At 34.2% G+C, this 68,559-nt stretch overlaps 9 protein-coding genes across 23 annotated transcripts; 5 read left to right on the top strand and 4 right to left on the bottom strand.

The window, feature by feature from the left end:
• Window positions 1-10,004: 10,004 nt before the first annotated feature.
• LOC111284829 (uncharacterized) lies at window positions 10,005-20,075 on the bottom strand. Of its 6 annotated transcripts, none has more exons than XM_022873824.2 (22): window positions 19,780-20,075; window positions 19,587-19,630; window positions 19,431-19,494; window positions 19,167-19,281; window positions 19,007-19,074; window positions 18,799-18,896; window positions 18,354-18,525; window positions 17,785-18,013; window positions 17,490-17,616; window positions 17,224-17,330; window positions 17,008-17,100; window positions 16,438-16,566; window positions 16,195-16,328; window positions 15,403-15,492; window positions 15,103-15,176; window positions 14,162-14,345; window positions 13,978-14,049; window positions 13,130-13,169; window positions 11,921-12,195; window positions 11,081-11,258; window positions 10,789-11,000; window positions 10,005-10,434 (listed from the first exon to the last, which is right to left on the bottom strand). In XM_022873824.2, exons 1-22 carry the CDS (start codon window positions 19,831-19,833, stop codon window positions 10,138-10,140), a joined length of 2,856 nt encoding a protein of 951 aa, XP_022729559.2. In that variant the 5' UTR covers window positions 19,834-20,075; the 3' UTR covers window positions 10,005-10,137. The 6 variants fall into 6 exon arrangements, with proteins under 6 accessions (XP_022729559.2, XP_089618022.1, XP_089618023.1 ...); XM_089761896.1 differs by having other exon boundaries at window positions 17,224-17,324; XM_089761897.1 differs by having other exon boundaries at window positions 18,411-18,525.
• A 2,366-nt stretch (window positions 20,076-22,441) lies between these two features.
• LOC111284560 (ubiquitin-activating enzyme E1 1-like) lies at window positions 22,442-28,118 on the top strand. 2 transcript variants are annotated; one of them, XM_022873256.2, is made up of 7 exons: window positions 22,442-22,683; window positions 22,903-23,282; window positions 23,904-24,121; window positions 24,434-25,228; window positions 25,614-26,482; window positions 26,575-27,007; window positions 27,362-28,118. In XM_022873256.2, the coding sequence occupies exons 2-7, from the start codon at window positions 22,916-22,918 to the stop codon at window positions 27,956-27,958; spliced, it is 3,279 nt and encodes a 1,092-aa protein (XP_022728991.2). In that variant the 5' UTR covers window positions 22,442-22,683; window positions 22,903-22,915; the 3' UTR covers window positions 27,959-28,118. The 2 variants fall into 2 exon arrangements, with proteins under 2 accessions (XP_022728991.2, XP_089618021.1); XM_089761895.1 differs by lacking the exon at window positions 23,904-24,121.
• Window positions 28,119-28,817: 699 nt separating this feature from the next.
• On the top strand, window positions 28,818-34,340 carry LOC111286413 (ubiquitin-activating enzyme E1 2-like). Of its 3 annotated transcripts, none has more exons than XM_089761891.1 (7): window positions 28,818-28,876; window positions 29,242-29,642; window positions 30,201-30,418; window positions 30,787-31,581; window positions 32,029-32,897; window positions 32,994-33,426; window positions 33,578-34,340. In XM_089761891.1, exons 2-7 carry the CDS (start codon window positions 29,255-29,257, stop codon window positions 34,172-34,174), a joined length of 3,300 nt encoding a protein of 1,099 aa, XP_089618017.1. In that variant the 5' UTR covers window positions 28,818-28,876; window positions 29,242-29,254; the 3' UTR covers window positions 34,175-34,340. The 3 variants fall into 3 exon arrangements, with proteins under 3 accessions (XP_089618017.1, XP_022732085.2, XP_022732086.2); XM_022876350.2 differs by having other exon boundaries at window positions 28,818-29,017; XM_022876351.2 differs by lacking the exon at window positions 28,818-28,876 and having other exon boundaries at window positions 29,042-29,642.
• Window positions 34,341-34,524: 184 nt separating this feature from the next.
• Window positions 34,525-38,670, bottom strand: LOC111286418 (LRR repeats and ubiquitin-like domain-containing protein At2g30105). 4 transcript variants are annotated; one of them, XM_022876358.2, is made up of 10 exons: window positions 38,407-38,670; window positions 38,220-38,314; window positions 37,872-38,030; window positions 37,563-37,706; window positions 37,353-37,453; window positions 35,694-35,831; window positions 35,537-35,585; window positions 35,377-35,442; window positions 34,923-35,042; window positions 34,525-34,832 (listed from the first exon to the last, which is right to left on the bottom strand). In XM_022876358.2, exons 1-10 carry the CDS (start codon window positions 38,573-38,575, stop codon window positions 34,722-34,724), a joined length of 1,152 nt encoding a protein of 383 aa, XP_022732093.1. In that variant the 5' UTR covers window positions 38,576-38,670; the 3' UTR covers window positions 34,525-34,721. The 4 variants fall into 4 exon arrangements, with proteins under 4 accessions (XP_022732093.1, XP_022732095.1, XP_022732094.1 ...); XM_022876360.2 differs by having other exon boundaries at window positions 34,923-34,988; XM_022876359.2 differs by having other exon boundaries at window positions 37,563-37,673.
• Window positions 38,671-41,004: 2,334 nt separating this feature from the next.
• On the top strand, window positions 41,005-42,508 carry LOC111286419 (Glutaredoxin family protein). The gene has a single exon (XM_022876361.2). The coding sequence runs from the start codon at window positions 41,465-41,467 to the stop codon at window positions 42,197-42,199; it is 735 nt and encodes a 244-aa protein (XP_022732096.1). The 5' UTR covers window positions 41,005-41,464; the 3' UTR covers window positions 42,200-42,508.
• Window positions 42,509-47,610: 5,102 nt separating this feature from the next.
• On the top strand, window positions 47,611-52,363 carry LOC111286416 (putative inactive receptor-like protein kinase At3g56050). Of its 2 annotated transcripts, XM_022876353.2 has the most exons (10): window positions 47,613-47,734; window positions 47,873-48,017; window positions 48,099-48,237; window positions 48,945-49,016; window positions 49,107-49,250; window positions 49,337-49,477; window positions 50,131-50,705; window positions 50,950-51,140; window positions 51,219-51,351; window positions 51,454-52,363. In XM_022876353.2, the coding sequence occupies exons 2-10, from the start codon at window positions 47,909-47,911 to the stop codon at window positions 52,050-52,052; spliced, it is 2,103 nt and encodes a 700-aa protein (XP_022732088.2). In that variant the 5' UTR covers window positions 47,613-47,734; window positions 47,873-47,908; the 3' UTR covers window positions 52,053-52,363. The 2 variants fall into 2 exon arrangements, with proteins under 2 accessions (XP_022732089.2, XP_022732088.2); XM_022876354.2 differs by having other exon boundaries at window positions 47,611-48,017.
• Window positions 52,364-52,542: 179 nt separating this feature from the next.
• On the bottom strand, window positions 52,543-57,180 carry LOC111286414 (ethylene-overproduction protein 1-like). 2 transcript variants are annotated; one of them, XM_089761892.1, is made up of 5 exons: window positions 57,002-57,180; window positions 54,903-56,541; window positions 54,265-54,556; window positions 53,879-54,188; window positions 52,543-53,342 (listed from the first exon to the last, which is right to left on the bottom strand). In XM_089761892.1, the coding sequence occupies exons 2-5, from the start codon at window positions 56,354-56,356 to the stop codon at window positions 53,107-53,109; spliced, it is 2,292 nt and encodes a 763-aa protein (XP_089618018.1). In that variant the 5' UTR covers window positions 56,357-56,541; window positions 57,002-57,180; the 3' UTR covers window positions 52,543-53,106. The 2 variants fall into 2 exon arrangements, with proteins under 2 accessions (XP_089618018.1, XP_022732087.2); XM_022876352.2 differs by having other exon boundaries at window positions 54,903-57,070.
• Window positions 57,181-60,073: 2,893 nt separating this feature from the next.
• On the bottom strand, window positions 60,074-63,000 carry LOC111286417 (pentatricopeptide repeat-containing protein At2g30100, chloroplastic-like). Of its 2 annotated transcripts, XM_022876355.2 has the most exons (3): window positions 62,820-63,000; window positions 61,687-62,638; window positions 60,074-61,124 (listed from the first exon to the last, which is right to left on the bottom strand). In XM_022876355.2, the coding sequence occupies exons 2-3, from the start codon at window positions 62,425-62,427 to the stop codon at window positions 60,351-60,353; spliced, it is 1,515 nt and encodes a 504-aa protein (XP_022732090.1). In that variant the 5' UTR covers window positions 62,428-62,638; window positions 62,820-63,000; the 3' UTR covers window positions 60,074-60,350. The 2 variants fall into 2 exon arrangements, with proteins under 2 accessions (XP_022732090.1, XP_089618019.1); XM_089761893.1 differs by having other exon boundaries at window positions 61,687-63,000.
• Window positions 63,001-65,464: 2,464 nt separating this feature from the next.
• LOC111286482 (uncharacterized) lies at window positions 65,465-67,050 on the top strand. The gene is made up of 5 exons (XM_089763323.1): window positions 65,465-65,732; window positions 65,872-65,948; window positions 66,044-66,080; window positions 66,172-66,262; window positions 66,359-67,050. Exons 1-5 carry the CDS (start codon window positions 65,501-65,503, stop codon window positions 66,942-66,944), a joined length of 1,023 nt encoding a protein of 340 aa, XP_089619449.1. The 5' UTR covers window positions 65,465-65,500; the 3' UTR covers window positions 66,945-67,050.
• Window positions 67,051-68,559: the final 1,509 nt, after the last annotated feature.

Below are 68,559 nucleotides of genomic sequence, written 5' to 3'. Positions count from 1 at the left end.
AAAAAAATTTTAAGAGAGTTATAAAATTTTATAAAATTAAAGTAAATTGAAAAGGCATTATAAATGTATATGTTTGAATAAATTAAAACAAAATAAAAAAATTAACATAAGTATGATAAGTTACATAAGTATTGATTGTTTATGTGTAAAATACTCTACAAAATTATAGAAAAATGAGAGAGTTTATGAGTAATAATTTTGATTATTGATTAATATTATTATATATTTGTAATTTTTTATAATAATATATATTTTTTTAATTGTGAATTTAAATCGATTAAGTTGAATCATATTAAATTATTATTTTTTATGTGATTAAATAATTATTTAATTATATTTTTTAATTTAAATATTTAATTAAATTAAAAAATTTTAACTTAACAACTGAAATAAAAATTATTATGAGCTTATCACTTCATCATCTATTTTTTTATAAAAAAAAATAATGATCAATAATGTATTTTTTTTTACGGATTCCAAATGTAGGGAAACTGTAAAAGTTCCATTCTCATGATAAATGCAAGTCCTAAGGTTTATTCGTAAACGCCACGACACAGCGAGGAGACGAGTGAAGACTCTGCATATTCCCATTATAACGTTTGTACGTTACGAGCAGAAATATAATAATGCAGACAAACTCTGTGCAATCTTTCATTGATGGGATTGGATGCGCATTTCTTGTTTTTCTTTTTGGATGATTTGATGCACAACTCTTTTCTTTTTTGTGTTAAAAGAAAGGTTGCATGGGTCCCATTACATTATTTTTAGTGAAATGGTAAGTTTTGTTTCCCTTCGTTATTTTTTTTTGAACGTGTAAGTTGGAAATCTAAAAGTAAGAAAATTATTAATTATAAAATTTAAAATTTATATTTATTGAATAATATTTTTTAAAAATAATAATATAAATTAATTTAATTAAATTTCAAGATCATCCTTTATCAATAATTTAAACCTTATGGCCAAAAGGAAAGAGATATTATATAGGAAAAGACTATATATCATTAGGTTTTGGTTATGTGATCCGGATAATTTTTTTTTAATAATTAAAATTTGTATTAAAATAAAAGAATTAATATTATAAATGCTTTTTTAATTATAATAAAATATTTAATATGATATTTAAAATTTTAAATCTTTAATATAATATTTAAATTATGAACATATTAATTAATATAATACTCATCATAATATAATTAGCTTAAATGATAACACATAACGAAAAAACAATATTAAAAGTATCAAATTAATAATTTAGATATCATATTAAAATTTTTAAAAATTTAAGTATCAAATTAAATAATTTATTATAATTTAAAAATTATTCATGACATTAATCTTAAATAAAAAAAAAAAAAACAGATATTAATCTACTACATGAAATTCATTTTGAGTATAGCCTATAATATTTAGCTATGATGGCTTATACCACACTGTTCATAAAAATTTATCTTAACATTACTATTATGGACATTAAAAACAACACAAAATCGAGTTCTCATAACAGCAAACAATTAATTGGAACAATCCCTCTGAAGATTTCCTTTTTGTTGAGTGCTTTCTCACTGGACATTGTAGTGAATCAAAATGTTTTCAATACCCACTTTTACAACATTTTTAATTGTTAACTCTTGGGAGAAATATGCAGATTTCATTTCTGAAAATTACTGGTGAGTTAGAATAATTTTTCGGTTTCATGGTAAAGGGAAAAAAAAATGATTCAACAGTGTGAATTAATTGGGGAGTCATAAACCAACTTAATAGAATGATCTTGACAGAACATACATAGTATGGTCAAGTCTCACAATTTTTTTATATAAATTAAATGATAGAAATCAGACGAGAATGTTTTGGTTTTAATTATGTAAAACGCGCAATTATTTAGCTGATTGTTACCGGTACAGCTGAAACGTACACGATGAATGGGAAATATCATTTTTAGTAGGTCTTTTTCGCGAGGTCCAAGTTTTTTAGCCATATTCAAATAGTAATTATTAGAAATTTCTATTTTAATTTCTATTTTGTTATTATTTATTTTGACTTAAATATCTCATGATTTTATCTTACAAAAGATATATCATAAATTTAAGTTTAAACTTTTACTTATATTTATCATAACAAATTTTAAATATTTTTCGATATGAGATAAAAATTTTTCGATATGAGATTGAAGTATCACAAAATTTTTCATTAAAATTCAATGTTCACATCAAACCCAACACAACAAATATGTAGAATCACAAAATTACACACAGAAATTTATAGAATTAGGATCATACCTAAAGTTATGATTTTAGAAATAACTTCCCATCGTGTAATACTTAATTCCGATAAGATTTTAGAAGTAGCTCTCACGGTGTAATATTTAGCTTTCGTCTAACTGGTGACCGCTCTGATACCATTTGTGAATGTCTGTACTCAACTTACGATATATTATCTACTTTGACCCGAATATTAAACGATTTTATCCAATAAAAGGCTTCTCACAAATTTATGTTTAAATTTCTACTTATATATTATAACAAATCTTTAAAATATTCTGATGTAAAATTGTGGTATCACACTTCTTTTCTTTTTTTCTTTTTTTTTTTAATGAAAGTGGGCTTCTTCAATTATACAAACATAAAACATGTATCTTCACTAAATCAAAAGTTATCTTGAATTTACACCACCTACATTACTAATCCAAATCAAACTTAAATTACATATGGAATATATGTAAAGTGTTAATCCTATGTATATACAATAAGAAACTCAACTTTTGATCTAAATAGAGATAAAGATGGGTATTATATTGTGAGAATAAAAATGTACATGATTTTAAATTTTTTATTGAGTATAAATATATATAATAGAACACGTCTCATACATTATATTTATATATGTTTAGTAAATAAACTTTTTATTAAATAATATAAAATTTTATTTTAGATTAATTAAAATTAAAATATTTATATTTAAAAATATATATTAATATATTATAAAAACAATTATATAAATGTACAAGATAAAAATAAAAAAAAGTAAAAAAAAAATTTTAGTTTGTATTTTTTAAAAATATTATCGATACAAAAATTACTCGTACTTATTAAATACCCATAAAATAGTAGCGATGATAAATTTAAAATACCAATTAAATATGAATATAGAGATAAGTATAATAAAAAAATTTAAAGATAAAAATAAAAAATGCTTTACCCATCACATGGCCTACCAATTGATATTTTAAATAAGTATGATTTCTTCTTTGAATTTGGTGATAATTAAACAATTTTCACCAAAAAAAAAATCAACAAGAAGGACATACTAATGAATAATTTAATGTCACAATTTCTAGGATTGATTAGTGGTATAAAAACATTTATTCTTTTTTAATATAAGGGATGCAAAAGCCAAAATTTTGCCAAGTGTTGGGGATTGACTACATCATTGATGGAATCTAACTCCTAGTGGGGGTGTTGAAGCATTTGGACTAATTAAGTCTCAAAGTTCTATAAAATCATTTATTCAATTTCAACAAAACTTGCACAAAGAAATTTCACCCCTCTCTCTTTCTCTTTTTATAGTGGGAGGCTTTCCATGATCTTCTTTCAAGACATAATCCAAGCTTAAATATCGTGTTTATATGCGCTTTTCTTAATTATCAATTGCTGTAAAGTTTTTTATATTTTTTAATAAATAAAAATAAAATAATCAACTTTATTAAATTTAACCACAAGTTTTTAAATAAAAATAAATAATATAAAATATAGTATATTATTTAACACATCGTAAGCTTTTTCATAAGTCGAGTCAAACGCTCACCAATAACCTTGACAGTTCCATATTTTATACTCAACAATATTATTTACAAGTTGAGTTAATTGTAAATCAATAAAACATATTATATAATTGTCGCATGTGATTAAGTAGCACTCATAATCCCGTGATGCTTTTATTTTTCCCTTTTCCAAAACATAGAGAGACAAAAGACAACATGAAAACCAAAACAAGACAAAGAAACAAGTAAAATGGTTAGGGGCCGTACCCAGTCTCGTGATACATATTTATTCATAAAATAAAAAACCCTAAAACTTAGAGTTGCTTGGCCAATAAAAAAAAGGAAAGATGTGAAGGATGATGGTTCATTACATATTCATAGGGTGAGGAAATAAGTGGGGTTTATTACTCCATTTCAGATTTGAGTTTTGACGGGTGAAAAGTATAAAGTGTTAGAAAGATGTGAAGTTCCCAATCGCACTCGTTTTTTGGGTCAAGTGATTGGTTGGTTTTCAGGTTGGTTTGGGTCCCAAATGGCAATGGAGACCAGAGTCATGAGGACGGCAGTGGGATTCTAAATGTCAGTAGAAATAAAAAAAGTTAGCAGAGAAAAGTTAATGTGGTGGGGAATAGCTACGGACAGGAATGGGGAAGGGATATGGTAACGTGTGAAAGTGATTAAAGCTCTGCTCCATTTCCTTACTCCATCGACCATGTCCATCCCCATTCTTGACTCACTACTTGCCGCACTGCTAAAGGAATACGAGGGAGGGAGGATATTTGATTTTTCCTCCTCCAATCATGCATGATTTCATCTACACTTAACAATTCGTGTATCTTTATTAGGTATCATATCATGTCTATAACGGTGAATTCAAGATTTTTTTTTAAATGTCAATTTATAATATATATAAAAAATTATCGATAAATTTATTAATTTTATTGACAAAAAAATGTATATTAACATTTTTTTAAAATTTTTTTTGCTTTCCAATTTTTAAGGTGTTTAGGTTAAATTTTTTCTTTAAATTTTGTTATTTTTCATTTTTTGAAGGTGTCTATGGACACCCTACCACAAAGGATAGATCTGATAATTTATGTTTAATACAAATTATTGAAATATGAATATGATATAAATTATAAAATATGTATGTCTAAATCTTAAATATGAATACAAAACATTTATTATAAGTATTACATACAACCTAACTAATATGTGGATAATTAATTCCTTTAAACGTGATATGAATAATATGAATATACACAATTAATATGGATATACACGGATAACATGACTAAAATAATAAATAAATATCTATTTACAAGTATAATTAACCAAATAAGACTAAGAATTAAATAATCGAGGATACTAAACACTAAACATAGCTTATTGCACATTTATATAATGTAAAATACATTACTCCAAGTTCAAGTCTCCAACCTCCATAAGTGATGTTCCACTAAAGACATTAAACAATAACTTACATAATAAGATAATAGTACTTTCAATCCATTTCATACTTTATAATATTTATTTAAAATAGCAAAATAATTCAAAAATATCCAAATCATGTGTTGTTTAAAATGATTCACAAATTTACTCCATTATATATATTTAACATAATGTCTTAAATTAACAAAATAGTAGATAATATATATTTAAAATAGTAAAATAATAATTACAATTATTTAGAGCACATTGTTTTTTTTTTAATTTCAAATTAATAATCTTTTATCTTGACTTTTGTAAATGATTTAAAATAATCTCTTATCATGATTTTATGTTATTAAAATGATTATATAGTCTCTTATCATTATATTTATTATTTAGAATAATTTATCAGTATAATCTCTTATTTATATATATTTATGTGATTTGGATTTGCTTTATTAGTGACAATAATGTTTGATGTTATTTGTTATTAATAATTAAGTATATATTTTCTTTCTCAAAATTTTTAAATAATTTTTTAATTTTATTATAAAAAGTTACTAAGCACAATATATATTTAATATGTTAAAATTTATATATATATTTAATATATAAATTACTAATATAAAAATAATAAATGTATACTTTAATGCCAACAAATCCAAAATAATGAGCTACTAAAGGATAAAGAATAAATTACTAAATAATGACCTATTGTATTAATATTATTATTTATATTGTACTTATATTATTAAAATAAAAAGTAATTTCATATTAATTATTAAATGAATATCATAATTAAATGCTTCAAAATTTTTTTATATGATTATATTGAATAGGTAATTAGATATCATGATTAAAAGATTAAAAAATAAAATAATAATTATATATTTTTATTAAATTAAATTAAATATAAAAATATATTAAACGTATACTTGTGTGATAGTTTAATTAAATGTATTTTTCATATTATGTCACGTGTTAAATATATATTCACATGATATATTTTATTTAAATGTATTTTTCATATCTTACACATGTTTGATTTGTATCAATATGTGTAAAGCACGAATAACATCATATTGAAATTAATATCGGTATAAATAAATATGAAACTATCTTTTTTAAACCCATATACAATTCTTTTTGTGTTATTTTAATATTATATTATCATATCTTATTTAAAATTAATAAGTCTAATTTCACCATCTTGTCCTCTTGTCTTCCTTATTTAAGCTGTTTTAGGTTCATAAATTGTATCTTTTAAAAATAATTATGAAATTATTGACTAATGTTATAATTACTTTAACTTCTTTTTTCCAATAAAAATGAAAAAAAAAAAAAAACTACTTAAGATGTAAGAACTTTTCTTTTAATAAAACGATCACTTTTTTTTTTTTTTTTTTGCTTATAATCTAAAAAGCAAAAAGAAAAGAAAGAGAGAGACATTTGAGCTTGACTTACTCTTTCATTTTGCATTTGAGTGCACGTCAAGGAAGTGTATGTATTGCCGACATCCATGTTGAAATCAAACAATCATGATTGTATGATTGTTTTATGAGTAAGTATCATCTTCTTCAACACAAAAAATTACATATTCAGATATAATTTGTTTTTCTTCCCACTTCATTTTAATAACAATGGATGCTGATTTCTTAGTTGTAATGCGAAATTTCAAGTTGCCTCAAGAAGTGAAAATATAAATTGGCAAATCAATTCATCCTTAGGTATTATTTAGAAATTACAATGAATGTTTAAAAAGTTGTGTTCATACCATTAATTCTAGAACAAGCATCTTAGAAGGACAAAATATGTTTAATTTCCAATTTAATTTTAAGATTCCTTAAACTTTATCACTTTATTTAAATAAGTTTTTATATTTTTATTTTATTCAAATATTTTTTTACTTGTATCCAAATACTTTTATTTCAAATAAAAATTTAATTTATATTAATGACTTATTTAGGTATAAATTTAAAATTAAAAGTTTATTTAAATACAAGTAAACTTTAAAAATTTATTTGAATTGGAAGTAAAGATTAAAAATTTATTTGAATGTAATAAAAACATAAAAATTTTTCAAAATAAAGTAGTAAAATTTATGAGCTTTTTTATTATTTTTTAAATAAAATGGAATGAGAATTTTTTTTTTATTATTGCTTTTTCTGGTTAAAATAAAAAAATAAATAAAAGAGCAGCTAATGGATATATAAATGGCTAAATCGTACAGTGTGGGCAATCTTTTATGAAAATAATTTTATAATGGAAGCAAAAAAGAAAGCGCATCCAATGCCTCCCTTCTTTCTTTTCTTTTAACGAAATTTCTCCAACGAATGGCAGACCCTAAATTCAAGACAAAGAAGAGCTGTCAACTTCGTAACCCCCACAAACAAATCCCTCCCTTTTTTATTTTTAACACTACTTAGTTTCATACTACGAACCATTGATATTCCATACATGCCCCACCACCTACTATTTTCTTTTTAATAATTCAATATTTTCTTCACCTTCTCAAGCAATCAAAGCTTAGCTAAGTTTAACACCAAAACCCAACTTAGCTGCTAATCATCTAATTAATCGTATCCTTAATACTACTCCTCTATCCTCAATACTATATATAAATACATCAACTGGTTTTTTTTTTTTATTGCTTTTTCGTTTGATTGGTTGCTGGGGGTTCTTGTCATTTATAATATTGATAATATATAATAATCGTTTGATTTATTAATAAAATATTATATTTTTAATTTTGAATAAATATTACTTAAATATATACATGTTAGTACCATTTTTTTATTTGAATTATTCTTCTTTTTTTTTATTAGGAGAAATTCCATTGTCATTTATAAATACTAATTCTTTGTTGATTGGAGCTGCTTCCAATCCCTAAAATGCAGTATCCCATGATGTTCAGAAATCGAGAAATATATTAAAAATATGGTGAGCATATCTGTTTTCATGCTAACATTATTGATTTGTTTCCCTTCAAAGCCAAATATGTGAGCTTGTTCTACCTATGCAATGAAATAGTCAAGTCAAATAGCTACTGAAAAACTAAGGTTTGTTGAGTTTTAGAAGGACAAAAGAATCCAATTGTTTTGAAACCGAAATGGATTTATTGTCAAATTTTCAAAGAATAAGAAATAGGTTTTTTTTTTTCCCTTAAAATTTCCCTTCTGCTAATAAGTTTTACAATGGAGAGTGAAATACCAAACGATAAAAAAATAAAAATAAAAATCCACTACTACTACTAGACTTGCCTGGGGCTCACAGGAAGACTGACAGGCAGTACAAAATTTAAGTAAAAAAAAAAAAAGGATTATAATGCAAGTGCCATGAGTGGTGCATGATCTTTGTTGAAAAGCATTGATGGTTGTATATTATGAGGGTATGTCCTAGACATTTGTAGATTTATGACCCCCCACCAACCTTCCATACTCTAATCAGTGTTCCCATCCTGATGTTGACCAAAAGTCAAGAAAGCTTTGTAGTAAGTCTTCGATTTTGGATGAAGCCCTCTAGGGCCAAAAAAAAATCCTACTATTTCAAATCCCATTTTTAACACTAATTAATTAATAATTATAAAATATTATCATATTCATTGAATTAAAAATTTTTTATTTCACAGACAGATTTAAATAAATATCTTTTAAAGTATAATAAATAATAAATAATAAATAATTATAAAAAATTTTACTGTTAATATAATTATTTGATACTTCAGCTTCTACTTAATTAATGAACTTATTACTTACATATATATTCTAATGATAAAAGAATAATGACATCATGGGCTTAAATCAAAATTTAATTCAATTATCATAAATGAAGCTATGGCTACTTTATTCTATTTAACCTAAACCTTTGTCAACCAAATACAAATCACTTTTTTTTTTTTTAATGAATTTGTAATGACAAGTTTTCAGCTATAATTTTCTGTAGTGATAGAGCCTAGATAGATTTCCTAAAAATCCAAACCTATGTTAATAGGATCGTATAGATATTTTCATAGTGGGAGGTAGGCTTCGGCTTTTCTTAGTTTTCCCCTTTGATTGTGCGATGGAAAAATTATATCTATTACGGCCCCACTCTTCCGTAGCCATACGTGTAAGGCCCGGTAAGTTAAAATTTGGACCGTCCTTTGATGGGCCTCCCAAGTATTAATAACCCCACTTTTTTTTTTGTTTTAAATCTAAAATTTAATTTAATATCGTATTAAAAAAATAATAAAACTTCCTTTATTCTTATCTATCGCATCTACCGTAGTTACTTTATTTACCTGTGGGAAAGGAATTACACCTCGAATCCGTGTCACCTCAGTGTGGAACGCCTCATGCCATAATCTTTAATATGGTATATAAGTTATAAATATATTGTTTAATATGATATTTATTTTTAATATATTTAATTTTAAATGATGACTGATTATAGATAAATATTTTTTAAAATATTATATTAGTTAAGAATTTATATTTCTTATATCATATTAAAATTTTTAAAGTTTAAATATTATATTAAATATTTATTTTAGATAAAAGATAATTGGTGACATTATTTTCTTTTTAAAAAAGAGAACAAGATAGATTAGACTAAAAATCAAATCTTTAAGACTTTTCGAATTCCTATTATTCCAATCCACTGCCACCATAGTGCATTTTCAAGCCGTCTGTCTCATCAATCAAATTTTGATGTTTACGCAAATCATAAATCCTTCCTAGGTTGGCAAACGTCAAATCCTGATTAAAACGTTGGACAGTCCAAGTAACTATCCTTAAACCTCTGGAGTGAACGAAGAAAAGCAACCATAAGACGGACGGAACGAAAAAACCAAAAAAGTATTTCACACCTTCGAAAGCAAAAGCATCGGTCTGCCATTTGTTCTAAAGGGTGGAATAGACCCATCAAAACAACAGACATATCACTTAAACTGTGTATCATGTAAAAAGAAATTAATCGTGTGATGTTACAGAAAGTGCTACCCGGAGATCATTTGAGGTTCCACGTATATACATCCGATATGTTTCTATTTCCGGTTGATAACCCCTGGGACTGCTGGCTGCGTAGTGACTACCACCAGCGTTTTCACGCATGGAAAAGATGATTTCCCTGAGGATCGGTTCATGGCCGTTGAGAAGATTGCCCATGCTTAAAACTTTTCTCCATGACTGATTAGCAGTGGGTGGCGTGAACATATTTGATACAACGTGTCTCTCATTAAGCCTGAGTTGCAGCTTCATGTCAAACTCCTAAACAAGAAGAATGTTTACGTAGAATGTAAGCTCAAGTCAATTGCGGGGCAGTTTCTAAGAAAGGGATGGGTAAAAGTTTTTATTAGAAAAAGTCAAATTGGAACTAAATTCAAGTTACTTCCTAATTTCAACCAATATGTGGTAGTAAATTGCAATATTGCTGAATATTTGCGACGTTTTTATTTTGATTTTAATCAGAAGCCCCAACCTAACATCAATTGGACTTTCCCAAGGAATAGCCCACTGAAAACAGTCCAACTAGAGCAGTGATTCACTAATACCCATGAACAAAACGAGGGATTAATCTGCTAGAATTCTAAAACTGAGATTCATGGCATTGAGGCTATTTACCTTCTGAACACCTACATCAGTTGAGCCCATTCCCATGGTTGGAAGGTAAAAGTTGTAGTAGTCACTGAAAATAGCTTCCGAGATGCGAGGCGCTTGTATGAATTTTCGATGAAGAGAAGCTGCAAGTGATAATAACTTCTCAACATGTTCAAAGACAATACAAAGCCGTCTGAGGTCTTCAATAGTCTCACTGTTGCCAGATGATAGATTCACTGCAACATACACGAGAACTTGAAATTTCAATGACCTCAATTTCAAGGAAGTGCAAACTCGTAAGAATGATGAAAAGTACCTTGCAAAGGCCTTAATGTAGACGCCATAGTACGGTAGAGTTGGTCCATTTTCGTGGTCATCTGCTTCAAGCTTCCGAACTTTGTTTGGTTTAGTGTGTCAGCTGATGCTCTGAAGGCAGTACAAATCATTTGCTCAAGCAGCTGATGGGGTCGCACGGTTTCCAGATAATGAAGGATCTGTAGAGTTTATGAAGCCATGAGGATCAAGCTTAATGTATCAAAGAAAAGCTATACCCAAGCTGCAAGGTTTGAGCAAAGTTTCAAGTCTGAATATTAGTTTACTATATAATCTGAAATCAAGCATTTAATCAATTGTTTCCAAGTAGTAAATCATGTCAGGTAATAACTCTATGCTATTGCCAGTTGGGTCTTTGAGATCACTGAAGAAATGCCCAAGTGAAGATGCGTTGGAACTAACTTCCTAAAAGTTTAAAATAGCTCTGCATCAGCTCCCGTGACATCATCAAAGCAGGAATTTGACAATTGTACAATACTGGGTATTTTTGCCTTGTTTAGTCTGGAGGAGAAGTCAACCTTCAGGTTTTAGCTACCAACAATTCAAATGCGTCTGTATATGGATCAGACTTAAATATTGTTGTCCAGGGTACTTCACAAGATAAGTGAACATTAAAAAAAATGTGACATTTGAGTGATAACCCTCTGCCCTTGGGAGCTCTATGTTGGCAAAAGATAGTTCAAACTCTTATAAAATCAAAGGAGATACCCTTCTCCGCAACAAGTCAAGGTAGGGGGAGGGGGAAGAAGAAATATGCAATAGTACTACAAGCAGAAATCATAATTGAAAAAAGAACGTTTGTTCTTCCCATGTCCAAGCTCACCTTCTCTCCTTCTCGGTTTGGATCCAGCAGTGGTTTCTGCTCATAAGCTGGCAAAATAGGAGCATCATTCCAAATCTTTCGCCACAAGTTCCCATGGTCAGACATTCTCTGTGAAAGTCGTCCTCGAGGAGGCCAGTCATCCTTCACATTCTCTGCAAGATTTTTGGACAGACCATTTGCTTCACTTTCATCATTCTCCCAATCTCTAGGTGAATGCCACCGGATAAAATCTTCAAAAACAGCATCAGGATTGGCAGCTTTAAAGGCTGACATATCTATTTCAAAATTTGAAGAATCATCAGTAAAGATGAGTAAACAAGAGAAAGACTAAACTAAGCACAGATTTGATACCTTAAGCATCATACTTATGAGAGAAAGCTGAAAGAAGGGCAAACAGAGAATGAAGAGACCTTTTAACATCTAATGTCGCATAAGCTTGGACATTATTGTCTCTATCCTATTTGCACTCATACACCAACAATTTTAGTTCAATTGGGAGGGCAATTTAAGAATAAACTCCCCCTTATCCATCTCCAAGGGGAGTGTCTACCTGCAACAGTGTGTGCACTCCTTTGTAGGGGCAGCTATAGTAATTCAATATCCTCTTCCCAGACAGAAAGCCGAAACATGCAGTTCCATTGATGCAGAGTGCAAAAAAGATGACATAACAGTAATGACCTTATTTACAGTTGTACTACCATGGATTTTCTTTGGATGAAGACATAATGGTACAACAGGAATTCAGCAATTGCTTGGATCATAAACTTTTATTTTTAAATACCCAAAATTAGATCAGATTCAATGAATTCCAAAACTGTTGAACTGGGACTAAAATTTTACACAGGAAAGTTATAGCAACAAACAAACCCTCCAAAGATTTCTAAATGCAGAGGGAGATAGTCTACATTAGCAGCCTCATCAGAACAACCTAAGACATAATTCCATACACTTCTGCATTCATACGTGACTACTTCTGCCAGCTATTCAACAGTTTCTTTAGTTCCATAACTATCCCCGACAAAACCAGATGTCCATGTCAAAAAGCTTTATTTGTGTTCAGTGTACCAATTCAACATCGAAGGCAGGGTTCGATATAAAATGAATTTAGTGATCTCTTGAAATTAAAGCTGCCACTGGCAATATCTAATAACTTACAGTATAACATAAAAAAATCTACACAGAAGAAGAGAATTTAAGCATCCTTATTACCTGAAGATAATGTTTCTCTCTCCAACTGTGCAGAAAAACTCTGTAATCAAAAGTAAACGACTTCCTGAGTTACTCAATAATAAAGTTGTTCAAGACAACATAAAGTACAACAAATCCAATAACCTTACATCCACATTATAAATGAAACATGGACAAGGTAAATGTATAAAGGTAAATATATTGCAAACTGTGACCAACAAAGTAAATACTATTCATAATCAGATAGCCATATAAAAACAAAGTAACAAGCAAGCATCCATTAGCCACTGTATAACGAAGGAATATGATATTGAATTGCTAGATGAAGTGTTCCAAATGAAAGCCAACTTGTAAATTTTAAATATTTAGCACAATGAAATCAACACCATTAATTCTTTGATGCCAGAGCTTAATGGTAAACTGAAGGAAGCTGCTAGTATCCATTTTGAGTCATTGATTGTTAAACAGATACACATTATTACAATGCTTAAGGCACATTGAATCTTATTTTGGCTGGAGAGAACTAATACGCTTGGGAAGAGGGTAGAGGGAACACAGGACACAAATTATCCATGCCAAAACCAATTTAGATGCCCAACCTGGTACTTTCTCAAGCAAAGTTCTCCTTTTCAGTTAATTAAAGTAGATATTTCATTGGTCATTAGACAACTAAGTCTAAATTGTTCTACCACTGACTAAGTCTTAAAATCATTAAGAGGTGTTAGAAATAGGATAGCTACCTTGACAATTCCATGTTTAAAACATGACTCCAAGGTGATAAGGTTAAGATTAATGGCTGGTTTGAAGCAACAAAAAAATGAACAAATTGACATTCATAAACAAATAATTTATAAAGACTTTAGGCTTACAAATGAATCACCAAAGGCCTCAACAGCATGGAGTCGTTCTTCATGCATGTCTTCTGTCATGAGCGGTGCATTCTATAATAATTCAAAGAAAAAGACAACTGCTATGTTAAACATACTTAGTTGGAGATTATTTAGTGAAAAGAAAATAAAAGAATGATGAATAATGCAGAGATATAAGAGAAACCTGTGTGAATGGAGCATGCAAGCTCTGACATGATTTCAGAAGCTTCATAGACCCTACAGGACCAGCTGAGCCTCTTCTGATAGAATCTGAAGGGCTTTTATCAGCAGAACACACGTCTTGAGAATTTGTACTAAACTTTGATACAACTGTTTTAGATCCATTAAAACCTTTTGGAGTCAAGGGACTGCAAAAAAACAAAAAGTTCTCATCATGTTTTTATTATAATTCTAGTCCAAAGTAAAGGATGCAGCAATCTATTGCACATGCAGTGGCAACTGCTGACATTGTTTCATGAACTGATAAATTAGTTCTCTCATCTCTATTTCATTGAAGATTTCAAGAATTATAATAACTTACTAATTACTGTGATATGAAAAAAATATTACCAAATACATCTAAATGAACCTTCCAACTCAGGCTCCATAGCTAAATTCTAGCCATGTGATGAGCCAGCTTACATAACTGACAAAGTTGAATTAAAGAGAAGCCGGCATCTCATACATCATTTAAAGCAAAATGGACCACCTAGTCCAACAAGGTGCTTCGCTGTGTCATTGACATCATACTCACTGCCCTGTCATTCTGTCCATCGCAACTAGCAGTACAACAAAGCCAACTACTTCATAATTATGTGACTTGCATTTGTAGATGACATTAGAAGCACACTTTCTTACTCCATCGTCTAAACTTTAAAGCATTTTTTTATGGCTTATAAGCTATAGGTATCTCAACCTTACTAACTCTATAGGCAGAGAATGAAGGCACTTTAATGGGTGTCATCATAAGGATAAATCAAAATGGATGGACTAGAGGCCAAATAAGGATTAATATCTCGTAAATAAGAACAAGAGAAAAAGCGGAGAATAAAAGGATTTGGCAAAGCCATTAAGGACAGAAAAGTTTTATGAAGAAACCAAAGAATGCTCACTTGCTTAGTTCACCTGTCACTTTTGCCATCAAAGCCTTGACTCTGAGCATGAAAACTAGTAGACTTCTCTCCAGCTTGAATGTCTTCCTGCATTTTCCGTCAAATGAAGACTTCAAGCCAAAGACAAGATGAAGAACTACGTCCGTAAGGGAACAAGTTGAATAGATAATGTAAGAAAGAGAGAGGGTTGAAAGCAGGAAAAGACTAAGGGCTAGGCCCCTTTTTCTTGCCTTCCACCTCGCCTTGTTCACTACCAATACAATAAGCACTAGGAGTAGTTAAGGAACAAGAGAAGACAAAAGGTAGTCATGACCTCCATATGTGAAGATGCATCATCATTACTTCCAATACAGTCTTCAAATTCTTCATATAGTTCATGCTTCTTCTCAATACATATTGCAAGCTGACCAGTAAAAGGGCAAAGTGAAATAATTCAATGGCCGTCCTATTGCTTTAAGGAAAAAGAAAAGGTGAAAATATAAAAAACAACTAATTACATAAATAAGTTAAGATGCTTCAGAAACAAATCCCTATTAGAAGAAAAAAAACTATAGGCAAAACAGGAACATACAAGTTCTTGACTGCAAGGTGCAATCAAGGTCATTTTCTATAGGTCTAAGCTTGGACTGCACTATAGCTCTGTAAATCACATTACAGTATGCTCCCATTCAATGTAACTGAAGGCTCTCAGGATTAAGAAAACCATTTTACTAAAAAGCTAGCAGATATTTTTGAGCAGCAAAGATAATTCAGAAATTTGCCAAGAGTTCACAAAATAATCGCATGACAAATAAAGCTATATTTTCTTCAGTTTCCCCTCCAACTTTAATAAATTGAATTAAGTTCACAAGATAGTGAAGTATGACAAAATTCTAAAGTCTTAAAATTAACAATATAAAAGAATGTAAGTGAAAGGAATTAAAATAGAAAGAAGACAACAATTAAAAAGCATCATCCAGCCAGAAAGAGAAGTCAATAATAAAAGCTTGACACATGTATCTCAGTTCATTTGAAAGTCCTACATTTCCACCAATATTAAGTATTAACTGACTTTACTTGATACGTATTCAAAAGCTGTCCAACACTGATCATTAGATTTTATTACCATTTGTAATTTCTGGTTGATTAAACAAGTTGCAAGGTCAATTGAACCATTGGCTGGCATTTTAGGCAATGGCTGTGACTCTTCCCAACACCAACGAATTTCTCGAACAAACTCTATCCAGAGCACAGCAATGGCTAAATACACAAGGAAAAAAGCCAACATTTAGTCAAGGAAAATGTTACAAAGTTAACTACAGATAAATTACTCTCGATACAGTTTATCATGTAAGATTTTCATACATACCACGTATGCTACAATTCCCAAACCATAATGAGCGTAAACAAAACTGCGCAAAGAGAGACTCAACAGGTGCACCTTTAATAGCTCGAGAACTCTTATGTTCGCCTTTAGCAAAATCAGGTAATTGGAGACCTTTCATAAAAAAATTAGAAAGAAACAAGAGAACTTTAAACAAGATGTTCTCCCTTGAAAAGTTATATGTCAAGACAAAAAATTAGTACTCATAGCAAGATGTAAAGTTAGATACTAAGGCCTAAAACTCAATTGAAAATCTTTTGAATAAGAAACTACTTAAGCATGTAAGCCAAGTCGACCATGTCTAATGCAGCCTTACCCACTCATCTTCACCTCTAATAGCCAAAGAGAGACCATTTTTTTTTTTGGGGCGTGGGTGGGCACAAAAGGAGCATTTGCTTATTTCTATCAAAAGATACTGAAATTAAGATGGTAACTTAAGCCAGAGCAGTAAACATCAAGACTGTAAATAAGCACATAGAAAGAGAGATATAAAGCATGCAACAGATCCTTAGAGGTATAACACATCAAAGCGCTTGGTAAAATGGAAAAAACTACCTTCATGGAAGAGATCATTAACCACACGTTCAAGGACCGTTGGTGGCGGTATAACCATAGAGGACTTTAAATTGTCTGAACCAGGGTTTTCAACTGCATGAAATAAATGCATGGATTAGAAAAAATTTTAGACAATTTAAAATAAAATTTCCAGGTAACTTCAACACAGTCTGCAGCATAATATATATGCCAAGATGCAGATAAAGCTATTGAGACCTGAAACAAAGTCCTCCATAAATTGAGCTTCAAATGGCATATCCAGTGCGTTAACCAAAAGCTGCAACTGGGAACCGAATCCAACTCTGTCTCCTTTTGAACTATCACTTCATATAAAAATTAATATAATCAGATGTATCACCTGACAAAGATATTAAGAAACTGACGAATCAAAGGGACCATAAAAACAAGAAGGTAGTCGAATTTGCAGAGGGATCAATCAATACTTCAGGAAAAAAATAGAACCCATAATACAAATTCCTTACAGATTTGGAGACAAATTTGGCACTAGAATCCACTTCTCAGCTTCATGGGGTGAGGCATTTTCCAATTCAGCCATTTCAAAGGAGCTTTCGACCACCTTTTCAGACCAAGTGGTCACTAAATCAAATCCTACATGCATCGAATCCATCAAACCGGTGTCCACCAGCAATGCATAAAGAAAAAGCAGACCTCAGAGCTTCTACCAGCTCAGAAACATTGCAAGTCATCTAGAAGGCACAATTGTCTACCTTTCTCCACTGAATAAAGAAAAATGAGTATCAAAAAACATAAGCTTACCCGTCACGGGATCTTCTGCAGAATACCACTCACTCCAAGGGCAATCATCATCCCAAAGCTTCTTATTGCGATTATCATCGCCCAGACTCACTTCAGATTCTACATTTTCAGCATCAGCTTCTTGGATATCATCGTCCCCTTCGTCATCATTGGGAAGGGTTCGATAGGTGAGTTTCATTATAAGATGTACTTTGAAAATATGCATTGAATGGTCCAATGTAGAGTAAGCCTTCAAAAATAGATAACCAATTAGTATTACTTCATAAAGATAAGAGCATAAGGTCAATGTGGATGCAAAACATTACAAATTCTGATGTAAGCACTCTTGCACAAACAAGGGGAAAGGATAATTTGAGCAGCACGATCATATCCAACACTAAACTAAATTTCAGCTGTATCAGTTAAGATAATTAACATGAAATTAAAATGCTAGTTAAGAAGATCCGATGTCATCTTACTGTCATAGTAATAATAATAGACCTATGTTAAACATAAAAAATCAAACAAACACTATAGTTTGTGAGCTTGGAACAATGTGAAGGTTTTTAATAAATAATGAGGGAACTCACAAACTTAGAAACAAACAACTCATACAATCCTTCCAGATGCATGAACTTTATGGGAACCTGGCTACCAATACGATCTGCCTCAAACCTTCTAGTAAAAACTGTTCCCATATTTTGGATTCCAATAAAAGCCTTTCTTGAAGGGTCATGGACGGGGACAAATGCTGGCCACAAACTGCAGTACCAAAATGTATATAAAAATTTCAGATCCAAAGTTATTAGTAATATTCAATGCAACAGATATACCTATGGCATATGGTACAAATATGAATAATAAATCTAACATAACGCTAACATGAAATAACTGTGTAAACCATAGTATCAAAATAATCTTTTAACAATTAATAACACCACGTGCTGGTATGTTAAAACCCAGAAGATCAAAGAGGCGTATATGCTATGCTACTTCAAACAAATTTCATGGTAGCATTTTTCAGTCAGAAACCACCTTGAACAATTTGTCAAAGCGATTGCAACAGCACTTAAAAGCTTGCTAGCCTCTGGCGCATCAAGAACAACACCGCTGGCACTTTGAGGTGAAATCACCTGCTAGGTGCAAAGGCAGCTAAAGCATCAGATAACATTATACAACAACAGTCTACTCAAGAAGACTATTGAAAACAAAGGAAGGGACAGCACGAGATGCCCGAGCATACCAAGAATTCTTTTACTCCAAAGCAAAGCTGCAAATCATGCAAAGTGCAATTCCAGTCAGCAATTTTGCCTGTACCAATCAAAACGCAAGTCAAAAAACATAAGTTCAAACCATGCTAGGTCAATGATTAACCCATAGAAGCTTTTTTTTTTTTTAAGTACCAGTATTGTTGATTTCAAAGTAGTACTCCATGGAATAGATTTTCGCAGCATTTTTCAACTCAGATTTGACCTTATATATGATCTTAGAGGAATCCAAATGAACAGCTCCCTTTTCCTACAAGATAAATTGGAGAGGAAATCTGCTTTTATTTTAATGTGATCATGATCTTCACCTGCGTTCCTTATTCATATTTCTAAAACAAAATAGCACAAAATATATACATTTTGAATAAAACAAGTTTTCTGAAATCCAAGAATGCGTACCAGCAAATTCTTTGGACCATCAGCTAACCACTGCCGACACGTAGCCTCTATTTCAGATATGAACCTAAAAATACGACAGAAAAATCAGTAATATCGAATTTATAAAGTAAAAAAAGGAAGAAGAATGGATGTGAAAAATGTTATATCATTAAACACCTTTCCCATGAAGAAGCCAGAGTGAAATCATCGAAGTGTTCAACCTGCATCAATATCCAATAAACTTTACATTTTCAAAAAAAAAAAAAAAATCAAAAGAAGTTCAAATTGCTTTCTGATTTTTCTGACTAAAACTTTGAAGTTTGAAATCTAAAACAGGAAAAGCAAAAGAGGAGAGTTGTGAATAAAGTACTTCCTCTTCTTCATATTCTTCTTCAGTTAAATTGGCTTTGCTTGAAGATGCCATACTCGGTAAATCAGCTTGAAATTTTGCTTCGAAGGCGAATCGGCGGTGGCTACGGAAAATTCATCTAAATCAATCGTCCAGAAGAAGAGTAATCTCAGTTTCGATTGAAAGAGAGTTTCAAATCTGAAATTTGAATTAATCAATGGGCATTGAGAAGGAAAATAAATCATACGAGGGTAAAGGAAGGCTATAGTGAAATAGAGAGATCTGGTTTTTACCAGGTGAGACAATTAGATTCTCCCAAGGAAATTTAATTCGCCTAGGTCCCGAAAGTCGAATACGAAAGTTTTGTGAAATTAATTTATCCTCCCTTAAAATATTCATATTGACAAATTTTGCCTATCTTTAGTTAAAATTAGAAATTTGTCTCTCAACATTGCCAGTCTTACCAATTTGGCACATCTACTTAAGGATGTAAACAAATTTATAGGAACGAACTTTGTTATATTAGTGATTTGTTTGTTTAATTAATTAATTATGAAATATTATTTGTAATCATTTGTTAAATTTTATCGAAATCAAATTTGTTCATAAATTATTTATTAAATAATTTATTAATTTTTATAAATAAATTAAATATGAACAAAACTTATTATACTTGTTTATCTATTTGTTTAATTAATGAATTTTAAAATATTATTTGTGATATTTATTAAATTTAATAAATTAATATAAATAAAGAATAAATTTATTCATAATTATTTATAGATGTGATGTTCATTTACAATGACAAAAAAAAAAAAAAAACAGACAATAATCACGGTTTACCAAATTTCTTTTACACCATTCTAAATCAATAATCGAACCTACTAAAACTACTATGTATCCCCTTTTCCTATTTAATTTACTGTTTAATATCCTTAAATTATTGACTGATTTTGCCTTTATTCATTTACATTGTTATATCTGCAAATTCGAAAAAACAAATAAGGTGGTTACTTAGTAATTGTTTACCAACATGACTGGTCATGCATTTGTTGACTTGAAACTACGGTTCATTCGTTCATCTTATCTTGATTTTATTTATGCATTTTTATTTTAAATTGTTGTGAGATTTATGTTTCAATCCAATTTTCATTAGTTTTCATGATATCTTGCTGTTATTTATGCATTTTGTATTATAAATTATCGTGAGATTTATTATTTAACATCAGGAGGTTTAATTTTCTACTAATGACCTTAAAGAATTTATTTTAGAATATAAGTTAATAAATATGAAACTTGTATATGTGATAGTATCTAATTTGATCATAGTATCAAATATATATATATATATATATATTTTTATATAAAAGCTATCATAATTTAAAGAGAGAATAAGATGTTGTAAAATTTGAGATTTAATTTATTAAAATATTTTTAAAAAATAATTATTTAAATTAATTAAATTTAAATTTAAATTCGACATCAAATATATTTATTTTTGAATAAAACGATAATAAACCAATTCAATTTAAACTTTATTATAATAGGTTATTGATTTCCGATGCGTGATAAATTCAAATATTATGTACGTACTACCCATGAAATGCTTAACGTAATAACATGCGCAACATTTCAAGTCCATGATATAATATGGAGTTGACTGTTATAAAACTTTAATGCTATTTTTAATTTAGATAAATGTATGTATTGATTATTTATGTGACATGCTCAAAATTCATTTTAATTCTAACATGTATTATCTAAAAAACAGCTAATGACATGATATAAAATCAATCAGTTCTAAACTATATATAAGATAGTGTTTATTAAAATAAACAAAAGTAAAAAAATCAAAGCACTAGCTTTATGGGCCATAGGAGTTTTACTCTTTTTTATCAGCACCTTAATACGCATGCCGTTTTAGTCTCTATTTTACGGGTTCGGATGTCGCTAAGTGCTAGTCAAATAAAGCCAGATTGTAAATATTCCAAAATGTAAAATGTAAACCATACCTGCCGGTCTTTATTGATTGATCATTTACGTAATTTAGTGACCAAAAAAAAGGGTAATTCAACGAAAGAAATGTTTGGACAAACAAATACCTAAGCGAAAGAAATCAATATTTGTTATTGAATGCTTTCTTGGAGGCATAAATAATTGTGACATAGTCGAATCCTTAAGTAACCAACACTGAACATTTGTTTTTCTTTTTAAAATAAGTTTTTTAAATAAAAAATTGTAATATAACAATAAAAAAAATAAAAATTAAGATTTAAAATTTAAATTTATTAAATGTTATTTTTTTAAAATAATTTAATTAAATAAGTTAAATTTCAAAATTTTATTTTAATAAAAAAAAGAACTGAAAAGCTATAGATGGACTTTAAAAAATTTTCATTATTCGAAGAAAAATCATGGTAAATGGTAAATTTACTCGAACTTACAAGATTATATAAAATGTGAAAAAGTGTTAGCATCGCATGCACTTGGTACACACCAAAATGATTACAGCCATTCATCATTCAACCAATGTGCAAAACTCGCGTGTATGTGCCGCCAACGCAAACGCATTATTGACCATCAAACGACGACGCATCGGGATCATTTACCTTTGGTTTCCGTACGCCGCGCCACGTGATTCAACCCGAGTAAACTTGTCATCCTCTCCTCTCTCTCAAAAAATGGAGAGAGAGAGAGAGGGTCGCTTGCACAGACCCAAAACCCTAAGCGAGGGAACACTTTTTTTTGCAAGTCCATAAATGCCCTTCCCTCATTCTCCTTATATCAACCACTCGAACCTTCCCATTCTCTTCTTCTTCTCACAGAACTTGAACGATAAACGTACTGAAAAAGAATTTTCATCGCTTAAATCTCTTTCGTTCTTTGGCTCAGATTCTTTTCTCTTCTCAATCAGAGTCCTAATCGGTAAGATTTTTTTTTATAAAATTTGTCGTTATTTTAATTGCTTAAATAAGAATAAAGAATAATCATGTTAATATTAGGGTTAGGATTTACCGATATTTGTTGAGTTTTTTATTGAAACTTGAAATGAAATGTTTGAGATGGATGATGATAAGAAATTGCTTACATTTGTGCCATTGACGGTAGTTTGTGGGGGGGGGGGGGTTGTGGCTTTTTGGACAGTTTACTGCACTATATGCTTCCTAGAAAGAGAGCAGGTGGAGAGGTTGTAGAAGGAGAGAGTGAAAACAACAATAACGGCAACAACTTAAAAGACGTCGCCCCTGTCACACCGCCGATCAAGAAACATCGCATCTGTGCCACTGCTGCCACTGAGTCGACGGCTAATAACAACACCGTGACCATAGGGAACAATAGCAGTAACAACAGTAGCAGTAGCGTGGTCGAGCCACCGGTCATGGCTCCCGGTGACGCGAATCACAATGATATAGATGAGGATCTGCACAGCCGGCAGCTTGCCGTGTATGGCCGCGAGACCATGCGGCGGCTTTTTGCCTCCAATATCCTCATCTCTGGGATGCAGGGTCTCGGTGCTGAAATTGGTACTGATTTCCTACTTTCTTTAATTTTTCTCTTTCTTGTGTTTTTGAAAATGAATCTCGTGTTCTTTTGAAATATAAATTGACTCTGTTGTTTCTATGTTTTCTTTTTTGGCGTTCTTTAACAATGTGCTTTTGTGCTGCATGATGACTGTGACTTTTGAGGTTTTAATTGCATTAATGCAGAATTATGTTTTGTATTATCGTTGTTTGAAGTTAATTATGGCTTCGTTGGTCGACAATTAGTTCAATGCTGTTGTTAATAGCGTTCTGAGATCTTAGGGCAAAACCCTCTTATCTTTTTCTTGTTTTGTAATATGTAGTAAAATAATTGTATAATTTTTATGGATTATTATCTTATACATTGGCCATGGAGTTTAATAACCACACAGAGGGTTTATTACTTGCCATGTGTCCATCTACTAATGAATAAAGAAACTGAATTATTTCATTAATTTTAAATGAACATGTCACAAACATATACACCCACATACATGGAGTTTATGAACTCTGCTCCAGAGTATGGTTTAAAAACCCTTAATTTGATTTGAATTTAATATCCATATTGTTAAGTTTGTGATTGCCAGTTTTTGCTTGCTTCAATGTCACTTTTGCTTTCTGCAGCAAAGAATCTCATTCTTGCCGGTGTCAAGTCTGTGACCTTGCATGATGAAGGAGTAGTTGAGTTGTGGGATTTGTCCGGTAATTTTGTTTTCTCTGAGGATGATGTTGGTAAGAATAGGGCACTTGCTTCTGTTCAGAAGTTGCAGGAGCTAAACAATGCTGTCGTCATTTTGACCTTAACAACAAATTTGACCAAAGAACAACTTTCTAATTTCCAGGTATTTCCTTCACATTAAGTTACTTATTGATGGATCTAGTACTTTGCTTATGTACTAACTACCAAGTTTAGACTTTCTGTGATGTTTTTTTGTTAGTATTGAATTCTAGCGTTGGGGATAAAATGTAATTTGACAACAATTTGTTCAACTAGATTTCCTATTAGACCAGAGACTACAGAATTTGGACACTTGGAAGAATAAAATTTAACTACAAAATTCTGCTTGAGTGGTCATAGCTCCCTCTGTGTTCTCTCGTGTTATGCATTTTGCCTGTCATCTTGTATTCAGTTGGTTACTTTCTCACTGGTGCAGGCTGTTGTATTCACTGATATAAGTCTTGAAAAAGCCCTTGAGTTTAATGACTACTGCCATAATCATCAGCCTCCCATTTCCTTCATCAAGACTGAAGTAAGAGGCCTTTTTGGAAATGTCTTTTGTGACTTTGGTCCTGAGTTTACTGTTTTTGATGTTGATGGGGAGGAGCCACACACGGGTATAATTGCATCCATCAGCAACGACAACCCTGCCCTAGTATCATGTGTAGATGATGAAAGGCTCGAGTTTGAGGATGGGGATCTTGTCATGTTCTCTGAAGTTCAAGGAATGACAGAACTCAATGATGGAAAGCCACGAAAGATTAAAAGTGCAAGGCCATGCTCATTTACTGTTGAGGAGGACACCACAAATTTTGGTACGTATGTGAAAGGTGGCATTGTCACACAAGTGAAACAGCCCAAGGTGTTGAATTTCAAGCCATTGAGAGAAGCTCTTAAAGATCCTGGCGATTTTCTTCTGAGTGATTTCTCAAAGTTTGACTGCCCACCTCTCCTGCACATAGCATTCCAAGCACTGGATAAGTTTATTTCTGAATTTGGTCGATTCCCTATTACTGGATCAGAAGAGGATGCTCAAAAACTTGCATCTATTGCTGCTAACATCAATGAGTGCCTTGGAGAGGGAAAGCTAGAAGATATTAACCCAAAACTTCTGAGGCACTTTGCCTTTGGTGCCAGGGCAGTATTGAATCCCATGGCTGCCATGTTTGGGGGAATTGTGGGACAAGAGGTTGTCAAAGCATGTTCGGGAAAATTTCATCCTCTTTTTCAGGTTGGCTGGAACTACTCTCTCTCTCGCGTATGTTTGTCTCATTGCTGTATGTGTACGTCTGTTTTGACTATCTATCTACACATGCATGTATGGTAAGATGTCTAATTAATGGCAAATTGATGAACCTAGTTTGAAGTTTTAAGCATCTGTTAACATTAATCTGTTGGACTAGGCAGTTTTGTTTTTGTAAGAATTGGAGACTTTGTTAAATAGGAGGGTGTATTGGCATCTTTTAAGCTCAATTACTTTCTACAGGAACTTAATCTGGGCAGTTTTATTCAACTTGTTTAATTTGTGATAATTCCAAAGCTGATATATAATACTGCCTACTTTTCAGCTCCATTTTTAGTGGACAATTAACCTTAGATCACTTTGTTTTCAACAGTTCTTCTATTTTGACTCAGTGGAGTCACTTCCTGCTGGACCCTTGGACTCTAGTGATTTTAAACCATTGAATAGCCGTTATGATGCACAAATATCGGTTTTTGGCTCCAAACTTCAGAAGAAGCTGGAAGATGCAAAAGTGTTTATGGTTGGATCTGGGGCCCTAGGCTGTGAGTTCCTGAAAAATGTAGCATTGATGGGTGTTTCATGTGGCAGTCAGGGTAAGCTAACAATCACTGATGATGATGTAATTGAGAAGAGCAACCTCAGCAGGCAGTTTTTGTTCCGTGATTGGAACATTGGGCAGGCTAAATCAACTGTTGCTGCTTCTGCTGCTGCATCCATAAATCCTCAGCTTAAAATTGAAGCTTGGCAAAATCGTGTGGGTCCTGAAACTGAGAATGTTTTTAATGATGCCTTCTGGGAGAACCTTACAGTGGTCATTAATGCATTAGATAATGTTAATGCTAGGCTGTATGTTGATCAGAGGTGCCTATATTTCCAGAAACCGCTTCTTGAATCAGGAACTCTTGGTGCTAAATGCAACACCCAGATGGTGATTCCTCATCTAACTGAGAACTATGGAGCCTCGAGGGACCCACCTGAAAAACAAGCACCTATGTGCACGGTGCACTCTTTTCCACACAATATTGACCACTGCTTGACATGGGCTCGATCAGAATTTGAGGGCTTGCTCGAGAAAACTCCTGCCGAAGTGAATGCCTATCTGTCAGACCCGGTTGAATATGCCACTTCAATGAGAAATTCTGCTGATGCTCAGTCTAAGGATAACTTAGAGCGCATCCTTGAGTGCCTTGACAGGGAAAAATGTGAAACATTCCAAGATTGTATCACCTGGGCTCGCCTAAGGTAGTACTCTAGATGATGAGGAAAATGCTTTGTTTACATTGGTTTCTAATACGATTTTTTTGATAATGACATTTTGCTTCTTTTGTACTCAGATTTGAAGACTATTTTGTTAACCGGGTGAAGCAGTTAATATTTACATTTCCTGAAGATGCTGCAACCAGTACTGGGGCTCCCTTCTGGTCTGCTCCAAAGCGATTCCCACATCCGCTTAAGTTTTCAGCTGCTGATCCTAGCCATCTCAACTTTATTATGGCGGCATCTATACTTAGAGCTGAAACATTTGGTATCCCAGTCCCTGACTGGGTCAAGAATCCTAAGATGTTGGCTGAGGCAGTTGAGAAAGTAATTGTCCCGGATTTTCAGCCAAAGGAAGGTGTGAAAATTGAGACAGATGAGAAGGCTACTAGTCTTTCCACTGCCTCTGTGGATGATGCAGCCATTATTAATGAGTTGCTCTTCAAGTTAGAGCTTTGCAGGAACAATCTGCCATTAGGATTCAGGATGAAACCAATTCAATTTGAAAAGGTTTGCTCATATCTTGTCTGTTGTGGTAACTTGTAATTATGTCTTTTTGAGCTTATCCTTATTCTGGATTATATTTTAATCTTAGTTCTAGAAACCTTTTGTAGTTATTATGATAGAAAGTTGGCCAAACTTGTCCGTCTTTATTGTATGCTTCTTGTCTGGTTGTGATTGGTGGAAAATTTTTGTATATGACTCTTAGTGGGAAACTAGCTTCGAGGTTTTACTTTCTTTGGAGTATGATGTTCTTTTAAATGATTAATTGCCCCTTTACAACATTGCGAATAAGGTATTTTTGTGTCAGTTAAGCCTTTAATCAACCTGTGATTAATGCTAATGTAATTCCATGAATTGCAGGATGATGATACAAACTATCACATGGATCTTATTGCTGGGCTTGCCAACATGAGGGCAAGGAACTATAGCATTCCTGAGGTGGATAAGCTTAAAGCCAAGTTTATTGCTGGAAGAATCATACCGGCAATTGCCACTTCCACAGCTATGGCTACAGGTCTTGTCTGCCTTGAGTTATACAAGGTTCTAGATGGAGCACATAAGGTGGAGGACTATAGAAATACATTTGCAAACTTAGCACTGCCTTTGTTCTCTATGGCTGAGCCAGTTCCGCCTAAGGTCATGAAACACCGTGACATGAGCTGGACTGTATGGGACAGGTGGATCTTGAGAGATAATCCCACTCTGAGGGAACTCATCCAGTGGCTCAAAGATAAGGGTTTGAATGCTTACAGCATATCCCATGGAAGTTGCCTGCTTTTCAACAGCATGTTCCCAAGACACAGAGAACGATTGGATAAGAAGGTGGTGGATGTGGCTCAGGAAATTGCCAAGGCAGAATTGCCTCCTTACAGATCCCACTTGGATGTGGTTGTGGCATGTGAGGATGATGAAGACAATGACGTTGACATTCCTCAGATATCCATCTACTACCGCTGAGTTGTTTTCTTTAATCCGCCTAATTACTGAAGCCGTGATTTTAGGATGAGAAGTTTCTCGTAGTGGGTTTCTATTCTGGTGCTATAGCGTTGAGCACATTTTTTTCATATAAAATTGAAGTACTTTAATTGCAGAATGTGATATAATCTTTTTACTTTTATTTATGTTATTTATCGGCCATGCGTCTTTTTTTTATTATTATTATTCTTTCATGCTATTTTCCCACCCTTTTCATCCAAGTTTCAGACATGGGAAAAGAAGGAAAAAGAAAATTTGGATTCTTGTACATATTGGCGTGAGAGTCAAGCTTGGTCGCATGTGGCCATTCCTTAACCGAGCAAACATATCAAAGTAGCGGTCATTTTTGAAAGAGCAGTATTCAAACACTTTAAAAGGATTCATTTCGCTCTTTTAATTAGAGATTAATCGAATCGATACATAAAAATTTTAAATTTGATTTTCAAATAATGATTTAATATTTGATTTAAATTTCATTAAATTTTATTTTTTAATTTAAATTTGATTCGTGATTAAAATTTAATTATTTAAATTTATTTGATTAATATATAAAAATAAATTTAATTCTTATATTTAATAAAAATTTAATTATTTATATTTGAATTTAAATTTAAAATATTTTATTAATTAAAATAAAAAATAATATTAAAATATAAAAATTCGATTAAATTAATAAATTATTTAAATTAAATATAAAAATATTTAAATTCGATTTATCAATAAATTAAATTATTTAAATTTAAATTCGATTAAATAATAATTAAATTAAATCTAAATTTTATTAAAATTAAAGTCAAACAGATCACTAATATACTATTTACACCTATTATCTCAGTGCCCCGTACGCTCCCTGTCAACTCAGCCCCAGCTGATTCTATGTTTTTCTTTTATTCTTCCAGGGTAAACCTTTTTCCCCCATTTCTTCTGATCAATTTTCTTTGAATGGTAGTCTTACTAAAACAAAAAAAAAAAAAAAAAGATAGAATATTTCATAACAAGATTTCATAAGATTCTATTCTTCTGCTGTAATTGTCTTAATCGGTGCGCTTCCTTTGCCTCTCTTCTGCCTTTGAATCAACGTTCAAGTTAGGTTTTGGTTTGGGGGGGGGGGGGGGGGTTTCATAGTTTCTGTTCCGATCTTTGTCGGTTATTTGTACCACAACTTTCTTCCTCTCATCCACCATAACTGCTTATTAATCTTTATGTTTTTATATACTTGTGGCACTGACCGTAATTTATATGGGGTTTTGTGGCATTTTCGGCAGTTTACGACTGTATATGCTTCCTAGAAAGAGAGCTGCTGCTGATGGAGTCGTTGTTATAGAAGCTGACCCCGAAACCACCGCTACCACCAACGATAACAGCGCAGCTGCATCATCCTTCAAGAAGCACCGTCTTGATAGCTGCATCATCGCCGTAACTGCTACCCAATCAACGGCCAAGAACGGGGATAATAGTGCAACAATAGGAACCAATAGCGACCGGAGTAACAGTACAGTAGTTGAATCTTCATCATCGATCATGGCTCTTGGCGATGCGAATCACACTGAAATCGATGAGGATCTCCATAGTCGCCAGCTGGCCGTCTATGGCCGAGAGACTATGAGGCGGCTTTTCGCATCGAATATTCTTATTTCTGGGATGCAGGGTCTTGGAGTTGAGATTGGTATGAATTTTCAAAACTTAAATGTTCTTTGTATCCTTTCTTAATTTTTGAAACAAATTTGATTTGCCCTTATCTATCTGCAATCATAATTGCTTTTCCTTATGTGTGGAGATAGATCCTGTTTGTAGTTACATCGAATGGTTGTTCCCAATCATGAATTTAGGGTTTTAAAGTTATGTCTTGTTCATGATGATTTCTGTTGATGGGTCGATTCTCTCTCTAAATTTGCCTATGCAAACATTGGTATTTGAGTTTCTAAATGATCGCTGTATGGTTATTGAACGGGTGGATGAAAAGGTGAGGGAAATCCGTGTGGTATGAGCGTAAAATTATGCCATGACTAATCAATCTATGATTTATAAGGAATGTCCGATCTCAATCCCCTGGTTAGAATTCTTTTTGGTTGTCTTATGTGATGTATATTTGATGGTTATAGGTTGATGCTGTGCCTTAATTCATGAGGGATTGGGTGTTGATGTGCTAGATTTGTTCTGTGGTTTGTTTTTGCAGCATTATATCTGATATTCTCACTGACTTTTATGTGTTATTATTGTGCAGCAAAGAATCTCATTCTTGCTGGTGTCAAGTCTGTGACGTTGCATGATGAGGGGGTGGTGGAGTTGTGGGATTTTTCCAGTAACTTTGTGTTCTCTGAGAGTGATATTGGCAAAAACAGGGCTCTTGCTTCTGTGCAGAAGTTACAAGAGCTTAACAATGCTGTGATCATTTCCACCTTAACAACAAAATTAACTAAGGAACAACTTTCTGACTTCCAGGTATTTCCTCATCTTTGAGTCTCGATTCATAATTGCTTACCTTGTCATTTTTGAAGTAGTAAAGGTTAACTGAATTTTGAATTGCTTCATTATGTTTTGTAACAAACCTAGAGAAATCATGCTAAGATTGATTATCATCATCTCAAAATTCCACAAATTTTCCCTATCTCAGTTATGAATAAAACTAAATTGAGCTAGTTTTAAGCTGGGAAAAGATGGGATATGAAGGAGAGCTCTGGAAAGTGTGTTTATACTATAAAAAATGTTTTAATTTGATCTAAAATCTTGCTCTATATTGCATGTGTATTTTGGTGATTTGCACATTTTCTGCATATTCCATCACATAACTCATCATCCCTGTTTTGCAGGCTGTTGTATTTACTGATATCAGTTTTGAGAAAGCCATTGAGTTCAATGATTACTGTCATAATCATCAGCCTCCTATCTCTTTCATCAAGGCTGAAGTTAGAGGTCTTTTTGGTTCCATATTTTGTGATTTTGGACCCGAGTTCACTGTAGTTGATGTCGATGGAGAGGATCCTCACACAGGTATAATTGCGTCCATTAGCAATGACAACCCAGCTCTTGTATCATGTGTTGACGATGAGAGGCTTGAGTTTCAAGATGGGGATCTTGTTGTCTTCTCTGAAGTTCATGGAATGATAGAACTAAATGATGGAAAACTGAGGAAGATTAAGAATGCAAGGCCATATTCATTTACTCTTGAGGAGGATACCACCAATTTCGGTACATATATAAAAGGTGGTATTGTTACACAGGTGAAACAGCCCAAGGTGTTAAATTTTAAACCATTAAGAGAGGCTCTCAAAGACCCTGGTGATTTCCTGCTTAGTGATTTCTCAAAGTTTGACCGTCCACCTCTGTTACACTTAGCATTCCAAGCACTGGATAATTTTGTCTCTGATATGGGACGCTTCCCAGTTGCTGGTTCAGAAGAAGATGCCCATAAACTTATTTCTATTGCTGGTAACATTAATGAGAGCTTGGGAGATGGAAGGGTGGAAGATATCAACCCGAAACTTTTGCAACACTTTGCCTTTGGTTCCAGGGCTGTACTGAATCCCATGGCTGCCATGTTTGGTGGAATTGTGGGACAAGAGGTTGTCAAAGCATGCTCTGGAAAATTTCATCCCCTCTTTCAGGTTGGTATTCGTTATTCTTTTTGCAAATTGCTTTCTGTTGGAGTGGTTAATTTAGAATTTACACCCACTCACCCGTATGCATGCATTTTTGGAATTAAAATGAATCATAATGTGCTTTTGAGCAATGCTCTTTGGGTAGGAAATTATAAGTTTAAGTTTTTTGAAGTAGCATAGAAGAGGAAAAGGAGGAGCTTTGTTTTTAAAAATTTAACCCAAGTCATCTGAAAAGAAAGGTGTTAGACTTAAAGTTCTGATGGAATACCTTGAATTGTGGCTCAAACATCTTTTTACAGTCACTTACCCTCCTCATCCTCCTTTTCCCTTCATTGTTACTGTCTCAAAGACTTGAAAACAAGAGTTTATGACTTTCTCTTTAGAGTTCATTGAAACTTATTCAACTTTTTTTTTTCGTCTGTTGTACTAATCTTCTATCATTTGATTCTACAGTTCTTTTATTTTGACTCGGTGGAGTCACTTCCTACCGAGCCTCTGGACCCTAGTGATTTCAGACCATTAAATAGCCGATATGATGCACAAATTTCAGTGTTTGGGTCCAAGCTCCAAAAGAAACTGGAGGATGCAAAAGTGTTTATGGTGGGATCTGGTGCACTAGGTTGTGAGTTCCTAAAAAATATTGCTCTGATGGGAGTTTCATGCGGTGGCAAAGGAAAGCTTACCATCACTGATGATGATGTAATTGAGAAGAGCAACCTCAGCAGGCAGTTTCTCTTCCGGGATTGGAATATTGGGCAGGCCAAATCCACGGTTGCTGCTTCTGCTGCAGCATCAATAAATCCTTGTTTAAATATTGAAGCTTTGCAAAACCGTGTGGGTCCTGAAACTGAAAATGTGTTTGATGATACCTTCTGGGAGAATTTAACTTTGGTTGTTAATGCATTGGATAATGTCAATGCCAGGCTTTATGTTGATCAGAGGTGCTTATATTTCCAGAAACCACTTCTTGAGTCTGGAACCCTAGGTGCTAAATGTAACACACAGATGGTTATTCCTCACCTAACTGAAAACTATGGTGCTTCAAGGGACCCACCTGAGAAACAAGCTCCCATGTGCACTGTGCACTCATTCCCTCACAATATTGACCATTGTTTGACATGGGCTCGCTCTGAGTTTGAGGGTCTACTTGAGAAAACTCCAGCTGAAGTGAATGCTTATTTGTCCAGCCCAGTTGATTATAAAGCTGCACAAAGGAATGCTGGGGATGCTCAGGCAAGAGATAATTTGGAGCGTGTTCTTGAATGCCTTGAGAAAGAAAAGTGTGAGACATTCCAGGATTGCATCACTTGGGCTCGTCTAAGGTAATTATTTTGATGTTTGATCTAATTTTATGTTTATGGTTGAAAATAGTGTCTTTGTTTCATTTGCTTCTGACTTCGTACTTCTTTTGTGCCCAGATTTGAAGACTATTTCGTTAACCGTGTAAAGCAGCTGATTTATACATTCCCCGAAGATGCTGCAACCAGTACGGGGGCTCTGTTCTGGTCTGCCCCAAAACGATTCCCTCATCCACTTCAGTTCTCAGCAGCTGATCCAAGTCACGTGCAGTTTATTATGGCTGCTTCTATCCTGCGAGCTGAAACATTTGGCATTCCCATTCCTGATTGGGTTAAGCACCCGAAGATGTTGGCTGAGGCTGTCGAGAAAGTGATAGTTTCAGATTTCCAGCCGAAGAAAGATGCAAAAATTGTAACAGATGAGAATGCTACTACTCTCTCTACTGCATCTGTGGATGATGCAGCAGTTATCAATGAACTCATCTTCAAGTTAGAGCTTTGCACGGAAAATTTGCAAAAGGGGTTCAAGATGAAACCTATTCAATTCGAAAAGGTTTGTCTTATTTTTAACTTGTTCTGATACATTTATTATGTTTATTTTTTGGGCCTTTTCACCTCTTTATTATATAAATTTCACTTATTTAGTTTCATGAGGACTTGAACAAACGAATATTTTTTATTAGGATTATCTCTTGAATTTGCAGGATGATGATACAAACTACCACATGGATATGATAGCTGGGCTTGCAAATATGAGGGCCAGGAACTACAGCATTCCTGAGGTGGACAAGCTCAAGGCCAAGTTTATTGCTGGAAGAATCATCCCTGCAATCGCTACCTCCACAGCTATGGCCACAGGTCTTGTCTGCCTGGAGCTTTACAAGGCTCTGGATGGAGGCCACAAACTGGAGGACTACCGTAACACTTTTGCAAACCTTGCACTGCCTCTGTTCTCTATGGCCGAGCCAGTTCCGCCCAAAGTCATCAAACACAGTGACATGAGCTGGACTGTTTGGGACAGGTGGATCCTGAGAGACAACCGAACTTTGAGGGAACTCATCCAGTGGCTGAAGGATAAAGGGTTGAATGCCTACAGCATATCTTATGGAAGTTGCTTGCTGTATAATAGCATGTTCCCTCGGCACAGAGAGCGAATGGACAAGAAGGTGGTAGATCTAGCCCGGGAAGTGGCAAAGGCTGAATTGCCTCCAAACAGAAAGCACCTGGATGTTGTCGTGGCTTGTGAAGATGACGAGGACAATGATATTGACATTCCTCAGATTTCTATTTACTTCAGCTAGATTTTTTTTCTCAATCCCTGCTGCGTGGGGTTGTGATCTAGGATAAAACTTTCGCAATGGTGTTACATCAATGAGAACACAAAATGGATATTTTTCACAGTAAATTCAAACGTTAACTTCGATTTCCAATATGATAATGACCCCTAATTGATTGGGTTTTGCTTTATCTTGACTTGCTTTACGTCATTAGTGTATTAATCTTCTCATTCATCCAAGGGAAACCCATAAATTGGTTGTATATATTTAGCTTATAAGTTATTTTTGTTATGTGTTAAAGGGGGGGAAGAAAACAGGTGGTCTCGCTGATACATATACACAACTAATTAAATTCGTTACCTGTTGCCTTTCAATTGTAAAAAAAGAATCTGTTTTTCCTGAATGGATTTATTTCACCGTCCTTCAGAAAAAGGATTACTGACAAGTAGTACTACTAATTCATTAAGAAACTGACATTTAGGCAATGTTTTTAAAAGGAATCTACGGTTTAAACTATTCACAACATAAACAGAATCAATGTTTGCAAACCACATAATGGTAAGTGTAGTAATTAATTTTTATCAGCACCTTCATCAAATGCAGCAGAGCTTACAACTCGAAAATCCAGCTGCTTCTGATGCTTCGAGCGCCGGCGTTTATCAAAGTCTTCCCAGCCTTCAAACTATTGAAAGATGGTCTTGATTAGGCAATCTCAAATGACTAAACCTCAAAGGAGGCCCACTTCAGGGAATATAGAAAGAGAAGTACACACCTGACGAAGGACATCCATTGTGATTTCTGTGTTGTGGAGATCCAGTGTTGCGAGCTGAAGACACTCCTTGAATAATGTACAAGGGAGGCATGTTAGCCCATTATTACTAAGATACAATGCCTGCACACACAGTAAGGACAGACAATGCAATAAAATACATGGCTAATAAACATACAATAATTGGTTTTCTCTTGCTCACCTATTTGATCTGCCCTTGTAAATACATATTTTACGAAGGGAAAGCTCAAGAAATGACAACCAACCTTTTGCCAGATGGTATACACACCGGCTTCCCATGTGAATGTCTTGAATGACATTCGTTTGGTGAAAAATTAATCAACCAGGTGGTTGGGGATTTATTTGTGGGGTTCCCATAATGAGCTTAAGCTAGGTAGAGCAAATTAAAAAAAAAAAAGGCAGATAAAACTGACAGAATAAAGAACCTAGAGGGGACCTTTAAATTGTGTAAATTGCCAACTGTCTCTGGCAGCTCTGACAGAAGATTTGCTGAAAGATCAACCTGAAACACATTAAGCAGTTTACTTAAACCATGCACCATACTTGGTGTACAATAGCTTGATTACATTTAAATACAAACGTCAAGAATCCTATACCTCGCTAAGAGAATTACATTCCCCAATACACGCAGGAATAGTGGTTATCCTGAATAAGAAAAAATGAGTAACACCAACAGTAACATAAGTGATTTTATCATGCATAGAAAAGAAGCCTATTTTACAGCCCTTTAATGCATCCTAATCTCAATATTACCTATTATTATTGGCCTTCAAAACTTCAAGCTGAGCCAGAATACCTATTTCATTTGGAAGGGTAGTCAACTTATTGTTGGCGACGTGAAGTTGCCTAAGAGAAGTTAGGAAGCCAAGTGCAGAAGGCAAAGCGGTCAAGCTGCAGATCAAATTTGATTTTAGATATTACATATGCAAGCCCAACCGTGGAGTAAACAAAGTAAACATGATATTAACATTCTATATCTATACCATGGAAATACAGTTGTATTACAAGCAATATAACAAGAAGCGACCTTAGCATTTTCCTACTACATGAAGTTAGTTGAATAGATCATATTGTATCAGTAATAAAGCTCTAACAAGACCATGTCCTCAGGAAGCGTCATAAAAAAGTAAGTCCCCCCCCCCCCCCCCGGCAAGCAATATTACGCAACAAATAACCAGTGAAAGAAAGATAATGAATGTATGTTTTGATCTTGATCCTTGTGAAACAAAAAAGGAACTTTGACGAACCCCTGATAATATCCACAAATGGCTTGTTTTTGGTAAAAGATGGACATTACTATATGTAAATTCGGGTGAATGGTACACATCAGTACTCCAGTGCACTTCCCTAAGTCAGAATAAATATGTTTTCGAACCCTCTCTTTAAAATTTAAAGTGTATGTTCCTGCACAAATCTTAGCCATCACTTGTTTTGATTCTACATATTGATTGTTTTGAACTAAAAGAAAACTTTTTGGTAGAATAGTCACCTTATGTATAATATCTTCACTCTCAATAATTACATACACTATCCTACTATTCAACAACCTGAAAACAAAGGATTCTCCATAGCTACTTTAAGCCTCGTATTGGTTTATAAGCTAGCGTTTCCCCCCTAACCCCATCAGAGGGAACCACTCCTCCCCTAATGGAGAGGAGATGAAAGGTAGAGACCCAAGGAAAGTTGAAGTCCCTACTCTATTCCAGCCCTAGCCACTATGAAGAAGTTCGCGGGTTACGAAGGGCTATGAAGAAGCCATGGGTTGAGAACGAGAATTGAACTCTATGAAATTTAATCTCCCATTGTTCCTCAATAGCTCAGCGGTAGAATGGTCGGCTGTTAATTGACTAGTCGCAGGTTCAAATCCTACTTGAGGAGATTTGATTCATTCTGAATCAAATAATTCAGAACGTCAGAATGAAAGGGTTTGCTTTGACTTTTAAGAGTAGGTATAATGCCTAGTACACAGCAATGACCAAAACTCATTAATACCTCAAAGAAAAGGGCTTCAGCAGCAGCAGCTAGCACCTAAAAGGCATGGCTTTCACAACTTTGGATGCAAATTGGACATTTGTTTTATAAAAGTAAACTCTAACCACAAAATACTTTTTTGTAAGCTCTATAGAAGGTTTAGATCAGGTGTCGAAGCATTTTGAGTTGAAAAGGAGAATGTACATTGATAAAGTTCAGTGCTACCTTCTCTCCTTTGTTTATTTATTTTTATTTATGTCTTTAATCTAAAACTTGGCAACATTGTTCTTGCTGGAACAACTGTTCCTACATGTTTTCATAGCAGTGTACATGAAGATTGTGTTTACCAGGCATTGCAAGTAAAATTAGTGGAAAGTACATTGGGATTACAACTTGAATAGAGCAAGAAGAAAGTTGATATCTAAAGGAGAAAAAACTCACTGGTTCTGATTGATGGATAGAACTGTTAGGTACTTCATAGATGTTAGTCCTTCCCAGTGAATGGCTTCATCAGAAATACCATTTGCATTGAGGAACAGTTTCTACAAAGTTTTGAGATTCCCTCGCATTATGTATGAAATAATCTAGAATAAAAATATTCAAGTATCTCAAATAAAATTCCAGGAACACAAAGGAAAAAGGCCTGTTCACCTGAATGGAATTCAAACTGCTGATTTTGCTAGGAACATCTTGGATGCTGTTGTTATTGACATCCAGGACTCTTGCAGAAGATCCACAATCCCATACTTCATCAGGTATGGCCTTACAAAATCCAAACAACAAGAATAATTTGTTCTATAAATGTTAATCAATGTAGGAACCTTGCTTCTTCAATCTATAACTAAAACAACACGAGAATGTGATGAATCATGTTTAAACTATGAAAACAAGCAAAACATCAATTGACTAAAGCAATAAGCCTGAATCATCACAACAAAAAAGGTTATTAAACAAAAATACCTTCAAATTGCAGTCGGCTAATGCTATAACTCCGGTAGCCTTCCATCGTTCCAAACGATTCTTATCCATAGTAATTTCAGTCCTTGCATCGGATTTTTTATAGTCAATTACTGTCCTTGAAATAGGCCGAGTTTGAGCTTCTTTTAGAATAGGACCACCCTGTTCATTAAAAAAACCTTAAACTTAGACAAATTCTTCAATTTGATTCTTTCAATAATCCCTTTAACCCAACAAATTTTCACCCCAGAGAATAAAAAAAAAAAATCCTTCATGAAAATTTTCATTCTCTTTTTAACTTGAAGCTATAAAAATAAAAGGAGAGATATAATTAAAAGCTAAAAAAAATACCCCTTGGTGCAAACCCTGGGAAGCGATAAGCATAAGCTTAGCTCCATTCATGACCTCCGATTCCTTCAATGTCATTGCGTCCACCAAAAGCTTTCCTTAAATTTCAAACCACCCAAAATTTATAAACTTAAAAAGCACAAATAAATATGGCCAAAAAAAAAAAAGAAGACAGAGAGAAGATCGAAACCTTTGAAGATAAGCTTTTGTCCACGGGGAAGAACATTGGTGAGAGGCTGGAGATGAGATTTGAGGTCTTTGATTGTTGAATCCTTCGCTACCGATACTGGTATCGATCTTCCGCTGAACTTCACTATTATGTTAATATTTTCGCTGCTTTCGCCTTCGCCTTTGCTCATTTTTTTTTCTAAAATTTTTTCCCTTTTTTTTTTTTTTTTTTCCCTTCTGTTCCTTGATCTATTCGATCGTTCGAACTCAAACTCCAACTTAACAAAGGGTGTCGTGTTTGCCTCGGCTTCGTTAAGTAGTTTGGGTAGTTTAGAGGTTCGTAATGACTCTAATGACCTTAATAGTCTTCTTTATTTTTCATTTTACCATATAATTATTTTTTCTCCAAAAAAAAATCGAAGATAATTATCTTTTATTATATTTAATTAGTATCTAAAAATGAAATACGATTTATAAGAAAGATTAATTATTTTTTAATATAAAATGATTTAATTTTTTTAAAATAAAAAAATTTATTTTCAATTTATAGAATTAAACGTATATATCTTATTATATCTTTAAAATTTATATAAATAATTTAAATTATATAAATTTTGATGAAAGATAATTTTAATTAATAAATAAATTATTTTATATTAATTTTTGTACATATTAAATATAAGATAAGATAATATTATTTAATTTAATCATATTCATAATATCATTTTATCCTATTACTTTAAAATCTTATATATACAATACATTTTTAAATTTTTGTTTTATTATTTATCTAATTAAAAAAAATTATTTGCATAAATTTTTTTTATATTAATAAATTTTAAATGTCAATTTTAATAATATATCAATTAATTTAAAAATTAATTATCCAATTTAAAATCATGTTATCGTAACCGAACATATGAATTTGAAAAGAATTTTATCTAATTTTTTTTATTATAATGTTATAATTATTTAATCACAACAAAAATACATATAAAAATTTGCTATTTATAAATATATGCTTAATATAAAATTTTAAAAAATTTTATATAATTTTAATTAATCAATTACAATACAATAAATTATACATGATACATTTCCATAAATTTAGGATCGAAACAACTATTTTTATACTTTTATAATGATGTTTCAAATTGATCATAGATTTACAGTCACATCAATTTCATAGTTCCATGTTACCAGCCTGTAAAACCGCAGGAAAAAAAAAAAAAAGGAAATTCTAGAAAAATGAAGATGCCATTGAGCTAGAATTCGGCTCAATTAAATTTTAGTCAACACTTCACACTTCATTGCGTAAATACTACTTCTCACCCTCATTCACACTTCTCCTGTTTCATTGTTTGTTTGCAGTATATTTTCTCACTAACTCTAATTTCCCACCTTTTCTTCTCCACCGCTGCTCTGTATATATTATATAAAATAAGATTTCCATACGCATTCCAGTTCTTTGTAGTACTTTAAGTCTACATGATTATCAATTTACAGCTATATCAATCCAAAATTTGTGTTAAGGGATACTCTCAGGTAGAGGGTAAATTGATTTTTTTTAATTAAAAATTATTGATTTCTACATCTTGACCTTCAGCTCGGAGTTTGAAATCAACAATTTACATTTCTTGGAATTTTGAAATTTAACCCTTCCCTAGATTTAATTATATGCAATTGAGAAAGTAGCTGGAGAAACCAGTTCAGAACTTCAGATCATGGATTCTTTAGTGTGAAACAATGGAAACTGATGACTTAATGACCCGAGCGTAGAAAAGACAAGTTGCCTTAAAGTGGGTGTCCTAGAGGACCCGATAAATGAAGGGAAATATAAATTTTGGACATGTTGGAATGACAAACGAGACCTTTCTTATTAGGTCTATTCAGTTTCTGTTCTATCAATCAGCATTTGGATCGTGTTACCCTCTCTCTACCTTTTTTTTTCCAACCATGTGAAACTTTTCAGAGCCCACTCACTTGGGTTATTATTATTATTATTTTTAATTTTAAACCTTTAACTTTTGGAAACAATTGATTCAGTCCTTCCGACCACGCTTGTCTCTCTGTTACAGTCCTTCCAACAACCCAATCAAATTCAACATGTTGGGATCCATCTCTTTTTAATGTTTTTTTTTTTTTTTTTTTCACATATTAAAATCTCAATTGGAAAAGAGTTTTAAAGAGTTTAGTAGCATTTGATGGTGAAGACATAAGCAGAGAAATGTCCATGTTTCATTAATGATAAAGTTAGAAATCTGCTGATATATTCCCATCTGCTTGAGAATGGGCAAAATTTAATTAGTTTCATGAGTGAAATTTAGTTAACGGAAGTTGAAAAGAGATAAGCTGCTGAAGTGAGATTTAAGGCACCAGAAAAATCATGTTCTTTCTGTACAAAAGCCATAAGTGGTGAGATACAGATACTGTCAAAAGCTCAATTCCCACCACACCCTCGTCTCATTCCATTTAACCTTACTCCATTTCTGTTTTTACCTTTTTTTTTTTGGTATCTTTTAGAATGTGAAAACGTGTTAAAGGGCAATGCAAAATGGTAATGCAGTATTTACAGCAGAGAAATTGTAAATATCCGCAACGAAAGATCAATGATGAGGGGTTCATTAAAAGGATCCCCATCACATTTAGTGAAGGGTAATGAATTGAGGGACTCCCATCTACAATTCACATCCTCTAATCCCTGGCTTTCCTCTCTTTAAACTCCTTTTAAAGCTTAATAAACAAAACCCACCCTCTCAACCACCTTAAGCAATAGACAAACTGCCCACCTCCCCCAAAGCGAAACCTAAAAAGAGTGAAAAACAGCCCACTCTATCCCAAACCCAAACCCAAACCCTGCCACTGCAAAGAAACGAAAAATCCCAGCTTTTGCTGTTCCTCCTTTAATCACTATCCCCTTCCTTCAAAACAAACCCCCCAAAAGACCCACACCGACCAGACAAGAAAGAAAAACAGGAAAAAAAAATCGTTTGTTTGTTTCTTTCAGTGTTTTCAACTTTCAAGTGTTCAAAATTGAATCTTTGGAAAGAGAAAAAATCTGATCTTTTAAGCGCTATCAAATGTGGTGGCCGTGGGGTAACAAAAAAACGCCGGTGCGGATTCATGACTCGTCATCCTCTTTCTCTTGCTCTTCCTTCAAAGATATCCAACGCCTTTGCGCAGAGGATTCTTCTTCTGCTATCTCATTCGCTGCCAAAAGAACCGCCAATGTCTTCCACCGTGTCCGAATCGCCAACTCCCTTATCCGTTCCTGGGCCCCCACCCGCTCCGAGTCGCGGACCGAAACCAATGGGAAAATCTTGGATTCGGTTACGGATCGCTCCATTTCAATCCCGGACGCCGACAAGCAAATTGTGGTTTACTTCACGAGCCTCCGCGTGGTTCGATCGACATTTGAGGACTGCAAGACCGTTCGATCGATCCTCCGAGGATTCCGAGTCTCGATCGACGAACGAGATCTGTCGATGGACTCTGGGTTCTTAAACGAATTACAAGGGATCCTCGGTAAAAGGAAGTTGACTTTGCCGAGGGTTTTCATTGGAGGGAGATACATGGGAGGGGCAGAGGAGATCAAACAGCTACACGAGACAGGCGAGCTCAAGATGTTCGTGGAAGGATTGCCTGCAGCTGAACCCGGCACCTGTGACGTTTGCGGCGGTTACAGGTTCGTCCTGTGCAACGAATGTAATGGTAGCCGTAAATTGTACACTGAAAAATCTGGTTTCAAGACTTGTACGGCCTGCAACGAAAATGGCCTAATCAGGTGCCTTTCTTGCTCCTGTGCACCCCTCTGAAAACAACTTTCTTTTTTACTATAAAAGGGAAAATTTTGGGTTGATTAATTGTAGTTTTTGGTTTTTGTTTTTAATTTTTTTGGGGGTAAGTGGGTGTTGAAAGAATGTGGAAGGCCCAAGAAATGGATTTGTTGCTTTAAGGTTGTAAGAGCTGACCTTTTTTTTTTTTTTTTTACTTTGTAGCTTTAGGTAGTGAACATTGAAAAGGAATATAGTAGGATTTAGCAGTCTTAAGCTTGTGTAACTGTAATTGTACTGTTAATGGGTAGATTTTTTTTTTCTATGGATGATGAACAAATAATTTGTTAAGGTTTTCTGTTGTATTTGCTGTTGATATACTTGATGACGGAGAGAGTTTTTTCTTTACTAAATGCGTAAATTCCTTTTTTTTTTTTACCTTTGCTTACCACTGATGTCGACTTGGCCTGTTGGATTTTTGTCGTCATTCGGTAGATTCTTGTTATTACCTTGCCTGAACACGGAAAAAATCTTTTCAATGTTGTTGACTCTGTAAGAAAAATAAGACAACAGGAAATGTTTTGCAGTTTCTCCTCTGTTTTTGCGTTACATGGGGAAAAAAATCTTAAGCAGTTACGAGAGGGAAGTTAAAAAAATAAAAGGGTTTCCATCTTGTTCTTGAGATTATTTTCATAATGTAGTAGGCTTGACAGTAACAATAATGTAGTCAATGAGGAGATGAAATCTGGGTTTTTTTAAAGCATAGATTGGTTGTTCCTGAATTAATTGCCTTTTTTAGGGCTCTTAATTATTTTCCAAGGCTTTAATTATACCAGTTTAAACTTGACTGGCAAGTGTCAAGTTGAAGAGCTGAATATGAAAGCAACTACTATCTTATACAATTAGACTTTAAACGTTCATCCCACGCTGTTGAGCTTGGATCCAGGATTCACAGGCAATTTCAGACCTTAATCTGTTAGCGCTTGGTGTCTAACTTGTTACATTGCTCTTATCGATGCACCGTAACAGAGTAATTTGATGAAACTTAGCCTTCGAGGATTAGTTTTGAATCCATATGCATCTGTTTTATGATCAACAACAATGCTTTCCTCAAAAGAAAAGAGATCTCATTTTCCTGGCCTTCTAAACCAGGAAAGAACCATTACTCTGACCACGCGTCAGTCCCTGAGTGAGGCAAACAAAGATGCATTAAACTAAAAAAAGATTTTACATATCGATGGTGCATTAAACTATCAGTCCTGAAGTGAAAATAACATAAACAGTAGTAACCGGAGGCCAGAATTGCAGCCATATGAGGGCTAGAATATGCGTCTGTAACTCATGTACAACGTTACCTAACCACGTGACAGCCCTTGAAAATGAAAAGTTTCAGAAAACTTAAGAATGATGGAGGAATACAACACATAAGACAATTTTTTTATCTTCCCCATGAACGGCTGATGGAAGCAAATTCTTGCTTGATATGCAATTGTATGTATCTGTCATGACAAAAAGGGATGGTAGGTAACAATGATCCTGCTACCTAAAAATCAACAGGTTTCTAAGATAAAGCTAGAAAATGTTTAATCATTTCTTCATAATAGAAAGAATCATAGGTCATAAATGGTAAGATTACAGAACAAGAATCAAAGCTAGAATTATGTTACATATCCATGAAGACTGTGTTATGCCCTTCAACCAACTACTTTGTTTCTCTGTTCAATGGCATATATATAATGGTTGGAGGAAAAATGAATATATTAACTGGCCATGATGTTATGCTAAATAATCATTAAGAAATTTGCATTAAAAATGAATATTTTGACAGGGCAGTGATCATTATTTAGAAGAAACTTTGATTTGGATTTGTGTGAAAGAATCAAAGAAATCACCACCCTTCATTACTTTAATCTAAATTTGAGATAGGTTTGCTGCTTTTCAGACACGTCAATATTAAAATCATAATTGATAATTCTTTGATAGAGATTTTGATGTAAAAGGATACTCTAATCTCTCTATTCAATTATTAAAGGAAACTTAAAAAAGTACGATATAATGTAGCCTGTATCTTAGGACTTACTTGAACATCAATTTTGTTTTTGACTTGAGCAGAAGAACATTTGACAAGGACTATTGCATGACTACAACCAATACCAATATTCCGAATAAAGAGGATAGATCAGAAGCTGCCAAAGAAGTAAGAGGAATTTAATGGGAACTTATATGGAATAGAAGTATAGAGAAAGTGTCTATCTATATCGACAATGTGCGGAATTTTTATGATTTTGTTGTTTTCTCCATCTTCATCTGTTCCTGGTGCTTGATCATGGCTCTATATAGCACAGCTTCCTTGTCCAAGAAAAAGAACACCAATCTCATTCTACAATGACATCCAATATGATGCAAAAGGAGTTCCAACCTTGTTGGCCAACTTACAATCCAATAGACTCACCCCTTGAAGTAGGATTCTATTTGCAGAAATGGATCCCCGAGTGAGCAGTTTTAAGTTCTCCACTTCATCAGTATCCATTGAAGATTTCTCTGACATTTTTTCTTCTATGCTGTTATCTTCAAATCTATATGGCAGTGAAACATGTAGTTGCCCCTTTTTTGGCAATCATTTTGCCAGGCATCCTGATTCTTACTATTTATCAGTTAAACTCTTCGTTCTTACTATTTATCAGTCAAACTGATTTAATCTCTCCATCTCACTTTATTTATTTATTTATTTAGTAATTACAAAAGTATAACAAGAATCGATTGTTTGCAAACTTTGAACCGTAGATTTACTATTGCTAGCAATACATTTATCCACTTTTTGCTTCAAACTTTTTCCCAAATATTCTAATTTGAAACTTTGGTTTTCAAGTTGAATTTCCGAAGAACTAAATCGACTAGGTTGGCAAGCTGTTTTAGAAGGAGAGCCTTATTGAGCTCCGTATCGGCAGATTACGATCCACTCCTTTCTGGGTTTTCTCCTATCCAAGAAGGCCCATTTAAATCAGCAAGGTTCACGACATATTTTCTAGATTAGATTTAGGCCTGGCCTTTTAGATTTTAGCCAATTAATAGCAATAAGCCAGCGGAGCAGCGACATGAAATGTCGTCACATCAGCACAATTTTTACATGAAGACAAAATCTCACAGCTAGAAAAGGTCGTATGTCGGAAAAAAAAAAAAAAAAGAAAGGTCCTATGGCATTGTCTCTTGCCCTAGGGGACGTTGTCTTGTCTCTTTTAGAAGGTGACCAAAACGAGCCCACTTCAGGTCATGAGTCCGATTCTACTCATAAACCAACACCTAGAAGATTCAAGTGATTATGGTCCACAAACCAGACCATTCCACAAAGCTAGTGTGGTATTGGTCCAGCCCCTGACCCCTCCATGTGTAATCATAATTTAGAAATGCAGAGCCATACCACACTTTTTCTTTTCTTTTTTTTATCATTCAAAGTACAGAATCTTACATTAAAAGAAAAAAAAATCGAATTTCAATTTTGATATATATTTTTTAAATTGTATGAATCATTAAATCAAACAGTTAAAGATTATACCACATTTTTTTTTTTGTTAACTATTACTTCAAAATCATTGCCATTACCGTCCAAACATAAATGAACAGATTGTTCTTGGTTTTTGTATGGTGGACAGTCAATTTCTTGGCATGTTTAAGTGTCGTCCACAGTGGGTCGTGTTCCAAATGGCTTCTTATCACGCTCCAATGAACTCATTGAATCTTGGAGTTAGTTGTGTTAACTTTTAAACATTTACGTAAAGGGTATTGCCATTAAATTTCCAAAGTCCTAACCATAGAATATTCAAAGTAATAATTCAAAATCTTAGAAGAAATTAAAGATATTCACATCTTTAGCTAAAATCCTCACTTCCATGATTTTTTTTTTCCCATTTTACTGTCCTTAGCATTTGTCACATTCTTAAAGATAGCTGCTCTTTTCCAATTTCCAAATAAAAAAGTAAAGATAGGGGGTCATTGTGTCTTGAGAAGCATGCCTGTGCCCGTGATCAATAATCTCCTCCACGCTAGAAATAAATAAAAATAAAAGTCACAGTTAAGGGTGCATTTATCAGAAATCAAAAAGCACATTTACAGCAATTACGAAGTAACACTGACCTTTCAAATCATATTCATAGAAGCTTACACATCATATTCTGTCTCTCATCTTACATACTACGAAAACTGTACCCCTTCCCAACCTTTGGAACTTACCTTCAAAGTCATGTTCTCCACACTCCAATCACAATTCCATCATGTAGCATTAAATTATTACCAGACAAATATATATCTTTTACATGTCAGTATCTTATTTTTTACTCTTTTTCATCTATTTTGGAAGTTGATTGTTTTATTTTATCTGCCTGGCAACACATACACAAGTGGGGTATGAAATAGTATACACATAATATTATTTGGTGACCCACCACCCTCCAATACTTGAGAAACTTTTGTTGAATAAATTATTGATCCTAATTTTTCTTCTAATGGCTTGTCCTGTGCAGGCCAGAATTGAACTGTTTTTTGGCTTGTGATGAAAACGACTATTTCAACAGATGACAGACAAGTTGGAAATGTAAATGAAGTTGGCATTTAAGTGATCCATTCAAGTTGGCCCTTTGTACCAGTCCTGAGATCAGGGTCAATGAAGTTGGTTTTGTTTCAGACAGCGAAGCATGGGCTCTACATTTCCTAAATTTTGGCTTAGATTTTTTGGAAACCTTTACCTGTCTGAAGGCGGCAAGAAATTGGAGTAATCTGGGATGATTTTGTTTAGTCTATGATGAGGATTTCCTGTATCTGACTTGTTAAAAACATGTGGCATAAATAAATGTTACGGTGAACCTTACATATTAATTTAAGGATTGTTTGATTGTCTCAAATCTATTGTATTTTACATAAAAAACAATCCCTTTTTATCTTGAGGTGCTCAGAAAGCAGAAGGTGTCAATAGTTTTCTTCTCATCATCAGTTACTGTTTCTTGGAAATTCACTATGATTAAAACCTTGATTTGGCTATCATACAAGTCAGAAGAAATTAAACCATATTTGATCTAATAAAAGTCTAGTATTACGAAACCCAGTTCCTTATTAAAGATCATTACTCAAATACTGAAACCTATGAACATTTTGAAAGGAAACGATCAGAGATCAACGACCCCCATAGCCATGGTAATCAAATGAACGGCAAAGATTCGGTTTCTCGAACCCCCATATGTACGGATGTACCTTAAGCCTTTGATTCGTGCTATAGTTGAGTTGTCGCATTTGGAAATATTCTCCAATAATTTTCTATCACCTTCTTTAATCTTCAAAAATACTACAGTAAGTTTTATTTTTAGTTACAAAGCCCCGTGACAGAATTTTCAGCATGTGAGGCGCACGTGGGGAGATTTCATAGGACGGCGCTATAAATATAGAAAGAGAGGAGAGAGTCAAATCCACCAACAAGCTGACACATCTGACCACCAACGTTGGTGAATCGCCGAAGAAGACTAAACCCAGTTTCAGAACAGAACCCGAAATTACATTTTCTTTTCTTTTTTCTTTGTCTCCGTTAAGACCGTGAGTTCTGTCTCCATATCTTGCTCTTCTCTACACCATTTTCATATATTCTTAGATAAGTTTAGTCGGTTTTAACTTATATAAAAAAAAAAAAAATCGCCGCTGGTAATATGTTTGAGTCTCTCTTTCTTCTCAAAGGTTGATAGAAAAAGCTCGAAAATTTTATTCTTGGAGATGGATGGACGGTGGGGATTCAAGTGGTTCAAGTTCAGGGTGGTGTTAATTCTGGTCTTATCACTGTTTGATCAGAATATGAGTTTTCCCTTGTCTTTGAACAGTGAAGGTATATACCATGGCTAGCTTTGCATGTTTGTACATTTTCTTCAAGCATTAAACAGATTTTCATCTTTATATATGTTTGCAGGTTTGGCTCTGTTGAGGTTGAGAGAGAGAGTGGTGAGCGACCCTTTTGGTGCTTTGTCGAACTGGAAAGGAAATGATGGAGAGATTGATCCATGTTCTTGGTTTGGGGTCGAGTGCTCCTATGGAAAAGTAGTCATTTTGTGAGTTTCTCTCTTCTACATTTTCTCACTCTTTCTTTTTATTATACAAATTAAGAAGTGTTCTGTCTGAAAATCAAGAAAGAAATATGTTCACAATTGTGGTATAATTATACAAATTAAAGGCCTTATTCTTTTATCTCAGTAGTTAATGTTCTGGATAATTTTCTGCCATTGTACTTTGTAAACTATGCTGTCTTCAAATGAAGCTTGTTCTGATTGTAAATGTTAGTACTAGAGTACCTAGTAATTTACAGTTTCGGTTGTATGAAAATATTGGGAATTCCTTTTGTATGTGGTAGAGGTCATGTCAGATTCTATTCTTGGTGCACTGCTTAACAATTTTAAGACATGCAGTGTCAATTACTGAATTTGGCTCTTGATAGAAGAAAAGGGGGTTCTTTTTTGATTGTGAGAGTGATTTTCTCTGTAGTGATATGGAGGGTTTGGTTGTTGTCTGATGTTGAAGTTGTTTATCAAGAATTGCATTTTATTTAAAGCTTGACATTGATAAGACAACCAACAGTTTAATGCTCTATGTGATGTTCTTATTTGAGGTATTTGAAAATAATATATGTCTTACCTGGCTTTTCTCTCCATGGTTTTTCTGTAGAAGTCTCATGTTTTTCACCGTATTAATGAAGTGATTCCAAATACAATTTGTAGTTAATTAGATGGTAATCCTGAAGTCAGAGCTATGCTTCTTGCAGAAATTTGAAAGGTCTTTGCCTTGTTGGGAACCTGGGACCTGAAGTTGGGAACCTGGGGCATTTAAAATCTATGTAAGTTTATCATCAATGATTTATAGTTTGACTAATCTTCTTTATCTCATTCATTTTCTTAGTTCTGATTTCTATCTAATGCCGCTGCAGTATATTGCGCAACAATTCTTTCTCTGGAAGCATTCCTAAAGAAATTTGGGAATTGAAGGAGCTGGAGGTGTTGGATTTAGGATATAATAACTTTAGTGGACCATTTCCATCAGATTTTGGCAATAATCTTTCCCTAACAACAATGTAAGATCCTCTTTTCAAGTTGTTTATATTCAGTTTTTACTCTATTGGAGCCTTTATTTAGTCCCTTTTTCTCCAATTTCTTGCAGTTTACTCGACAACAATGAGTTTCTTGGCAGCCTAGCACCTGAATTACATGAGGTTAAGATGCTTTCTGAATTTCAGGTAGATGAGAATCACCTCACTAATGCTGCCACAAGACTGTCTTGTAAAAGCAGAAGTTTTCCTTGGTAAGCAATTAAAATGGACATAATATCTCCATTTCCTTTCAGTAATCTTTTGATGCATTCATAGGACCATCTTAAAACTTTGTAAGAGAAAGAAGGTATTAGTGTTCTAAATGCAACTATACAGGAACTAAGAAATTAACTTATTGAGAGAAAGAAGATGATGGTTACGACATTACTTTCAAAAGATATTGCATCTTTCCTTTTTCATTAACCTTTGGAAAAATAACCTTAAGTCTTGTCTATAACAACTCTAGACTTACCTCATTCTGTCAACCAAGGCCAAAAAAATTTGAGCGGAAATCCAATAGGTAAGCAGATAAAGATGCCCTCCCGAAAAATGTGAGCAAGAATATTCCTTCATCTATTGAACAATTACAGGTAATTATACTTCATTGTTCATGGCTACAAGAAATCATTAATCTTAATTGAAATCATGAAAGGTTAAGGAACCATGCACAGAGAAGAAGCCAAGAGTTTTGAGGCTTATAGGATGTGTCTCCCTGTAATTCTATCTTTAATGGCTTCAATCGAGAAGTTAAATCAGGCTCTCATACCCTTTTATATTGAGGAAGTTTTTGATTTGAATGGTCTTGCTGGCCATAAATTTTGTTAGAGTATTAGCCATTTGCTTCATGATATCTTCTCATTGTTAGGAACATTGCCCAGCCGGGAGATGTAGCTCATGGGAGGCGGCTGCATCAGGTGGTAGATCCCTCAAATGCACTCAAAGCCAATGAAAGAGATTCCCAACTGTCACTTTCACCTTCACTTGCGCCTAATCATCTGTCTTCACCATCAGAATCCTCATTTTCGCCTTCAATGTCACCTTCACCATCACCATCGTCTCCATCTCTATCTCCCTTGGGGTCACCATTTTTGCCTCCAGCAGCACCCCCCTCCGGTATCTTTTTTACTCCTTCACCTTCACCTGCATTAGCACCGACTCCAGCTTCACAACCTCCTGTAGATCCACCAGTATTTATCTCTGAACCACCACAATCACACAGTGTCCCAACTGATTCCCCTGCTTCAACTCCAAGCCAAATAGCAGATGAGAGTTCTCACACGGAACATCATATGGTTCTAATTTTGGTTGGAAGTATTGGCGGTTCCTTGTTTGTTTTGATTTCAGTCCTTAGCATTATCTTCTTCCGAAGCAGTAAGGAGGGTGCTGTTAAACCCTGGGCCACAGGATTAAGTGGGCAGCTGCAGAAGGCATTTGTAACAGGTATGTTTCCTCAGTTTCAGAATACTCTCCATGCATATCCAAGTGTCTTGGACCCAGTTAAAGTTTCTAAAAGTTCATGCAGACCAAAAAGTACTCTTTTAGCAATTTATATCAAATTTTGTGCAACTCAAAATTCTGGATTAAAATTTATCCTTTGTGAAACAAAGATGGAGTTTTTCGGCCTCCATCTGTATCAGCTTAGTCAACAGATTTTCATTCTCCTATATTGATGTCTGTATTTCAGGTGTACCAAAGCTCAAGCGATCAGAACTTGAAGCTGCTTGTGAGGATTTCAGCAATATAATTGGCTCTTTTTCTGATGGCACTGTCTATAAGGGGACTTTGTCTAGTGGGGTTGAAATAGCTGTGACCTCGACTGCTGTTGCATCTCATGAAGTCTGGTCAAAGAATTTAGAAACACAATTTAGAAAGAAGGTATTGCGATTTCATTAATCACTACAGTCTTAAACACTATTTAGACCATGCTTAACATCAATTTATTCATTCTTTCAGATAGACACATTGTCTAAAGTAAACCACAAGAATTTTGTGAACCTCATTGGCTATTGCGAAGAAAATGTGCCTTTCACAAGAATGATGGTTTTTGAGTATGCTCCTAATGGAACACTCTTTGAGCATCTACATGGTAAGTCCTTTAACTTTTAATCTGTAGGATAAGAAGAGTGTTTATTAATTGATGCCAAATGATGTATGGCTTGGATGATGCTGAATTGTGGATTTCTTGCAGTACAAGAAGCTGAGCACTTGGACTGGGGTATGCGACTAAGAATAGCCATGGGGATAGCTTATTGCCTCGAGCATATGCATCAGCTAACTCCTCCTATAGCCCATAGAAACCTGCAGTCTTGCTCTGTATATCTGACTGAAGACTATGCTGCCAAAATATCTGATTTCAGCTTCTTGAATAATGCTACCGCAGCAAAGGTGGGATCAGCTACCATGGAGCTCTTAGAATCCCCACTAGCAGATGCAGAGAGCAATGTTTACAGCTTTGGCGTAATATTGTTTGAAATGATAACTGGTAGGATCCCATATTCAGTAGACAATGGCTCTCTTGCAGACTGGGCCTCAGACTACTTGCAAAGGGACCGACCTTTGAAAGAAATGGTGGATCCAACTCTCAAATTTTTCCAAGAAGATGAGCCGGAGAAATTATTTGATGTGATTAAAATTTGTGTTCATCCTGATCCAAAAGAGAGACCAACAATGAGAGAAATCACAGCTAAGTTAAAGGAGATCACAGAAATGGGACCTGATGGAGCAACTCCAAAACTATCTCCACTTTGGTGGGCTGAGCTTGAAATCTTGTCTACTGAAGCCAGTTGATCAGTGAAGTTGAAACGTGAATAAATTTGCAGTCTCTTTTCCCTGTCTGTATTGTTGGGCTCCGAAGCTGTGGAGTTTCGGGTAGATTCTGCTTGGTCTAATCTAATGCCTGGTAAAAGGAATGATTTCTTGTATATAATTGAGAGAGGAACGAGTTGTGGGGCTCGGTGTGCTGCTACTTCTCCGTTCTTTTCGTTCTTTTTACGCTTTCCTTTTTCCTCATTTGTTTATTCATGTGCTAAAAGTGGTTTGTACAAATTCCAGTATAGCAACTTAGGAGATGAATAAATGTTGCTCTCTTCCCTTTTTCATTTATCCTGTATCAGTACATTTCAAACCATCCAACTCAATAAGATCACTCTTAGCTCCAAAACTCTCCCACTACTCTCTTCTTTGTTAAGCATAAATCAAGTGGCACTGGAGAGCTGTTGCCTGTTGGAAATAGACTGGAACCGAATCATTTGAGGGATAGAAAAGATAGGAAGAAATATACTACAAATGGAGGTAGCCACATTGGTAGAAAAGCAGAAGTTTCCCAGAAGGCCTACCTAATTGTATGCAAAAGAAAATTAAGAAGGAAAAATTACAGTAAAAAAAGGGAGATTTAAACCTATTTTACTGTTGTTCATGTACAAGATGAACCAAGAGAGATGACAAGAAGTCCTTCTCGAATGATAAGATATATTCTATGAACTGTATACCAGTTCTTTTTGTAAGCAATGACCAAAGTTACAACAGTCTGTAAACCCTTTAACCTACATTGCTAAATCTCGTGCCAACTATCATGAAGACCTGATTCTGTCGCATAAAACTAAATTCTGGGAAGATGGTGGATAGGCTGCTCCCTCTATTTCCACTATTATTAGTTCCATAACGCTCCTATTGACAAGCAACTCTCTTGGTCTTTTCCTTTTCATTGTCATTTGGCAGCTAGATGCTCACTAGCCCACCATTTCGGAAAGGAAATAAAGCTATGCGAAAGACTCCAAGATTCTTTTCCTTATTACTGACAACTAACTCCCCTAGTTTATCAGAAATGTAACAACAGTGCCTCTCACATTTCTTGTGGATGGCTGGCTCGGCCTCTGGCTCTATTATACAGATCAAGCGTGTCTATATGATTTGGTTCCAAAGAGAGAGCAGCTTCACAATCACAGAGAGCTGAGCTGAGATCACCCATTGACTCATAAAATGCAGCTCGAAGATGAAGCATTTGCAGGTCAGGCTTGAAAGCTATGGCTTTTGAAAGCTCTTCAACTGCTTCAAGTTCTTTTTGGTCATCCATTAGCACTAATAAAGTAATGCAGTATGTCAGTTCTGATTTTAAATTTCTCAGATGATAAAAATTTGTATTGGAGTAACAAGATTACAATAACAAATAAATAAAAACTAGACCCAATACAAACACATGATTATAGAGAAATTATTCCTTCTGAAATACATCAAAACAAAAAATTAAAACAAGATTATGCTTTCTTGGGACAAAGGAAAACTAAGCTAGTACAAGAGTGATCTCTACAGCAAATCAATTGTATTTGCACCATCTTTACAACATCTCTAGATATGAACTTCATGCCCTTTCTTCTAAAAATCAAGTCATTAAGAAAAAAGAAAACGGTACCTATGGAACTCAGAGAAGAGTTCCATAGAATGATTGATTAATTATACCTAGTTAACCTAAAGAGTGCCAACAATCTATTTCTCAGATTCATAACTAATCTTTCTTTGCAAGTAAGGAGTCAAGTATGCTAGAGTAATCATAAGGAAAAATCTGTCTCTAACCAGAATCAAATTTCAGAAACTGAGAAAAGAAATTAGAAAATTACCAGCTGCCCTGTATCTGTACGGGTATGTTCTAAGTGGATCCAGCTTTGTTGCCATGTTTAGATCATTAATTGCCATCTCACGATCACAATATTCGGACTGCTTTTCATATGCTGAGGCATTATTATGTGCCTTCTCTATCAGTTTGGACATCTCATCATATGCAGCTTTTCGCTGATTTCTTAAAAAATAAATGCGTGCTAACCCCTGATGAGCTCTTGTATGCTTGATTTCAAGGGCATTCATATAGCAGTTTGCAGCTTGATCCAGTTTACCACAATCCACATAGATAGTGCCTAAATTATTGAGTGCCTGCAAAATATCATTATAACAATCAAATAAGTATAATGATGGTAAAATGACAGAGTCCAAGCATAGATTTACTCACTTGTCCTTTTCGAAGACCATCTGAAGGGCATCTAAGGGCTTCCTCCAGAAGTTGAATTACATAAGAAGACGACTCAGGATCCACAGTGGAATCTGCCAAAGTGTATGCTTTCAGGAAAAATGCTTCAAACGACCTCTGAATCAAAATGGACTTCTCAGCTCTTGCAAGAGCTTCTTCACGATGGCCAGTGTCATATAAAATCCATCCTTCATAAACTAACTTTTCATGCTCATAACTAGAAAGATTACGAGCTAATCGCAAACATCGCATAGCAGCCTTCTGACAATTTAGCCTGCAATGATAATGCATATTCAGTATACTTCATCTTATCAAATACAGCAGGATCAAAGCTGAGAAAAACCACATCGCAGAGCAGGAGACTTGAAAAGAAAAATCCATCAGCCCAAAAGAAAACAGAATAAGACATGATACCAATATCCTGTCCACAGGTAGAAGTCTATTATCTTTACAGCACAATTCCCATAAATAGCTTTTGAATTACTATGGATTTCATAAAACAGCCAGATGCCAATTTTGAAAACAGAAAGATTCTAGAAATGCAACAACCTTATTAAAAATCCATAGACAGAATAAAGATTGCAGCCAAATAAATAAAAACTTGATAGCAAAAAGCTTACCTCAAAAGAAGCAGAGATTGCCGAAATCTAAGCAGGATTTTTCCAGGATCATTAACCAGCATCCGGTGAATGACAGCCAAAGAGCCAATATCATCTACACAAGACCATCGATCATAAAGTTGCATCCAGCAGTCAGCTTGACATCCCTGCTGAATCTTATGGTTCAGGAGCTCAATCAAATCATCCCCGCTAACTTGCTCATTGAACATTCTGTAATTTGGCTCCAAAGTTAACATTGCTCTGACATCTCTCAAAGCACTTCCATAATCCTCAATTGCTATGAAGAACCAAGCTCGCAATTCTAGGCATTCAGGTGCAAGCTTGAATCCAATGATTCTGTCAATCTCTGAAATAGCAGCCCTAGTTTGCTTCTCCTCTGCCTTTGAGACTGCTCTATATTTATACGGGAATGAAAGGGTGGGATCCAATTCAGTTGCAGTGTTCAAATCAGCAATCTTATCCTTCCCAACATTATACAAAGATCGTTCCTGATACATCCACCCAACTGCTTTATGCTCAGAGATAAGTGAGCTCATCAACCTATAGGCTGAATACTGTTGCCCTTGCTTGTACTTGCATCTTGCCATACCAGCTAATGAATAAACATGACCTGCCTCGGTAGCTGCTTCAAAACAACATTGAGCATTTTCGTACTCTTTCCTCCCAAGCAACACACAACCCAGTTGATGCAAAGCTAGAGCCTTCTGCCACTTTTCTGCAGCACATTCTCTCAATCTTTCCAACAACATCACTGTTGCATTTGACAGCATATTCTCTTCCATAGCCACCTGGCTTAGGAAATAATACAAGAAGAAAGAAGCATGCCCTGCTGATGCCAATCTCTCCCTTGCCTCAAAGCCACAAAATATTTTCATCACTTTGGGGTTATAAAGAGAACTTGGGAGCTCTCTTAGAAAAACCTGCAAACATGAAGCTACTAGAAAATTTGCCCTTTCTTCTAACCCATATTCAATAAGAAGCAAAGCATCCTCTATACAGCTGACTAAAGAAGCCAAATGAATATCACAAGCAGACTTCATTTCCTCACAACAGAACCTATTTGCAAACGATAAGAGCTCCAATACAATCTCAGGAGAAAACAAGTCTACCATTTTAGTCCTACTGTACAAATCCACAGCTCTCATTCCCTCTACAGAAATATCATTTTGTGAAAAATCAATTTTATTACATTTTGACTCCATGAAACTCCCATATAACATAGCCTTAAACGGGCTTGAAAGTGAAGCAATTTTAAATCGAACACAATTAATCTCCTCATTGGCAACACAAAAAGAGATGTCACTATCTTCTTCCAATGTCCAAAACTCGTTCCCCTTAGAGATTTGCACAGAACACTCTTGATAACACTTGCAGTGGTCATAAATGGAATTTGGATCATACCCAGATACCAGAGCAGCCTTAGGACATTCAAGAATGAACCTACTGCAATCCATTGGTGATACACCGTCAAGCTCATCTTCTCTCCTCTCATACCTTAACCAAGCTGATAAAACTAACTTGGAGTGCACATCAAAGGCATGTTGCCTCGCAGCACGGAGGCACCTTCTCAGGAACTTAGGATCACCGAGGCTACTCAAAATCGAGTACTGCTCAATGCATATCAATGATTTCTCCGATTCTAAACAAGTTTCGAACCGACGATAAAGATCAGCTAAGGTTTCTACCAACTGAATGGGTTTTAAGTGAGGTTCTATGGGTGGTTCAAGAAGGTCAATTCTAGGGAGTCCAAAAGGAAACAGAGTTTTAGCTCCTGAGACAGAGCAGGCCTTATTGGATTTGAGTTTTGACCCTATAAATTTGACTCTATGATTACTAAGCTTACCGGCTATGGAAGACGAGCCAGCAGTGTTAACAATAGTGGTATCTGGTGGATTCAAGGCATGAACTTGAGTGCTTTTGAATCTTTCTATTAGCTTAAGACCACGCATTTTAATTCAGTACATACCATATGATAGTTTTTCTTCACCTTTTTCAAATAAATTTACAAACTTCTATTGGCATAGAAATATCCAGTCTTTAACTAAAAAATCAACAGAAAGAACAAGAAAGAAAGAGCTTTAAGTAATGTGGTCGTTTACCTCCTGTCTTTGCTCCTTCAAGCAACAGGGAAAGAGAGAGGGGAAGGTCATGCAGTGCAGAAGCTCAACAAAGAAAGAAAATTTTGCAAAAGTGTTACTTTTTGAGTTTCATTTCTCTTTCATTCATAGGATAGATTCTTTTCGACTTTTCTCCCTCCCTTTCTCTCTCTCTCTCTTTCGGATGGAAAACAGTGAGCCTTATTATTATAAAACTTTGGCAGTTTTGGTGTCGGTGTTACCAGAAAGAAAATGGTTGATTTGGTGTCTAACTCCAATGGAAAACAAAGACCCGCTATGGAGCTGGTTCCCACTGGATTATTATTAGGTCGGCATCAGATGAAGATAAGATTTTGGGACCAACTAATCTTGGTCAACTTGGTGCAAATGAGTTGATTTCTTCTAATTTAGGTAACCGAAGCTTTAATTGTTGATTAATTAACATTAAAAAATGGATTAAAGTGGGATATCAAAAGGTTAAGCAGAGGTGGTGGACATTGGGTACCCTTTGGTTCATGTAATATAATATGGTCATGGGTCTCATCAAATACCAAACAGCTCTATAGTTGAGGTTGCTGTTTTCAAATTTCAACGACAATTTCATTCAAAATTTAAGAAGCTTGGTGCTTATCATTTATCATAAGAAATAGAACAATCATGATGATGATAAGAACCCCATCCAAATTAGGTCAGACCTTGTCCATCAAGCTAATGGTTTTCTTAGGAGAAACATCTTTTGACATCATCAAAGCATTGAATTAATTAATGTTTTTCTTTTATTGAGGACTGTCAAATGCTAGGATTGCAATTTGAATAGAGATTAAGCTTCAAATATCATTGCCATCTGAAAAAATAGGCCAATAAATGTGTTAAAGAAGACATTTTTTTTTATTTCTTTTAGACTACCATTAAGATTTGAATTTGAGATTCTCAATCTTGAACCCTACATCTATCATATATGTTCTATTTCTTGAGTAAAGTTTGATATTTCTCTGGCAGACACCATTGCTATCAAGAATACATGTTAAACAAAAAATATATATAATATTCTGTAATCACTAATTATAAAAGAATATGAGCTTGGTGTGATTTATTGGTAAACTGTCTAAATCATGGATGGTACCGCATATTTAACCTAAAAAGATAATTTATTCACAAAAGAAAAAATTATTATTAAGATGAAAAGGCATAAACAAATCCATTAGTTTAATCGCAAAAAACTCTGAAAGTAGTTGTGCCATGCATATGTGATATGTCAAGACACATGGATAATGATTCTCGAAACAAATGAAAATTGAAAAAAATAAAAAAGAGGTAAACAATGAACCAAATTATTGAAAGTTAGGTAGCCAACAGATCTAAGTAAATCATCTTTTTCATAATTACAGTTCTCTTTCTTCCATGATGAGTTTCTGAAGTTGATTGGCTGAATAAATGAGTTAAGGTTCTGTTGAATATCTCCAATATGTTAATACTTTATAGACATGATTTACAAGTTGCAGTCTATTATGCAAAAAAAGTTGTCTAAAACAGAATATATCCTGGTATGAAAGGAGCATAGTGCCAAGAGAGTATGATCACGTGGCTAGGCCCCCATGTGAGAATTCTGCATCAGCCTGTTTTCTTGCCTGGACATCTTGATTGAGAAAGAGAGAGAGAGGAGCAGGCCAATTTGCATCAAGATTGTGCAAATGTCCATGAACTGTTAAATCAAGATTTTCTGATAAGAATCTTTGCAATATTGATGCTTGTGAATAAGGTATTGTTAAGTTCTATGAAGGAAATCGGAAACCCATATTAATCCTCTCGGCAACAAGGTTGAGAACGTTTCCGGGTGTTCAAAATGCAGCCATATGATGTTACAAGTTCAATATTTTACAAGTTATTTAAAACATTATGTAGTTCTCATTCTAGCCAGTTATGTAGATTTTAAAACATGGAAAAAAAAAAAAGATAGAATTGTTTTATAGGGTAAAATAATGATGTCATGGGCAAAAATTTTGACTTTCCATTCTTATAAGGAGGCGGCGAAAGGATAAGATGGAAAAAGGATGCGGCAGCTAATAGCCCGATAGTAATGCTCGACACTTGACAAACGTATATACAAATGCATCATGTAAGAAGAAGCGAAATCTTTCACTTCCTTGCCAACAGGTGCAGACAAATGAGTAAACAGAGGAGAGGAGCAAGTCGCTTCAGCCAGAGATCAGAGAAACATGAGGGCAAAAAGAAAAAGAATCACGAAGGAGAAAGTTGATTGAAAGCAAAAGAAATATGCTAATATAGTAACATAGGAAAAATTCCGATATCAAGTCATAAACGTGTGATTTTCTAATAGGCTGTCAACACCCTTAATAATGTCTATGTTATTACTCAGTATGGAGGTATAGGCATTATTAGAATAAGAACTGATGGTAACATATTCCTGTGGTTGAGACTTGATAGGGACCAACATCTTTGACAATATCTCATTAACAATCCCAGACATTACATCAGTAAACTGAAGCTATAAATTAGCTAATGTCAAATTCTATGACAGCATTAATAATGAATGAAAAAAAAAAAAAATCTAAGGACAAATAGCAAAACATAAAATCGTTTACCAAACGGAACCTCGATGTGGTTATTGTATCACTTATTGCTTTTAGGGAAGGCATGGGCTAATCGTAGAAGCACAGAGAGGGAGTAGTGATTTCTTTAAGTGCTTCCAAAATGACAAATAAACATAACAGAGTTTACACAAATAATTAAAAGAAAATAATTCCATTAGATGGCTGTCTCCAAAAGTGGACATAACTGAAGAATTAGTCTTAATGTGAAGAGTGAAAACAGCTTATTCTCGTGTAAATATCATGTTGTGTAACAAGGAATTAATGTAGATTAAATAGTCTCTTTCCTCATTTTATGCTGCAAATAAAGTGAGATAGCTGGAACCAGAACAAATCAGAAGCTGATTATAACATGTCGGACACTAGCAAAATATGTACATGAAGCTCTATTGCAAATACAACACATTCAAGGGATAAGAAGAAGAATGCAAGAACATATCTGTAGGAAGATGCGTAGGCTCATTAGTTACATTGGTGAAAATTCTTTATTACTATGTATACAGTAGCCACAATACATACACGCATTTAAATGACCCCAAGAACAAAATGCTCACCATTTATTTCCAGTGTTCACAGTTGGTCTGCATATTTTCTACTCAGCATCCTATTTGCTCTAGGGCCATCTAAAACTATACAAAATTCCGGTTTATGAAACTCCTATGCTTTGCCAATGAATGCTTGACCCAGAAAGTGTAATTCTAAAAAAAATCAGGGTTCAAGATTTTCATTTCCATTCATCAGCTTTAAAGCATTTTTACAACCCATAGCTTATATTTCTTTATACATAGATACATAAGACAAGGTCCAATCAAACTCGCATAATATAGTCGTTTGCAGAGATTAATATAAGTTTCAATGTTTCCTGGCTGTTGGATCCTTTTCCTCAGTTCATGCAGAACAGCTGCCCTGTCTAAATATTCTGGATATAATCCCAAATCAAGCATTTTAACCACTGTTTCTGCAGCATCACCAATATGCCCTCCCTTAATGTAACCTCTCAATAACCATGATAAAGTTTTCCTCCTACGTTGAGAGCTTGAAACCTCCATTCTAGTAAGCAACCGTGATATGGCATTAGCCTCCTTTTGGGAAGCACAAATAGCTAAAACGATGTCATAAAGGTCTCCATCAGCCTCTTTACCAACAAGCTTCATTTCCCACAGCTGTCTTTCAGCTTCAAGTCCACGACCAGCACATATATACATGGCAAGAAGCCTCTCATGAATCAAACCATAAAGTGAAGAACTTCCTTCTTGAATTGCCCAATTAGAAAGTCTTATTCCATCAGCAAGAAGATCAAATTGGTACTTTTCTATAAGCTCTACATTTTCCATATCAAGTTCAGCAACTAAACCAGACCTTGCAAAACCTTTCAACTTACGCAAGGCTTTTGCAAATTCATTCAGCTCTTTGACTATTGCTGTCATTGCAATGAGGTAGCTGTAAATCTCAGGCTTCAATCCAGATTCCCTAAGGTCTATAACGAATTTGATGGCATCCCTGTAGTTACCCTCGACCTAGCAGAACATAGGTTCATTGATTATTGACACAGAATCAGAAAAAGTATTTACTATCTGTCGTGAGAGATACAATCTGGAATAGCAATAAACCATGAGAGAAATTAAGAACTTGTTTTCAGTGCAGGGTTTAATGAAAAATGACAATGCCCAATTAAGAAACCACAGAATTGATAATCAGAAAAGAAAGATATAACATTAACTGTATGACCTGCACATAAAAAGCATAATGCTCTGACCAAGTATAACATAGTGATCAAAGTAGATTTGCACTGCCTGACCTGACCAACAGTCAAGAAAATAATGAACCTTACGGGCAACTTAAAAATGCAAGAAATACTAACAAATAATTAAGCATAAAAGTAGTGGCCATTAATTTCAAGAATATGGAAAAATAAACAAGTTATCAACAATAGTAACAATGAAATAAAATTCAATCAGAAAACAAGAGGCAAATTTGATTCAATAAATTCTCTATTATACAAGAAGAATAACTAATTCAATCTCTAACATACAAACTAACATAGCTGGATATGAATAACCGAAGCTTAATAAAGCATACCATCATCTTCCAAGCAAGATAACCAGTCGGCCCTCCTTTTTGTCCTTCACCATCATCATCTTCATATGAAATTCCCCGTCTCAAAACTTCCTTCAAAAACACAACGGCTCCCTCCTTCTTATCCATCTCCCAATACATTGAAATCACCTTCTCCATCATACTAAAACCTGGTTTCAACCCCACGCAATCCATGTCCACAAGGAGATCAACCACATCCCTAACATCAGCCTCTCCTTCAATCAGCTTCTTGACCCAACGACACATAATTGAAACCATAAGTACCATTGTCTCATTATCAACCTTATTCTCCTTTTTGAGCCACTCAAAGACTTCAAGTGCACACCATGAATCTCTCCCTTCTTGAGAAAAGTAAACTAAAACTAACTGTAACTCTCTTGATGACAACCTATCATTCATTTCTTCAAGAATATCAGAGGGTTCCCTTGCCATTCTCTCTAATTCTTCAATTGCCTCAAAAAAGTCTTCACTCATTTCGTCTTCATCGTCACTCGTTAAATATTGGTCCAATTGCACCGACTTGAACAGCCTAGATACTTTTATTTTTGCTTGTCTTTTCTTAAGAACAAAGCTTGGATTTTGGAAGTTGCAGATCCTCGACGAAATTCTTCTAAGACTATGTTTCGAACTGAAAGTTAGATAAAATTGAGGAGCCAGAAAGCGGTGCTGCTGAAAAGGCAAAGATAATTCAGTCAACGAGGCGAACCGACGAGCAAAGGCCATTTGTTGGCTATGTGAAGCGTTTGGTTGCCTCGACACAAAACCTTTGAACAAGTGAGCTTCGGTTTCCGTAAAATAAAGAAAAACCCAAGTCTAATATTCGTCAAAGAAGATTGAGTGGTCCCTGCCGGAGTCAAAGTTTCCTCTTTTCTTTTATTTTCCTACGATTTCTCGGCATCCAAACAGAAACCCAGGGTGGTTCCAGCCGGAGAAACTGAATGAAAAACGACGACAAAAAAGGAATCCATGAGAACGGAAACAAAGGGTAAAAGATAATAAGATTCTTGCAGTTCAGTTGAAGGGAAAATCTATCGTAATGAAGAAAAGAGGTTGGGAATTGGGCGGGGTTGGTTTGTCAAAAGAGCAGTGCTTTCGAAGGCTGAAGCTCGACTCACCAACTCTCACAGACAAAGCTACAATGATGTCACTTTGTTGAACAGTTCTTGAGTTTACGGCGCGGAGACGTGTCCGAAAAATGACTCCTCACTTCTCAGCTAATTGTTGGCAGGCATCGTTTCTTAGGGATTTGCCTTTTCGTTTTGCTTTATGCGCCCTCCGTTTGGATTTGAGGTCAACAGTCCTTTTCAATTATTTTATCTCTTTTAACAACACTTAGCTAGATTCTTGGTCTCCCTTGTTGGTCTGATTTTGACACTTTTGTCAATTCAAGATCCAATATAAACAACACAGGCCATAACCAGGGCTCAGGGCCAGCTATTTCCTATCGTTTTCTCCCAACCCACAGAGTTGAATGAACCCCTGAAGATTAATAAACATGGGTCCATGGTGGGATTTTGGGCACAGGATAAAGGAAGAAAAAACAAGATCCATAGAGTTTCTTGGGCTAGATCCATCAAATGGATGATGGACTGCCTTTGTTGTATTATGTATATATGATATACCAACCACCATGGCATTATGTATTGATGTTGTCATGACATGCATGCATGATGTTTTATCCAGAGTGGGAATGTGATGGTATGTAGAGAAAGGACAAACATACTCATTCTGGAATATTGGTTTGATCCGCATAAAAAGGGCTACGTATTCTAATGCAGTATATTATATGTTTTTAGGTGACATCCTGCCTTGGCCCTTGGGTTAAAATAATGGGAGATATTGCTAGGAGTTGACCCTGGCTACAGTTGCATTGATCATTTAAGCTTCTCAAGGCTCCATAAGCACATCAAACAAAGAATTTTTCCTGTCTGTTGTTCTTCACATGCAGATCTAGAGACCTCCGTTTGTCTTCCCCCACCAAAAAAACAGGGGCTCTCAATTAGATAAATATATGGCTGAAAGTGGCACGCTTAATTAGAGTCAAATTGGAGGACATAAAATGATTTTTGTCCTCTACATAAAAAAAAAATCCAAATTTCAATGACATAGAAAGTTATTTTATGTGACTCCATCAATGTTTTCTAGACTTTCTTGGATCCAAAATGTTGTATTAAGACTTCAAACCCCTTGCAATTTTGCCGGCTGATTATGGATCATGATCTCTGCATAATAAGTTTCAGTAATGTCATACATATATATTATAAATATAACCTCACAATTGATGAATTATAGTTACCCATCAACAGCTGCAGTTGGCTATCTTGTCACCTATACATGTTGGCCAATATGCCATGTGAAAACTTTACAAGAAGAATCTCGTAAAAAAATCTGCATTTTTCATGCATAGAAGACAACCCCGGAATCACATAAAAACCATCATAAATAAAATTTCGTGCTCAGAGAATCGCGATCATGGAAGCTGTGATGTCCAATATTGATAAGAAAATTGAAGAGCATTGAATCCGATGTAGTGACTGTCAGCGCCATCATATATCATATAATTAACATCATCTTCTGGGGAGAGGCTGAGGAATCTTGGAGAAGTCAAAAAAAAAAAAAAAAAAACGAACTTTGTTGTTATTAGGAGCGGTCATATGGTAAGGGACAAAGACAAATCCGTGATCACCGACAGCAAGAATCAACAGCACAGTCTTCGCCAACACCCATAACATTTCTCCTTTATAGGGAGGTTAATTATCTCATTGTTTCTTCCGCTAGAAAAACAAATCTTTACCTTTCATTAAGGAATTAAAAAAATAATACAGCATTAAATTTTCTGTCAAAAGAACAATTGTGTTCTTAACAAATGATATTATTTATAGCTAGCTTAGTAAAATTTTATGCACTTTTAACAGATATCCTCTCAGTTGCATTTTTAAATTTATCAAGTATTTGCGTTTAATACATTAAATATTTATATGTATTTTCATTTTTGGTTTATTAGTAATTATATAATCACTTAGATAAAATTTTTTAAGTGAATTTTGTGTAATTTTTTTATTAAAAATGATTAAATAAAACCTGACATTGATAATATAAACCAATAAATTAATAAGTTTTATTACGTAAATTAGTGTGCTAATTTTTTTTTTTTTTGGCCAGATTAAGTGTGCAAAATTTAATATATTTTTTAAATAAGTATTTAACTTCTATTAAAAATTTAACAGACATTTTATCATTGAACAAGTACTAATCAAATTTAAATTATAGATAATATTTTTAATATTTTTATATTATTATTGATTTTCCTGCTGAATCGTATCAATCTATTCTTTTGAATTTTTTAGTAATGTTTTTATTGCATCATTTTTAATAAAATAACTTCGCAAGCTTTCCTTAAAAAATTTTATCTAAATCTTGCCAGCATTTTTTTTCTTATTTTAAATCTTTCCTTTGCCCCATATACGGCATCTCTGTCATTTACCTTTCTATAGTTTGAATGCATCCATGGAGAGGCATGACATGTATAACTGTCATCATCATCCTCAGAATAAGATCTGGGTCCGCTATACATGTATGTAGAGAACTATTTTCCACCAAGGATGGGTGTTAGGGTTTGTGCTTTCCACTTGGATTAGTTTGGAAAACCTGCTTTATACTCTTCAAAGTTATGGAAGTTTCTTTATCACAGTACTATTTGAAGAAAAGAAGTGGAGGAATTATCAATACCTGTTTGATCACTTGTACTTGAATTATCTTAGTATTTCTTTCACAAGGCATCCATCTCGCAAGAATCATGATCATGAAAAAGAATCTATTCAACATGAATGAAGATGAGGAAGCTGATGATGAAAGTAAGACAAAAAATAGTGCACGCTCGAGCAATAGCATAGTTGAAGAAGGTGAGCAAAAGGCAAGTTCAACTGGGGTGCGGCCATATGTAAGATCAAAGGTGCCTAGGCTGCGATGGACCCCTGAACTTCATCTTTGTTTTGTTCGAGCAGTGGAGAGACTTGGCGGTCAGGAGAGTAAGATCCTTGAATCTCTTTTGTACATATATACTACTTTTCAAACTATTTCCTGGGGGATTGACTTCATACATTCAAGATCCTATAAGAAGAAAACATATCATATTCAATTATTTTGATATAATCTTTGGTACTGTAGGAGCAACTCCAAAACTGGTTTTGCAACAAATGAACATCAAGGGTCTTAGTATTACTCATGTCAAGAGTCATTTGCAGGTAATTTGTTAAAGTTTCAAATATTAAATTCTTTAAAAGAAGATAGCACAGAATTGTAATTGTTCTAATTTCAATTTTGGTTATTGAGCATATAGATGTATCGGAGCAAGAAGATAGATAATCAGGGTCAAGGTACTACTGTTGACCATACAAAAATGTGTCCTGAATTTATATCTTCAATGTCTAAAACTTAAAACTACTACCTTTTCATATGGTATGACAGTTACAAACAACAGACATCTTTTGGGAAGTGTAGATCACCTTTCTCGAAATCTTTTGCATCAGTCCATGCTTCATGATCCAAGAGTGATCAGGTATAGATTGATAAAACTGCCTTACTATTTTTGCTTCAACAGATTGAGTTTTTAGTTCTTTTGTAAGCATAACATATCTGTCAACAACATATATAGTGATATTTCACGGAGTACTTTTCGTGGAAATCAAATGTCTGAGCCTTACTTGACGAATTGCGTAAATAGTACTAGAAGGGAAGCTGGTTTTCGTAGTTCAAGCATGAGTGAAGAACTTGTTTCAAACGCAAGGAATGAAGTTTTCTACATGAATAATAACTTCATCTTCAATCAGCAACCTGTCAGGGAAATGGAAGAGTTTCAAGATGAATTACAGTTGCCAGATGATTGTGAAAGCATCCAAACACAAATGCAGCCAATACTAATGCATCCCTCTTTTGCAAATAAATGGCTTGGAAGAGGAGCAGAAAGGCAAATTAGAATAGCCAAAAGAAAAGCTCTCGATGAGGACCTTGATTTGAGCCTGTCACTGAGCACAAAGCTGATGAGGCAAGAAGTGGTTAGGAGAAAGACCTCCAATGAGGAAGAAGAGGCCAATAGCAATTTGTCTCTTTCTTTATCTTCTCCTTCAAAGACAGAAATGTATTCAGTGAATGTAAACATGGTATCAAAGAGCATTAAGTTGAAAGGAGTTGATTCTACTAGGAATCTTAAACTGGCGAGTACCCTGGATCTGACTATATGAATTAGAGAGAATTCTAGTCAGATCTTGTTGGTACTTGTGCAAGACAAGACATTATTATCATAGATTGGTGTTGGACAGTAAAAGGTAAGGCCAAAGCCTAATTTTCATGATTTATGCCGTCTATTTTCCATGCTCAAATTAAAGCATGTATTTGCAATAAAATTTCAATGGCCTTTACTTCCAGGCCATGATTTCTCTCAGTTTTGTTGTTGTCTCTTTTTCATGCTAACAGTCTACTTAAATAGTTTTATCTCGGAGACCTGATGATACGTTTCTAATACTCCCCATGTTTACTTAGATCAAGTGATTTAGGACTAGGAAGTTTTCAGCAGAGGTTTTAGGGTCTATCCGCATTCTGCATTGCTCTCTTACTGATAAAAAAAATCAAGTACTAGTACTACACGGCTTAGGTGCTTGGTTTATTTCCGAGTATTGATTGTTCGAGAGGTCAGAAGAATCAAAAGTGTATTAAAATACATACATATAAGCCTCAGGTCTCTGTCGCGAAATATATACATGTAGTCCAAAATGAAATTTATATGTTTGCTTTTCTTAGCTTTTTTCGTCTTCAAAAACATTTCAGCTTTGTATTGTGTTCCCAAAACCACAGAATGATCCTAGCCCTTTATAATTAAGATTGAAAGTTAAAACACAGAAGAACATGATGATTAAAGATTAGAGAAAGAGAAATAAACCTCAAAACTTAATTTTAAGATGGTCACAAGATTCACTTCACAACTAGCCTTAATACCCTTACAGGGTGCTTTAATATTCCTGGTTAATTAATTATATGCCACATATATAAATTCCACCTTCACTCTATTCAGCGATATTTATCGCATCCATAGTTACAAGCAAACAAAGAAAATCAATGATGTAAATACCAAAAAAAAGAAAATCAATGACGATACATAGTCATATATAGTCCATGAGATTATTCAGCATTGCATAAATAAAACAGTCAGACAACCAGGCAGGCTGAACCATACAAAAAAAAAAAAACGATTGCAGACAGAACGGTTGAATTAATCATTATTTCATATGAAGTCATTGCGAGGATTTTGATTCTCAAGATTGAAGTTCAGGAGCTGCTCTAGCTCTCCCAAGTTTGAGTTCACAGTTCCTTCCTGGTTTGATTGATTGAAGCTCGGATTTTGCACCTGCCCCAGTCCATATTGGTCGAAGCCCACATTTGTCAGCTGTCCTCGCCCGGTTTCCGAACCAAGCACAGGAATATCTCTAGGGTTTTCCTGTTGCAAGTTAAGTTGGTTCAGCCCGTCGATTTCTGCAGTGTTCTCTCCAGCAGCAACTGCAGAAGAAATAATACATATTTAATGTTAGAAAATATGCATACTTCTATTTGTATATTTTGAACTTCAGCAATTCTAGGGATCACTCTACCAAGAGTTTGTGCTATACACTCCTTTTTTTGTTAAAATAACGAATTAATTGCAATATTGACTGAAATCTAAATAAAATATTAATTAAAATAAAAAATCTAGCATATATGTGTGGATGATTAAATAATATGATATATATATATATATATATATATTGCCTTAACACTTTATTATTTACTATTTATAATCATTTAAAATTTTAATTATTATTATAT

This window comes from Durio zibethinus, chromosome 6, assembly GCF_047325235.1.
Source record: "Durio zibethinus cultivar Kanyao isolate XHJ-2024 chromosome 6, ASM4732523v1, whole genome shotgun sequence".
Taxonomy (NCBI): Eukaryota; Viridiplantae; Streptophyta; class Magnoliopsida; order Malvales; family Malvaceae; genus Durio; species Durio zibethinus.
This window is presented reverse-complemented; position numbering and strand designations above follow the sequence as displayed.

Excerpts from the sequence above, each read along its gene's own strand:
- LOC111286414 (XM_022876352.2), bottom strand. The coding sequence starts at position 56,851 with ATGCGTGGTCTTAAGCTAATAGAAAGATTCAAAAGCACTCAAGTTCAT. Across the intron at positions 54,557-54,902 it reads CAATCTCTGCTTCTTTTGAG|GCTAAATTGTCAGAAGGCTG; the intron begins GTAAGCTTTTTG and ends TTATCATTGCAG. Across the intron at positions 53,343-53,878 it reads GTACAGATACAGGGCAGCTG|TGCTAATGGATGACCAAAAA; the intron begins GTAATTTTCTAA and ends TTACTTTATTAG.
- LOC111286413 (XM_022876351.2), top strand. The coding sequence starts at position 29,216 with ATGGGGTTTTGTGGCATTTTCGGCAGTTTACGACTGTATATGCTTCCT. Across the intron at positions 30,419-30,786 it reads AACAACTTTCTGACTTCCAG|GCTGTTGTATTTACTGATAT; the intron begins GTATTTCCTCAT and ends CCTGTTTTGCAG. Across the intron at positions 33,427-33,577 it reads AACCTATTCAATTCGAAAAG|GATGATGATACAAACTACCA; the intron begins GTTTGTCTTATT and ends TTGAATTTGCAG.
- LOC111286418 (XM_022876358.2), bottom strand. The coding sequence starts at position 38,575 with ATGAGCAAAGGCGAAGGCGAAAGCAGCGAAAATATTAACATAATAGTG. Across the intron at positions 38,315-38,406 it reads ACAAAAGCTTATCTTCAAAG|GAAAGCTTTTGGTGGACGCA; the intron begins GTTTCGATCTTC and ends TTGAAATTTAAG. Across the intron at positions 35,443-35,536 it reads AATGTAATTCTCTTAGCGAG|GTTGATCTTTCAGCAAATCT; the intron begins GTATAGGATTCT and ends AATGTGTTTCAG.
- LOC111286482 (XM_089763323.1), top strand. The coding sequence starts at position 65,501 with ATGATCATGAAAAAGAATCTATTCAACATGAATGAAGATGAGGAAGCT. Across the intron at positions 65,733-65,871 it reads GAGACTTGGCGGTCAGGAGA|GAGCAACTCCAAAACTGGTT; the intron begins GTAAGATCCTTG and ends TTGGTACTGTAG. Across the intron at positions 66,081-66,171 it reads GATAGATAATCAGGGTCAAG|TTACAAACAACAGACATCTT; the intron begins GTACTACTGTTG and ends ATGGTATGACAG.
- LOC111284829 (XM_022873824.2), bottom strand. The coding sequence starts at position 19,833 with ATGGCATCTTCAAGCAAAGCCAATTTAACTGAAGAAGAATATGAAGAA. Across the intron at positions 17,331-17,489 it reads CCAAATTTGTCTCCAAATCT|TGATAGTTCAAAAGGAGACA; the intron begins GTAAGGAATTTG and ends TTTTATATGAAG. Across the intron at positions 15,177-15,402 it reads ATGCATCTTCACATATGGAG|GAAGACATTCAAGCTGGAGA; the intron begins GTCATGACTACC and ends CGGAAAATGCAG.
- LOC111286416 (XM_022876354.2), top strand. The coding sequence starts at position 47,909 with ATGGATGGACGGTGGGGATTCAAGTGGTTCAAGTTCAGGGTGGTGTTA. Across the intron at positions 49,251-49,336 it reads AATCTTTCCCTAACAACAAT|TTTACTCGACAACAATGAGT; the intron begins GTAAGATCCTCT and ends AATTTCTTGCAG. Across the intron at positions 51,141-51,218 it reads AAACACAATTTAGAAAGAAG|ATAGACACATTGTCTAAAGT; the intron begins GTATTGCGATTT and ends TCATTCTTTCAG.
- LOC111284560 (XM_022873256.2), top strand. The coding sequence starts at position 22,916 with ATGCTTCCTAGAAAGAGAGCAGGTGGAGAGGTTGTAGAAGGAGAGAGT. Across the intron at positions 25,229-25,613 it reads AATTTCATCCTCTTTTTCAG|TTCTTCTATTTTGACTCAGT; the intron begins GTTGGCTGGAAC and ends TGTTTTCAACAG. Across the intron at positions 27,008-27,361 it reads AACCAATTCAATTTGAAAAG|GATGATGATACAAACTATCA; the intron begins GTTTGCTCATAT and ends CATGAATTGCAG.
- LOC111286417 (XM_089761893.1), bottom strand. The coding sequence starts at position 62,427 with ATGGCCTTTGCTCGTCGGTTCGCCTCGTTGACTGAATTATCTTTGCCT. Across the intron at positions 61,125-61,686 it reads ATCTTGCTTGGAAGATGATG|GTCGAGGGTAACTACAGGGA; the intron begins GTATGCTTTATT and ends ATGTTCTGCTAG.
- LOC111286419 (XM_022876361.2), top strand. The coding sequence starts at position 41,465 with ATGTGGTGGCCGTGGGGTAACAAAAAAACGCCGGTGCGGATTCATGAC.